General features: G+C 38.7%; 2 protein-coding genes across 3 annotated transcripts; both read left to right on the top strand.

The window, feature by feature from the left end:
* LOC109228999 (probable serine/threonine-protein kinase abkC) lies at positions 16,296-26,898 on the top strand. Of its 2 annotated transcripts, none has more exons than XM_019394289.1 (5): positions 16,296-16,612; positions 17,432-18,728; positions 24,862-25,131; positions 26,035-26,190; positions 26,399-26,898. In XM_019394289.1, exons 1-5 carry the CDS (start codon positions 16,605-16,607, stop codon positions 26,516-26,518), a joined length of 1,851 nt encoding a protein of 616 aa, XP_019249834.1. In that variant the 5' UTR covers positions 16,296-16,604; the 3' UTR covers positions 26,519-26,898. The 2 variants fall into 2 exon arrangements, with proteins under 2 accessions (XP_019249834.1, XP_019249835.1); XM_019394290.1 differs by lacking the exon at positions 16,296-16,612 and having other exon boundaries at positions 17,593-17,922; positions 18,020-18,728.
* LOC109229000 (kinesin-like protein KIN-7G) lies at positions 42,848-49,314 on the top strand. Its single transcript, XM_019394291.1, has 13 exons — positions 42,848-43,348; positions 43,938-44,027; positions 44,108-44,208; positions 44,313-44,426; positions 44,521-44,602; positions 44,683-44,750; positions 44,839-44,904; positions 45,002-45,126; positions 45,362-45,698; positions 46,408-46,512; positions 46,589-47,734; positions 48,182-48,504; positions 48,736-49,314. The coding sequence occupies exons 1-13, from the start codon at positions 43,141-43,143 to the stop codon at positions 49,052-49,054; spliced, it is 3,084 nt and encodes a 1,027-aa protein (XP_019249836.1). The 5' UTR covers positions 42,848-43,140; the 3' UTR covers positions 49,055-49,314.

Below are 72,089 nucleotides of genomic sequence, written 5' to 3' on the forward strand. Positions count from 1 at the left end.
AAATTTTTCCTAAATGCCCTGTAGCCTCCCGAAGATAGGTATGGACGTCATCATACCGATCAGCAGGACTCTACTAGATACTTGCTCATGACTCGTAGAACCTACGAACCTAGTGCTCTGATACCACCTTGTCACGACCCAAAAACCACAAGTCGTGATGGCACCTAACTCAACCCAATAGGTAAGCCAACTAACAGAAAATACCACCTAACTGAGAATATAAGAGGATAGAAAGATAACTGGACATTTATAAATTTACCAAGATCAAGTAGTACGAATCACGAGCTTCTAAGATTCTAAACTTCAAAACTGATACAAATAAATACACGTTCTGTTTGAAGATTACATAAACACATTAGCAATAATCTAAACTACCAAGGACAAGTGGCAGCTTTATCCAAACGCATGAACATCTTCTGAATCAGCACCCGACGTCACCAGCAACTCCGCTCCAAAATCTGCACGCGATGTGCAGAAGTGCAGTATCAGTACAAACGACCCCATGTACTAGTAAGTATTTTCTCTAACCTCGTCGAAGTAGTGACGAGGCTTTTAGTTAAAAAGATTCTTATTTAAATAACCTATACATTAGATTAACAGTAAAGCAGTTCAAAGTATAACGAATAAAAGTATCAAATACAACCCGGCGGGTCAGACAATGAATACTGTAAAGAACCACAATAGAATATTTACGATCTTTCCTGGTATGAGATATATGTCAAAAATGTCAAAATGTTAAATCACATGGCACGGTAACACCCTTCGTGCTTTTATCTCATCCTCACCATGTATAAATGAAATTATGTAACAATTCAATTAGCACGACAACACCCTTCGTGCGTTCAACTCATCTTTCCCAAGTGATCGTATAACAGAACCAACCATATCACAAGAACACAATAATACGAACTTCTAAGTATGAAATACGCAAGTAGCAACCGTGGACAAGGAAACACATGTGGGTCACAGTAAAAGACTAAGCGGAAAGCACGTGAGTAACAACAACAATTGGAAAACAGGAAATATCAACTTCAATTAACTAGCATGTTGGAGGCCTAAGTACAAATATAACAATTAAGAGGAAAACACATGTTCTTTACAAATTAACAAGTAAGGGCATGAATGACTAGCATAGTGGAAGGCTTATACTGAAGTGCAACAGAATAGATACAACATATAATATAAAAGCAGAAATAGACCTGGTAATTGTAAGTTAAACAAGTAAAAGACATGGACAGTGCAACAACAATCGAGATAAAGGTCAAGTACAGGACAATAACAACAAGTCACCACAAATATGTAAATACAACAATAACAGCTCAAGGTAAGAGCACAATCGTATACACGGGAAATAGATATCACATCAAAATGCATGTCCCTCGTCCTCACATGCACGGAAACACCCTTCGTGCCATAACCTAACCATAACATACAAACATAACAATACAAATAAAATGGCACGGCATCACCCTTCGTGCTTTTACTCTCAAGTGATATGGCACAGCATCACCCTTCGTGATTTTACTCTCAAATAATATGGCACGACATCACCCTTCGTGCTTTTAATCTCAATAATATGTCACGGCGTCACCCTTCATGCTTTTACTCTCAATAGTATGGCACGGCATCACCCTTCGTGCTTTACACTCTCCCTCACATGATAATATATAAATAATGGCACGACATCACCCTTCGTTCTTTACACTCTTTCTTACCAAGCATATAAGTATCAATGACAAATAAGGCGGGAAGCACAAATAACATCAAGGAGAGTGCTTAAACGGATATTTCAAACACATTCCAAATCACAACTTTCCAAGTCAACAATGGTTAAAATACCCTCAAGAACCGTATTATTCAAATACTTCCACGAATCTCATAAATGATCCACAACACAAGTATAGAGCCTAGCATCTCAAGAAATTCGGTTGTAGTAATGTTGTAATGATTTCGCATAGAGATGACCGGATTAGACACATCAATGTATTCTTACAATTTCCATCAAGTTTGATCAAGTTATAACAAACTAAGTCTTGATATCTATCATTTAATATTATGTCCTTAGTATTTAAGAGTCAATCAAGGCATTAAGCAGAATGTCACAAAATTCTACAAACACAAATATAACATAATCCACCCCCCGAGCATGATTAACCCTGGAACATACATATACGCTCGTCACCTCATATATGTATTGTTGATACCCAATTTTTTCCTATATTTTTTATATGCATAAATACTTTCAAAATAGCATGTATATGCATATACAAGCATGCACAAGGTTTTTATAATTTTCCTATAATTGTAAAGAGTTTAAATTGATTTATTTCCTTCCCTTTTACTCATAAAATCCCCAATAATTATCCCTCAAATTATTTTTGTGGTGATTTAGTCGTTTAAATTCTATGTTTATGCCAAAATATGGTTAAAATATTTTTTGTACATTTTTTATAATTGCATTTGTGTTTTTTAAACTCATTTGCATATAATTGCAATATTAGCCCTATTAATGTATAATTACATTTATATGCATAAAATTGACCTTCTATATTTTTAAAATGTTGAAAACATATTTTAATCATTTTAGTACATGAAATTATTTACTATTTATTATAAATTATATAGGGATAAATTGGCTATTTATAATATAGCCAGATCGCATTTCAATTTTAGCCTCGATTTTAACCCAACCCCAGCCCAATTCCTAATCGAATTACCCGACCTAAACCCTAAACCCACCGACCCGACCCAGAACTAATTAAATCATGGCCATTGATCTGAGATATCAACGGCCCGTATCAATTCTTACCTTTTTAATTCCAAACGACCCCCTAACCCTAATCATTTCTTCACATCCGCCGCCCTAAAATCCTCTCTTCTCTCAAACACTCTCAACCTAACCCTAGTCTTCAACCGCCGACTTCCCATCTCCGGCTATCTCCGGTGACTTCTCATCGACTCCAAAGCCTCCAATGGCTTCTCTCGTGCCATGCTTGCCTTCTCTAAGGTCTTCAAGGGCCCAGGGCCATGCCGACTTGCATCTAGGGTTCGTCACTTGTCTGTTCTTGGCTACTCCAGTATGATTTCGAGCAAAATCATGCTTTATCTGTTACGATCCTTGGGATTCCAGACAGTTTCTTTCATCTCTATATAGGTTTCTTCGGAAACCCTAATTTCTTCCTATATCTCTTAGATCTGTACAGATCTAGGATGATTTGAGTTTGTTTCTTTAATGTTTTACACTGTCCTTAGAACTCCTTACAAGAATCGTTGATTTCGAGTGTTTTTCACCTTCTTCTAAAAAATTAGGGTTTTGGAACTTCTTTTACAACTTTGTTTAACTGATTCTTTCTGTTTAAACTTCTATTTCTTATATTATTTTTACTGATTCTATGAGTTTATCACATATTTAACTCACCTATGTTGAAAGCCCTAATTTTCTAGGTTTCTTCGTTTGATTTCTGTGACTGGCCTGTTCTCCTTTGAGTTTCTGTGACTATCTCGCCTCGAATATGCTTCTACTGAGTTTCTTACGCCTAACTTATATCAGCTCTATGTGTTTGTGTTCATCTTGATTGTTCAAGACTTGCCTCTTTGCTTCCTATGTCTGACTATTCCTATCTTACTCTATTTGTATGCTAAAACATGACTCATGACTTTCTCTTTGATTGATTCTGGATCCCCTGTTTCATGGTTTGATTAGAAGACCTTCCTTTAAACCTTCGATTTTCCTACCCTTTCTATTCAATTTGATTGATTCGCCTACCTTGTCTGCACTGGTAATTTATTCTTACTGACTATCTCCTTAATTAGAGTTTTTCTGAACTTAGCCCTAATTGTTTACCCTATACTTACTATATTTGAAATCTTTCCTTATTGGTTGTACATTGATTTCTTTCCTTATTTGTTACTTGTTCTTACCAATTGAACTGATTCCCTTAAATTAAGTGAGTACTTGTACTGATTTTGCTCTAATTGATTCTGAGTTCCATAATTACTGTGCTATTGTGATTCTTGCCTTATTTTACCTAGTTTCGAACTACTATATATACATACTCTCTCATTAACACAAACACACGAACACTTTGGTTCAAAAACTCTCTCTCACACTCAAAGCTTTCTGCTCTCTTTCTTTGGTTACTTGCTATTATTCTGAGTTAGCCGGCTGCAAGTCAAGGATGACAATTGTGCTCTCCTGCCCCTTCACTTTTGTGTTTACTGTCTTCGTTACTGGTATGTCCTGATTTCAATTTAAGTCTCAAAAACAATATGTTTCTTTTCCTCCTTCAGTTCATCATGTTCCTAATTTGTTTCTACCTATGTTTCTATTGTTCAACATGTAATTAATCTCTTTGTGTTAGTCATATACTACCCCTTACGATCAGCATGTTTATCTTCTGTAGTCAATGTGACTCGATCCCCTTTATGTCTAATTGGTTTTAGTATGAATCCCTCTTTGGCAAAACAATTTGTACCCTAAAGTTATTTGGTTCTGTATTAATTCTAAAGTTCATGTTGTACCCCAATCCCATGAACCCCTTAAGAGCTTCTGATTCTTTATCTATGTGGACCTCTGCCTGTTGTGTGTTTACCATCATGTGCTCTATATGTCCCCAATCACTATCACCCATATGTGTAGGTTTGTTCCTTCTGTTTTGTGTTCCTTAAGTATTGCTGAGTTGGTTTGGCTCCATGTTTGATCTGCTGTTGTCTAATTATGTAACTCTCCCTTTTCAAAGTTGTTTTACTGCATGACTCTCTCTTTTACTCCACAAAAAATGTTTCAAGCAAGTCTCTCTTAACACTGTTTTCTTACTAAAACCCTTTCAAAACTATGTCAAGCACTCTCACTCTGTTCCTAAGTCCCTAAGTTCTGCCCCCTCCAGTGTGTGTACTGCCCTGGGATCCTTTTGAGAACCCTCTAAACTCTGGCACACTGAGGCTGGCCTTTCACACTGCACTTACTCAATTTGGTTACCAAGTCTAGGTGTGAGCACTGCCCGGGATTCTTGAGATCCTTAAGGAACTCTGACGCACCTAGACAATGATATTGTCTTTGAAATTGGCATTTGAGGCTATTGGAGGTTTGGGGAAATCACTTGGGCCTGCTTCAGGCTCCCCTATAGTGTAACTTCTTTTTTTTTTTATCTACAGTATGTAATTTGTTCATCTGGTTTGCAATAATTATTTGTAAACAGACATTGGGGTTGGCTAGTGAAAAGGGGAGGGTTGTTACATATGTTATCAATATCAATGGGTAGAAACCATGCCTTAGGTTTACGTTTCCTATATGCGCATTAGAATCCATGTCTAGGACCAATACATTCTAAGCATGTCATGCATTAGACATCATGTTCTTAGGTTTACTATTTCAGCATCTCATTTTGATATTCTTGCCATCCTTTAGAAATCATGTTTCTATGATAAAATGGCATTAAAACAAAACTGTTACTCATGTACGCTTGACCGCATGCTCTACAATAATGTAACCTTTATGCATTTAGAAATCCTGCTTTAGAAAATTCTGCAATCATGTTGTGCATTTAAAAATCCTGCTTTAGGAATTTTGCATATAAATCATTCTGCATTTTATGTGCATATTAGATACCCTGTTTTTAGGATCACGCTCACACTCGCTCAGTCACACCTAGTTGAACTACTGACGCATGAAAAAAGGACATAAAAACAGTCTCGCGTTTGATTATCCTGCTTAAGTAAAACCGGTCATAATCCTGTATATCTTTGCAACACGTAGAACATCATGCTTTAGGTAAAATAACTTCTAAACGGTTTTAATAACTCTGATAATTGTTGTGCATCACCCTACGCCTAGGCAAGCCTTAGGTAATCAAATCTCTTATAAAACTGGAAACTGCCTCTTTGTGTTTACTGCTTAATGTCGTTCTAACAGGCTTAAAAAAATCGGTAGGCAAATTGATAGGGCTCCTACTCCTGAGTTAATAAACTACATGTCTCGATATTCGCTTAGATATCATGTCCTAGGATACTGATTAACAATATGGCCTTTATTTGTGTTTGAGTCGTGCTGTTTTACATGCATTATATATGGAGGTGAACTTGAGCCCCTATCTGCTATTTCATGCTTTTATTTGCCAAAGTCCTATGTGTTTTTGCTTGTCGCCTTAGTATTTTCTCCTTTAAAACCTTAAGGGTCTGTCTAGAACCACCTATAGGTAGAGGTCCTAAATTTCCTCCAGGATATTAAGAAGGGACGGGTAACAACACGCAATAGAGATCGCTACCCAACACTCGCGTTAATAACCATTAAGGGGTGGGAAGGGTAGATATGGATATGATGACCGGTGCGCTAATGCCACGCGTAGCCCCTTTCTAACGAGTGATTACCAGGCATTGTACTGATATGATCCTATAGGCTAACCAACCTAGGACCCCTCTCTCCCAAATCCTCTTTACTTGAAAACTTTACTTTCCTTTTTACGCACACAACTTGTTTAAATTCTTGTCTTATTATTTGAGTTATACAATGCCCAACATGCTTTATTTGCAATTATTTGCTTCAACTATTTATTTGTTAATGGACTAATTCAGTCGGTTACTATTTATTTGTTAATGGACTAACCCGAGAAGTTCGGCCGAGACCCACAATTATGGACCGAGAGGGGTGCCTAACACCTTCCCCTCAAGGTTATTTCGAGCCCTTACCCTAATCTCTGGTAATGCAAACTGGTCTAAGAGTTAATCGCTCTAGGTGCCCTAACGCACCATAATCCGTTAGGTGGCGACTCTTCAAATACCCAATTCCCAAAAGGAAATGAGTTATTACCCCCATGAATGTCGAAACCCGAACTTCCCCGTCAAAAAGGGAAAAAAGGGGGCGCGACATGTATCACCCCCGCATGTAGCAAACAATGACAAATAGGAGGCTCAACAAAGCTAGGATAAAATACTTACCTCGATCCGGCTAACTCAACACTCAACTTAACCTTTTCCTCTACAAATTCGCCTCCGCTCGACTCAGTCTAGCCAATGACGACTTGAATACACCACATGATACAAGAGAAAACAATTTCAATTAATAAAGCGATGATTTTTATTCAATTTTTAAAAAGTCAACAAAAGTCAAACCCCGTGCCCGCCCGGTCAAAACCCGGGTCCAAAGGTAGGTCTTGACTACCCATAGCCCCACGATTCCAAATATGTGTTTTGTTTTCAAATCCGAGTCTTATTCGACTCCCAAATCTCAAATTTTTATTTTTCAAATCTTTGACAAAATCCCCAAAATTTTCCATAGTTTTCCCATGAATTTGATGTTAAATCTTGTATAAAATCATAAAATATAGTTGGAAATTGATTAAAGATAATTACCCAATGATTTGGCATGAAAATTCCCTCTCAAAATCGTCTCACCTCGAAGCTAGGGTTCAAAAATATGAAAAAATGAAGCAAAAACTCGGAATTCTCAGCACTTAACAGGCTGCAGATGTCGCATTTGCGAACAAAACTTTGCATTTCCCAATGAACAGTGTTTTCGCAATTGCCATAAATGGTTGGCAACTGCGGATGAACAGTGTTTTCGCAATTGCGAATGAACAGTGTCGCACCAGAAACCAACAAAACCCAAACTTCTCCGAAATGATCCGAAACCACCCCGAAACTCATCCGGAACCTCCCGGATACAAACCATATATGAATTTCAATCATAAAACATGCTACAGACTTGCTCGCGCACTCAAAACACTAAAAAGAGGTCGTCTTAACCCGATATTGACCATGGTCAAACTCCCACGTTTCTTAACTTTACTAGTCTCTCAACCAATGATCCAAAATACACCCAAGCCCCTCGGGACTCCAAACCAAAAGTGCACACCAGTCTAAAAACATCATACGAACTAGCTCGCGCGATCAAATCGCCAAAATAATACCTAGAACTACGAATTGGACACCAAATCAAATGAATTGTCAAGAAAGCTTTGAAATCTCTACTTTTACCACCGGACGTCCGAATCACGTCAAACCGACTCCGTTTCCCACCAAATTTCACAGATAAGTCAAAAATATTATATTGGACCTATACCGAGTTCCGGAACCAAAATACGGATCCGGTATCAACAATGCCAAATATTCAATCAATTCTTAAAGATATTAGATTTTTCAGACTTTTAATTAAATAAAAATTCATAACTCAAGCTAGGGATCTCGGAATTCGATTCCGGGAATACGCCTAGATCCCATATTTCAATACGGACCCACAGGGACCGTGAAAAAAATGGGTCCGGGTCCATTTACTCAAAACGTTGACTGAAATCAACTAAAATTAACATTTTAGGCAAAATTCTTATTTTTATCAGTTTTTTTTGCATATAAGCCTCCCGGGTCAATACCCGAACTGTGCACGCAAATAAAGGAAGGCTAGAATGAGGCTCTAAAAGCTTCGAAACACAGAGTTTGGCTCTAAATCACCGAGTGAAGTGCAGATACTCAAAACGACCAGTCGGGTCGTTACAAAAATCGCCTAAGTCCAAGTGGAAAATGAGCTAAGTCTCAGAATAAAAACCCTTGCTCTAGTCGCAGATGTCGCATTTGTGACAGGGGGTTCGCAAATGTGACCTCCGCAAATGCGGACAAAGCATCGCAAAAGCGACCCCTAACAGGCCAGGCCTTTATCGCAAATGCGATACAGAGTTCGCAAATGCGAACTCTTAAGGCTTCGCAAAAGCGACCATATGTTCGCAAATGCGATCCATTCCCTAGCAGCCCAGGTTCGCAAATGCGAGGACTACCTCGCAAATGCGGTAGTCGCATTTGCGACCAAAACATCGCAAATGCGATGAAACCAGAACCAACACTCAAAATTTTACAAAATACTCCGAAGCTAATCCGAAACTCACCCGAGCCCCGAGACACCAAACCAAACACCCACGCAAGTCTAAAAATATAACGCGAACTCGCTCGCGCAATCAAAACACCGAAATAACCTTTAGAACTACGAATCAGATGCCAAAACTCATGAAAATCACAATGAACTTCAAGAACTTCTAGAATCACAACCAAGCGTCCGAACCATATCAAATCAGCTCCAAATGACACCAAATTTTGCAAGCAAGTCCCAAATGACCCAACAGAGTTGTTCCACCTTTCGGAATCGCATTCCGACCCCGATATCACCAAAGTCAACTCTTGGTCAAACCTCTCAACCTTCCAACCTTCAACTTTTCAACTTTCGCCGAAATGCTTCAAATTATCCTACGGACCTCCGAATTCAAATCCGGTCGCACATCTAAGACCAGAATTACCATAAGGGGCTATTCCTAGGCTCGGAATCCCAAACGGACATTGATAACATTGAAGATGCACTTCAACCCAAATTTATGAAATCCTTCTAAAATGCCAACTTTCCACAATAGGCACTGAAACGCTCCCAGGGCATCCAAAACCCGATCCGGACATATGCCCAAGTCCAAAATTATCATACGAACCTGTTGGAACCTTCAAATCCCGATTTCGATGTCGTTTACTCAAAAATCAAACCTTGATCAATTCTTCCAACTTAAAGCTTCCGAAATTAGAATTTTCTTCCTAAATCAACTCCGAACTTCCTGAAATTCAGCTCTGACCACACGAACAAGTCATAATATTTGAAGTGAAGCTACTCATGGCCTCAAACCGCTGAACGACACGCTAGATCTCAAAACGACCGGTCGGGTCGTTACAACTCACCCTAAACAAGTTTCTGTTACAAATTATTTACAATCCATGATTAATGCCTTAAATTAGAGGATTCTCCTCTTTCCTTGTTTTTCTGCTGCCTTAATTACTTGTAAAACAATCCAATTTCTAGCTGATTCTCTGTATTTTTGTACCGAACACAAACTACACGTCATTTCTCTCTGCTAAAGATACGAAATGTGAAAGCAGAATTTCCGTACCATTCATCAAGTTTATACTCTTCTTGTTGTTATTAGTTACGAGTATTATATTATTATTATTATTGTAATTCAGCAATTGGTTCTGATCAAATTGATACAATTTAAAATATTTGTACGCTTTTATTATCTGAGGACACAAACAATTCTTTCTCTGGCTTTTAATTTTTTGAAATATTTTCTTTAATAGTTTACTGTAAATTTTTTATAAATATATGTACATTTTACTGAAGGAAGATGGAGGAATTGACGTCTTAATTTTTTTTATTTACACTAGAACATAATTGATCGGAAAGTTTCAGATGAAAAGAAAAGCTCATCGAACAAGAAAATTGATCGGAAAGTTCCTGATATTTATTTAGTAAAAATAGAATATTATTTTCATTTTATTCTACCACTTACTAATGAAATAAAAAAAATTCACACGATAAATAATATATTAAGTGACAACAAAAACATATAAATTTGTTTGGTACAATAACATACAGATTAAATAAATTTCGTACAAATTTGATACATTTATAATAATATATAAACTAGAAATAAATTCCTAACAACTAATTATATAGTATACAACTTATCAACAACTTTTATACATTATTTCTACATAGTTAAATCTACAATATCATACAACTTAAATATAATTTTCATACAAATTGTATACAGGGGCGGCCCTTTAATAAAGCAAGTAAAGCAACTGCTTTAGGACCCACATTTGTGGGGGAACCCATTTTTTGTTACGCCTAATAGGCTATATATAAGTTTTAAAAAAGTTCTGTGAAGTAAAAAAAATTGATTTCTTTCTTTAACAAGTGTAGAGAAGAAGGATTTGCAACTGCTATAATTTCTGCCAAGAAAATTGCACTTGAAATGAATATCGAACCCGAATTTCGTAAGAAACGTGTGATATATAGGAAGTAACAATATGATGAGAATGTTGATAATAAAATCTCAAAATCTTTCGAAGAGTCCTTTGGAGTTGATTACTTTATACATAGTAGACAAAGCTATTTTTTTCACTTTAAAATAGATTTGAACAATTCGAAGCATATGAAAATATTTTTGGTTTTCTATTTAGCGGTGAAAATTAAGATCACTACATAATGAAAATTTGAAAAAATATTTTCTTAATCTTGAATGTTCCTTAAAGCATAATAACCAATTCGATATTGATGGTTTACATTTATTTTCAGAATTAAAAGTATTAAGGAAAATAATGCAATTAGAAGATAACAGTTTAATTGATACACTTGATCAAATTAAAAGATTTGATTCTTTTTTCAATGCCTATATTGTTTATAGAATAATATTAATAACTCTTGTTACCGTCGCTTCAGCGGAAAGAAGTTTTCAAAATCAAAATTGATAAAATCTTACCTAAGATCAACAATGTCTCAAGAAAGCAGTGGCGAAGCCACATGGTCACAAGGGTGGTCAATTGACAACCTTTCGTCGAAAAATTGCATTGTGTATATAGGTAAAATATTACGTTTTAGAGGTATATAACATATATTGAAGACCCTTTATCGAGAATTTTTTTTCACTTCTTTCAAATTTGAATACCCTTGAAAAAATTTCTAGCTTCGCCACTGCAAGAAAGGTTAAATCGATTAGCTATATTGTCAATTAAGAAAGACTTATTAGGAATTATTGATTATAATAAAATTATTAATAACTTCGTATCTAAGAAACTCTAGAAAAATAGACTTCAAATAAATAAATAAATTTTTTTTAAAAAAAGTTAAGTCCCCTCATAAAATTTGGCTTTAGGCCACAAAACTCGTTGGGCCGCCCCTGAATTTGTATACTATATGCTTTTTGTATGTATGTTGTATATAATTTGTATATAATTTTTCAACTTTCATACAACATTCAAATAAAAAATATATTTAACTACATCTAAATACAATTTACATATAATTATAATACAACTTTACTACAATTTCGTAAGTATATTGTATGTCATATATTCTTCTTCTTCCTCTCAGAGTATCAATTCACTCAATCCTCCCAGTCACTCAGTCCTCCCGATCACTCAGTCCTCGCAATCACTCGGCACTCGGAACTCGCACTCAGTAGGTACCTGCGCTCACTCGGGGTGTGTATAGACTCCGGAGGGGCTCCTACAGCCCAAGCTCTATATCAAGCCAATCATGACATAAATCAAGAAAACATGTTGCAGCGTGCAGCCCGATCCCATAAATATCCTCACAATCAGGCCCTCGGCCTCACTCAGCATCAATCTCTCCAGTCTCTCGGGCGCTCAATGTCATGAAACTAGCCCGGCGACAATGATATAATGTATCAATAAATAACAACTGAGACCGAGATATGACATGAATGCATGAATATGACTGAGTACGAAATATCAATGAAATCAGTAAGGTGACAGCAAAAAACGACCACTATGGGTCCCAACAATATCGGCATAGAGCCTAAACATGATATCTAGCATGATTGGCAGCTCATTTACTTTCACGTGGTGAAAACACAGATATCAACAAAATAGGACAACTATACAGTGCCATGGAAACAACGAAGTCAAAATTCATATGGTGCACGCCCACACGCCCGTCACCTAGTATGTGCGTCACCTCAATACCAATCACACAACACGTAATTCGGGGTTTCATACCCTCATCACTAAGTTTATAAGAGTTACTTACCTCGAACAAGCCAATTCCAATACCGAGCAAGCCAAGCGATGCTCCAAAAATACCATCACGCACGTAGCGACCTCTGAACAGCTCAAAACTAGCCAAAAGCAAGTTAAATACATCAAATAAAGGCCCAGGGAAACAATTCCAAATGATAAAGATCAAATCCTTAATCAAAATCCAAAACCGGCCAAAAATCACACCCAAGCCCGCGCCTCAGAACCCTACAAAACTCACAACATTCAATTACGAGTCCAACCATACTAGTTTCACTCAATTCCGACTCCAAATCGATGTTCAAAACTCAAAATTCATATTATGAAACTTTAGGCCCCCAATTTCCTCTTTAAAATTCATCAACCACAAGCTAAAATCGAAGATAGATTCATGGAATATAACCAAAACCGAGTAGAGAATACTTACCCCAATTCACATGGTGAAAATTACTTCAAGAATCGCCTCAATCCGAGCTCCATAGCTCCCAAAATGTAAAAATGACCGAAACCCTCGAAATAGAGTACTTTATAATCTGCCCAGGCATCCACTTATGCGAACGCGGGAAAACCATCGCGTTCGCGATGAACAAAAATACACTACCTCCAAACGACTCTATGTGATCGTGAACGTACTCACTGAACGCGAAGCACACATGCGACCAAGCTCGCGAACGCGTCCAGTTGTACGCGAACACGTATAAGAATTTCCAAATTCCCAGCTGCCCAGCTCAACACTATGCCAACGCAGCCTCATTGTGCGAACGCGAAGAAGATCTTGCCCCAACTCTATGCGAACGCGGGACTTGCTTCGCGATCGCGATGAACACTTGTTGCTGCCATCAAAATACACTACGCGTTCACGACATTTGCCACGCGAACGCGATGAAGAAATGCGACACCAGATATCAGCAGAACAAAACAGTGAAAGAAGGAAAAATAGTGCGAAACCCGTCCGAAACTCACCCGAGCCCCTCGGGACCCCGTCCGAATATACCAACAAGTCTCATAACATAACACGGACCTACTCGAGGCCTCAAAACATATATAACAACATTGAAACGACGAATCAATTCGAAATCAATGAACTTTGAAACTTCAAATCCTAAGTCCAAAATCACCCAACGGAGCTAACAGAACTATCAACATTCCAATTCGAGATCAAATATTAAAAAGTCAAACTTGGTCAACTCTTCTCATTTAAAGCTTCCTAGTTGAAGCTCTTTCTTCCAAATCAATTCGGAATAACCTGAAAACCACAACCGACGATTCATACAAGTCATAATACATCATACAGAGCTACTCATGCCCGAGCGAAGTGCAGATGCTCAAAACGACCGGTCGGGTCGTTACAACCAAACACCCTCAAAATTGAGATATAAACTCCAAACAATATTCTCAATTGTTTGCAACAACACCCAATCCAAATAAATAATAATTTTTGAAAATCGAAATTTGATTTCAAAGCTTCAAAGCGTTTTAATGGCTGTCAATGGTGGAGAGTCAAACACCTTCAAAATTTATTGATTGACAATTTCAATTTGAACACCAATTGTGCAACATGAGGAAATTGCTAAGTTAAAACGATTGAAATCCATTAATGAATTCCATTAAAACTCTATACAACAAGAAAGCATAAAAAAACAGAGAACATCAAATGAAGAAAAATTGGAGAAAAAAAATAAAGAAGGAGAATAGAGAGACGAAGAGAGAGAGATAGAGACAGAGTGAGAGACGAAGAGAGAGAGATAGAGAGAGAGTGTGGGCAAGTATAAAGGGATAATGAAATAACTGATATTCCTTATCCAATTCCTAATATAAAGGGATACTCATTTAAAACTTATTTGTATATAATTGGTAAATTGTATATGACCATGTAATTAAATTGAAACTTGAGTAGGGAGGGTAATAAGGTTTCAAATAGTGTATAGGAAGATAAAAATACCAAATATAAAATAATGACATCAACATACGTTGATCACTTCTAAGATAATGGCCATTTATAGGATCACTCGGCCCAACCCATCGCTAATATTAACCTAAATAGTCGCCCATCCAATCATTTAAACTAAAAATAGCCGGTGGAGGTATAATATATGCATAATTTATATATTATATATGTATAATTACGTATAATCAATATATAATCTATATATATGACTAGAAAAAATAAATAATGAATATAGCCGGCTATTTGGGTAAAGATCCCTTTTGGGTGGGGTGGGGTGTGGGGGAATTTGGATTTAAGAATCAAGATGAAGGACGTTATAATGTATGCTGTCCTTTTTAAGCTATGTTATGACCTTAATTACAGTATTTAAGTTTTTGATATTTGTGAATTGTGTTCTTCAAAGCAATATTAGATGATGAGTGGCATATGCTTAAGATTTTGCATGTGTAATTTTCTCAATGCAAGTTAAAACAAAGTAATGGTTGCCTCAATAAAAGTTCAGCAAAATTCTTCAATAAATCTAATATTGTAGGCGATCGTTTCGTTGCTAAAATAGGAAGCATTTTTTTAATATTAGAACAAAGGAATTGTGTACTAATAGTAAGAATAGTTCATTTTAGCAATTTCAAATTATTTATTTGAAATTATTTTGTAATTTATCTGTTATATTCACAAACTATATGGATATGATATTTTTGTATTGTACAAAAGCTAATAACTGACAAATTGATTTATTTTCATAAAACTTTTTTCTTGAATACATTCTGTAAAAAAATAATAGTTGAAATTTTGTTGACACAATTAGATTTAATGTGCTAAAATAAGCACATTAACTTTTATGATCATTTAACTTTAATATTAACTGCTAATTGGCGTGGGTCCTACAACAAGTTTTTAGAAAAGGGAAAACTAATAAAAGGCGTGTCGCCGTTCTAACAGGCGGCAGAACTATACTGTTTGTCGCTGCAAATATGAAAAACCTTCAAATTTCAAAAGACACATATATGTATCACAATAATAAAAGGATCTCAATGCTCTCTATGGATCCAGGTGGAACACGTGGCCTAACTATTTAAGGATGTGTACAGTATGCTTACTTGTTCCCTTTTAGACCTTTGCTTCTTTTCTTCTTTATTTTTTTGTTTAAATGAAATATTTTCTTTAATCAACGTTGCACTCAAACTTAATAGTTAATCACCTATCCTTATCTTTCCCAGAGAATAAAAATGCATCAAATATATCTCTTACCTTGTAGACTTTTTCTCAAAACATTGTTAACAAAAATTGCATAACATATGCTCTTTTGTTTTTTGTTTTTGTTTTCCTTTTCCTCTTCCTAAGCCGAGGGTTGATTGGAAACAGCCTCTTTGTCCTTTCGTGTAGGGGTAAGGCCTGTGTACGTATTACCCTCCCCAGACCCTACCTTGTGGGACTATACTGGGTAGTTGTTGTTGTTTATTTTCGATATTGCAATTCCAATTACTCAATTGTCATATCAACTTACCACCAATCAGTTTAAGCTTTCGATACTTGAAATTCACTAATATAAATTTTGCACTAGGTAAACTTAGCCCCCTGTTTGTATTTTTTTTTTCAAAAATGTAATATTTTTCCAGGTGAAATGCATGTCCAAACATAATTTCAAATTCCAAATATCATTTTTCAACTTAACTCCAAATACTATTTTTTTTTTCAAAAATTATAATTTTTACGTCCAAACCCTACTTTGTATAAAAAAACTCTTACATTTCAAAGCTCGAATCTATCAACTCTTATTAAAGGGATTCCAACTATTTTTTTTTTTTGTTTTACACTCGGTGTCTATAAGCCCGACAAAATCCAGATTCTGCTAAAACTATTTCAGTTCAATTGGATCTTGTTTATTATTCTTCGAATTTTATAGTCACCTAGGTTTGATTGTCCAAAGATACAAGAAATGAGCAGCATTTAATATTACACGTATATCTTATGGTTTTCTCATCTTCCTCTTTGTCACCGACAACCTCCGAAAAATGCTAGTCGGAGATGCTCTTCACCTCCCCTCTACATTAGCCTCTGCAAAAATTAACAGCTACCCCTTTAAATTCCTCTATTCGCCATGTCAAGGTCCACTCTTTCCTCTGTTTTTCTATTTCATTCCACATATGCTATCCTATTCGTTGATTTCATGAGTCTTTAGACATTTCGCCTTTCCTATAATTGACATGAAAGACATAGTTTTTAATTCGTTTAGTTTTATGTTTTCATTGGGAACTTAAGTTGGTTGGAACTCTTTGCTCAGGTTGCAAGATTTCTGTAGCCATTTTATACTCCATTAGCATAGTTCAGTTCTAAATTTTCAAGTTTTTGAATCCCCTTTTTCAAATTAAATAAAATACAAGACGGTTATTATCTGGTGCAAGTAAAACAAAAACATCCGGCCGTTGGAAATGATGTTGTAATAGGTTTCATGTTCAATGAATCAATATTTTGACCGGTTATTCTAGTTCGAATTTCTTAATTATTTTATTTTTCACTTTTTTGACTGGTTATTCTAGTGAAAAGTGGAACCTGCTTTGGGATTTTCCCAATTACCATCTGCTCAAAGATGAAATACTACTATTCTTTCAGATATTGCTTGTTGACGGTTTCTATATTTAGGGGCCCATGGTATACCTTGAAGCCAGCAACATAAAGTTTCCTAATTTGGAGGCTGTCTTCTGTTTGAACTATTTTTTGCACTGATGTCTTGCTTTTGGGGTGTAGGGCATTTTTTGTTCTGCATAGAGAAACTAACTTTCATGTTTTACTGTAGTCATTCCAATTGTTTTGTTGTTGAATTGGTAATTGAGTTGCACATCTTAAAAAGAAGAAATTATTTTAGTGTGAAATGACCACATATTTAATATTTTGCATCTGCTAAGTTGTCTTGTGCCTGGTATGCAGATTCTTGGCAGTTGGTAAAACTAAAGGACTTGGACAATCCTTATGCAGAAATCAGACCACTATCCGTCCAGAACAAGCGAGAAAAGGAACACTTATTAGGAATGGGGTAAGTTCTCCTAGATGTAGATTTTACGGGCAATATGTGTCTATCACTAAGGGACATGCTTCATCCACGACATATAGAATGCATAGTACTTTTCGTGGGAGTTGTTTAATGTCTTCGCCAGGAACAGCTGTAAGTCATCATGCACAAATCGCTTGGAAGAGGATATCGCGTAAATCTTTCTACAAAGGACAAACTTTTATCCGCTTAAGTCGATTTGCACAAGCGCTTAGTTTGGCATTGAGCAGGTCTTATGTGGTTCTCCCTGGTTTTCTTGCCTTAACATATGGAAGAAATATAGCATTGGCACAAGCATCACCAGACTTCTACAGGCATGCTGAAGATGGACATGTTTTGATTACCTCATTATTGCATTCCATATTTGAAGGTTTTATTCTTCTGTTGAGAGCCTTTTATTTGGGAATACTCTTTTCTCCTTGCATTGTCATGGCCCCATTTGTAGATTATTTTGGACCTTCTTTCAGGAAAATGTGGCTTCAGGTAGTTCGTAGCACACTCGAAAGAGCAGGTCCTGCATTTATCAAATGGGGACAATGGGCAGCTACACGGCCTGATCTTTTCTCTAGAGATTTGTGTACTGAGCTATCAAAGCTTCACACAAAAGCTCCTGAACATAGCTTTGCTTACACGAAAAAGACAATCGAAAAAGCATTTGGTCGAAAACTTTCTGAAATATTCGATGAATTCGAGGAGAAACCTCTGGCATCTGGAAGTATTGCTCAAGTGCATAGGGCGTCCTTGTTGTATCGGTACCGTGGTCGACAGATTAAGCCTATGGTGGTGGCAGTGAAAGTTAGGCATCCTGGAGTAGGTGAATCAATTAGACGAGATTTTGAGATTATTAATCTAGTTGCTAAGATATCGAAGTGCATTCCTAAACTGAAGTGGTTAAGGTTGGATGAAAGCGTACAGCAATTTGCTGTTTTTATGATGTCTCAAGTTGATCTTGCCAGGGAAGCTGCTCATTTAAGCCGCTTCACCTATAATTTTCGGAGATGGAAGGATGTCTCTTTCCCGAAGCCTGTCTATCCCCTAGTGCATCCTGCAGTATTAGTTGAGACTTTTGAACAAGGGGAATGTGTTTCATATTATGTTGATGAGCTTGAGGGCCATGAAAGACTTAAAAGCGCACTTGCTCATATTGGGACCCATGCTCTTCTAAAGATGCTTTTGGTAATATTCTCTTTATGTAGTGTGTGTGTGTGTATATTCTAATTAAGAAAATGTTCTCTGTGTTAATTTGTCTAGATTTGCGTACAAAAGCACAACATTTAATGCAAACGTGCAGCCTAGGATATAATTTTAACGGAATTAAACTTCTAAAGATGTCTTTGGTATTATTATCTTTATATATGTCCCCGTGTGGATATATTTTCGATTACGAAAGTATTCTTTATATTAATTTGTCTAAATTCGAGTATAAAGCACAAAGTTAACGCAAATGTGCGACTCAAAAATAGACTCAAATGCAATACTAAGGTCTAATGGAATATGGAATTGAAAATATATCAGACGTTAGTTTCCCTCTCAGGCTATGAAAGCAGATGTTTTAGGTCAAGATTTGAATAGAAATATGAAGCATGTATTGCAAGCTAAGCTGTAGTTATGCCTAATGTGGTTAGGCCAATTTTTCAGACACATGGAAGTTCCTTCATTATATGAAATTTTCTTTTTTGTAATTGCCTATTAGTCCTTACTCCCTTTAAGAAACTATTACATGCTGTATTTTTTCTTCTCACAATGAAGAGACATCCATTAACAGACATATTAAGCTATTGGTTTGGATATACTATAGATGTTGCCTTTCTGAGTAATTGTTGATATACTGGTCTTGAATACTCGCAGTCAGTGCCTGTCCTTTACTTTAATTTCTTTATAAAAAAAATACTGGCCTTGAATACTGATTAGAAACTGTGCTCTTATTGAAGATAAAGCACTGATTAGTGATAAAAATAAATATGGAAGGCATTATTTTGGCATTATCAATGCTATTTCTTTCATGACTGTTATTTTGGTGCTGCTTCTGTTCTTTGTGTTATTAGTTATACTATAAAGAAGGAACAAAAAGAAGCCTTCTATGACATTTTCTTGGTTGCTTGCATGTTGTTAGAAGATGAAGCTCGGAGAAGAAAGTTCTGGCTTTCAGAATAGCACAATTGAGCTGATTAAGAACAACACGACCGACTATATACACCTCTTAACTAACAATTAGTTACTAACTAACTAAAATAACTCTAACACCCCTAACTTCTTACTATGTACATTTAGCTCCCCATATCTTATACACTTAACTACATATTCCAATACTCCCCCTCAAGCTGAATGGTGTAAAATGTTTAACACACCAAGCTTGCTAAGTAGAAACTGATGCTGAGGTGATGCCAATCCTTTAGTGAGAATGTCTGCTTGTTGTTGTGTAGATACATATTGTGTTTGCAGTATCCCTTGCTTGAGCTTCTCCTTGATGAAATGACAGTCTATTTCAATATGCTTTGTTCGTTCATGAAAGATGGGATTAGCAGCTATTTAAATTGCTGCCTTACCATCTGAGAACAAGAGAACTGGTTGGTGAATCGCTGTTCCTAGTTCTGCAAATAGTCCCCTCAGCCACACAATCTCAGCTACTGCAGATGCCATGCTCCTGTATTCAGCTTCAGCACTGCTGCGAGAGACCGTGTGTTGCTTCTTTGACCTCCAAGAGATTAAGGAATCTCCAAACTTAACAAAGTAACCACTGACTGACCTTCGACTCATTGGGCGTGCTGCCCAGTCCGAGTCACAGAATCCAACCAAAGTATCTGCTTGTTGTCTTCGCATGATCACTCCCATCCCCGGCTCCTGGTTGAGATACCTCACCACACGAGTAGCAGCATCCATGTGAGATCTTTTTGGAGCTTGCATAACTGACTTAAGACTTGTACTGCATAGCTAATGTCTGGTCTAGTGACTGTGAGATACAAGAGTTTTCCAATCAATTTCTGGTAACTTGTGGCATTTGTCAAAGGGTCAAGGCCTTGACTCCCAATCCCCTTATCATACTCAATAGAAGTCAGTTTCTGATTGAGTTCTAGAGGTGTAACAGCAGGTTTAGCACCACTTAAGCCCATTTCTGAAATGAGTTCTAGAGTATATTTTCTTTGATTGGGAAGAATCCCCTTCTGAGACCTCAAGACCTCAATCCCAAGAAAATATCTTAACTCACCTAGATCCTTCACCTTAAACTTCTGTTGCAATACTGATTTTGCTTCATTAATGAGCTCTATGCTACTCCTGTTAGTAATAGATCATCCACATAGATTAGGATGATCACTATATCACTTCCGGAGCTTTTAGTGAATAAGGAGTAGTCATAGGCACTCTGACTGAAGCCTGCACTAAGCAAGGCTTCTGTGAGCATAAGATTCCGCTGCCTTGATGCTTGTTTAAGTCCATAGAGAGACTTCAATAGCCTGCAAACCTTGTTCTCCCCCTGTCTTTGAAAACCTTGTGGTAGGTCCATGTAAACTTCCTCCTCTAGGTCTCCTTGCAGAAAAGCATTAAAGACATCCATTTGATAGAGAAACCAGTCTTTGGAGGCAGCTAATGCAATGACTGATCGAACTGTCACCATTTTTGCAACAGGTGAAAAAGTCTCATGATAATCTAGCCCTTCTTGTTGATTATATCCTTTGGCAACAAGTCGAGCCTTAAACCTCTCCACCTCTCCATTGGCTTTGTACTTGATTTTGTAGACCCATTTTGATCCTATAGAAGATTTCCCAGGTGGCAGGTCCACCACAACCCAGGTCTTGTTGTCCTCTAAAGCTTCAATCTCTTGTTTTATGGCGTGTATCCATCTGTCATCTTTCACTGCTTCCCTAAAACTGTGTGGTTCTGTGATTGTTGAGAAAGCCATGATGTAATCCCTGTCTTTCTGTGTGGTATTGTCATAAGATAGGAAGTTTGATATTGGATAAGGATATTGGGAATTCTTCTTTCCACCAACTAGATAATCCTGCATCCAAATAGGAGGGATCTTTGTTCTTGTTGACTGCCTAATAGGAGTAGGAGCTGTAGGTGCCATGGAAAGTTCAGCCGGGACCACTTTAGTTATATCTGTAATTCAGTATTTCCTGGTGAATCTGCATGATCAGCTATATCATGATTAGCTACATCTATGGTTTCTGCTTGTTCTTCTACATCACCACTATTTTCATCTGCATCATGAGCTGCATCTGCATCTGAACTTGTGTGATTGAATTCCATGCTTGTTGAATCTGAGGGTTCTGCATCCATGATGATCATCTCCTCCATTTGCATTGTTTCAAAGACATCATCTATGTGGCTTGTGAATTGATCAGTGGGCACAGATTGCTGGTGCTGTGAGATAAGAAAAGGAAATGTTGATTCCCTAAATATGACATCCCTGCTCACAACGAAAGAGTTAGTCTTTCTGTGAAACCGTCTATATCCCTTTTGAGTAGTGGAATACCCCATTAGAACAGCTTTCTTGGCTCTAGGGTCAAATTTGTCCTCCTTGACCACATTTCTAGCATAACATAAACCTCCAAAGGTTCTCAGATGTGTTAGTGAGGGTTGTCTGCAATGTAGTAACTCAAAAGGACTCTTACCACCTAATACTCTAGTAGGCAGTCTGTTTATAAGATAAACAGTTGTTTGCACACATTCTCCCCAAAACTTACTTGGTATTCCAGCCTGAAACTTCAGTGCTCTTGCTGTATCTAAGATGTGCCTGTGTTTTCTTTCGGTCACTTCATTTTGTTGTGGAGTGTGCACACAACTACTTTGGTGAATTACTCCATGATTTTGCAAGAAAGCATTCCACTGATGATTAAAGAATTCCTTACCATTGTCTGTCCTAACTGTCTTAACACAAACACCAAACTGATTTTGTACCATGCAAAAGAACTGTTTGAAAAATATGAATTTTTCACTTTTCAACTGCATGAGAAAAATCCAGGTTGCTCTAGTGAAATCATCAACAACTGTAAGAAAGTAGTACTTATTATCATGAGTAGCTACCTTATAAGGTCCCCATACATCCATGTGATCAAGCTGAAAAGGTTTAGTACTTAGGTGCTCACTAGTAGAAAAGTTTAACCTATGTTGCTTAGCCAATGGACAAACAGAATATTTATTGTGTATTGCACTGTCTACTTTATTATGCAAAAAGGAAATATGCTGCATTACTGGCAATGAAGGATGTCCTAATCTTCTGTGCCAAAGTTCTTCTGTATCTTTGTTCCTCATTACTGAACTGATATGAGCAGCTATTTGTTCCGTTCTTCTTCCTCTTATCAGATAAAGGCCACCAGTTTCCTTACCAATCCCCTTCACCCTGCCACTGTAAAGTTCCTGAAATACACATATTTTGGGCAGGAATAGAGCACCACATTGTAAGTCCCTGGTTAACTTTGAAATTGACATCAAGTTAAACTTAAAGTCAGGGGCATACAACACATTTTCCAGTTTAGTATCTGCTGAAATCTGTGTACTACCAATATGTGTAACATCAGTACTGTCTCCATTTGGTAGTCTCACCTTTTTCCTTTTATAACTATCTCCATTCTTGACATCTTGTAGTAATTCTAGTGAGGATGCTATGTGATGTGTGGCCCTTGAGTCCACTATCCAATTGTCATTAGAGACACTTGAGGCAAGAGATACAATATTACCTGCCATGTTTGCTTGCTTGTGTCTGATCATCAACATTTGCATCCTTGTTGAGTAAATGAAGTATCTGCTGGTACTGTGCTTCAGTAAAGAAGTAATCTCCTTTCTGCTGTGCTGCTCCTTGTGAGTTGGAAGCTGCTGGTCCTTCTACATTGTTGACTGCAGTGAAAGGTCCCTTAGTTCTATATTCTCTAGTCTAATAATTTTTCTTCCCTTTGAAATCTTCAAGGTAACCAATGATTTTGAAGCAGTTCTCCTTAGTGTGACCCTTCATATGGCAATGCTCACACTGTAGGAACTATTTCTTCCCTCGAAAACCTTGACCTCTTACAACTTGCATTACCATAGGATCCACCTTTTCTGCCATTGCACTACCTCCCATAGACTGTTGGCTTTCATCTTGTGTGATCATAGCATATGCTTGGTTGAGTGTAGGTTCAGTTGTCTTCATCAAAATTTGTCTTCGAGCTTGGTCATAAGTGTCATTCAGACCATCCAAAAACTGCATCAGCCTTTGTTGATGCAGATGCATAACATATTCCTTATATTTCACACATCCACAATTTGGAGAAGGTACAAGCACATCATACTCAGCCCATAACTCTTTCAATTTTGTGAAATACATAGCAACAGAGTCAGATCCTTGTGATAACCTCGAAATTCCTCTGTGCAATTGGAAACTCACTCGATTCACCTTATCAAATCGTTCCTTAAGATCTTCCCACACTGCATGTGCATCTGATGCATAAATGATTCCACTCAGTAGATCCTTCGAAATTGAGTTCATAATCCATGAATGCACTATTGCATTGCATGTCTCCCATTCCTCATGCAATTCATCTTCAAATGAAGCTTTAACACATTATCCAGTAATGAACCCTAACTTACGCTTTGCCTTTAAAGCAAGACACATAGATCTACTCCACAGGCCATAATTTTCAGATCCTGTGAGTTGAATTGGAATCAATACCAGTCCAGGAATGTCGGAAGGTTGCAGGAACAAGGGATGAGTATAATCTATCTTCGTCTTTTCCGCCATTAGCGTGTGACTTCAAACTCAATCAAATCGCACAATCAAATGAAAAAAAAAGTGACAAAATCGAGCTAATTTTGCAAAAATTTCGTCGATCTGCTGAAAAATTAAGGACAGAACTATGAGCTTCAATTTAGGAGATGTTAGGAAGAGATTTTACTGAATTGAGCCTTTGCATCCATGGTTCGTTCTCCACTGCTCTGATACCATGTTAGAAGATGAAGCTTGGAGAAGAAAGCTCTGGATTTCAGAATAGCTCAATTGAGCTGATTAAGAACAATACAACCGACTATATACACCTCTTAACTAACAATTAGTTACTAACTAGCTAAAATAACTCTAACACCCCTAACTTCTTACTATGTACATTTAGGTCCTCATATCTTATACACTTAACTACATATTCCAATACATGTATTCTATTTTAGTAATTTCTAGAATTTGCAATGTTGAAGAGGAAATGGCGTTGGAGGATAACCTTGTCCAAAAAGTATTTAGATGAAGAACCTATTATCTCTATGTTATGTGTTGGAATCACTAACTTTTACTTGCTCCTAAGTATTTTTCACTTTTCATATAATACCCCTTTCCCCTTTTCAGGTGGATAACTTTATTCATGCTGACATGCATCCTGGAAATATCCTTGTTCGGGTAACACAAAGCAAGCCATCCCAGAAACGCATCTTCAAATCAAAGCCTCATGTTGTTTTCCTTGATGTAGGCATGACTGCTGAACTTTCTAAGAATGATCGACCAATATTATTGGAGTTTTTTAAGGCAATTGCTCGTCGAGATGGCCAGACTGTAGCGGAGTGCACTCTGCAGATGTCAAAGAAACAGAATTGCCCTAATCCAGAAGCCTTCATTAAGGTTTAGTTTCATACATCTTAAATGGATTATTTGAGAACTTTCTTTAGCTGTTCTTACTTACTTCCCCAATGGTAGCTATCGCTTATTGCTCCCTTGAAAAGGAAACTATAATTTACTTGTGCAAAGAAGAATATTTGGCGATCTGATGTTGTAAAAGCCAGCCCATACGTTTCGTTAGTTATCCTCATTAAACTAGAGAACTAGTAACTTTCGCATCCATTAATGAACTATCCTTCTACCCCAAATTGGTTATCAAGGTTCACTTCTTGGGGATTCTGATAAAGGTTTCAAGTGTAATGTTTTTGAAATTGCGAATATGGATTGGAAGAACATGGAAAAAGAGTATGAAAATGTAGATGTAAATTTATGTATTGTTTTTGTATGTTAATATGACTTTTTGAAGAAGTAAATTTTCCATTTCAAGGAGGTAATTTTTTTCAGGACTTTCTATCATGAGAAGTAGATTAAACAAAAAGTCGGATGGAGGGACTAGCATATTCTTTCCGCAAACCCCTCTGCTCCTCCTATCCGCCACCAGTGGGCGAATAGTTTAAAAAGGAAGGGAAAAAAAGGTTGAAATGGAAGAGAAAAGGCAATGGTGATCAAAACTAGGTGCTTATGTTCCTTATATTGATCAAAATGCATCACAAGCTTTAGCTTTTTGGCTATGAATGAGATTACAATATTTAGGATCTACTTTCTTCAAGTTTTTCAGTATTTCTGCACAAACATTCTTGTTCATGAAATTCTGATTGGTCATCTATCTGTGGATACGGCTAATGTCTATAGCATGGAGTTACTTCTATTATTTTACATGATATCTTTATGCTAAAAGACTTCTTAATCTCTTTGATAAATGGAGGTGATGAATATTTGCCTTAGTTATCTACTGATGTCCTACAGGAAGTGAAGGAGTCATTTGATTTTTGGGGGACTCCAGAAGGCGATTTGGTCCACCCTGCCGAGTGCATTGAACAGCTTCTTGAGAAAGTTAGGCATTACAGAGTGAACATAGATGGCAATGTTTGCACTGTCATGGTGACAACTTTGGTCCTTGAGGTAATTCTAACTTTTTCGGCGAATGTGGTGTTCTTGAATAAAATGTGGAATTGACTAAGTCACATTTCTATATTCAAACATGTTGAAACTAACTCATCAATCTGCTGAGTATTATTCGATGATAATCTTTCGTAGGGACTACTTTTCTGGATTAAGATTTGTTCTTTTTTTGGTAATTACTGCCTTTTGTGTTTCTTTTTTCTGATAGGGCTGGCAACGGAAGCTTGATCCTGATTATGATGTAATGCACACCCTGCAGACACTGCTTCTCAAATCTGATTGGGCGGAATCACTGTCTTACACCATTGAAGGACTCATGGCCCCATGACAAGCTCTTCCAATCCTTCCTCTAACTGCCAGACAACTACTTGTAAGTGTAAAGTAAATAATGAAAAAATAATAGGAAAATTCCTGGATCACCCGTGGAGAAGAACCAAAACAGAATGGTTCCGCCTACTCAAAACTAAGAGGGGATGCCGCCTACTACTAAAATCCCGGTTTTTGCAACAGTTGCGTTCTTCTATGCAAGAAGAAGACTTAGAAAGAACAAAGAATGTATATTAGCCAACATAATGAAGTTTGCTTAAAGTTTTATAAAGCATTTCAGCTGGCATGAGAGTATAGCTAGTAAGCAACCTTGGGAAGGATTTTGTCCTGTACTTGTTGTTACAAGTAAAGAAGAATGAAGTCATTCTTTGATTTGTTTTATTTTACATAATTGAATTGTCGAAAGTAAAAATCATGTGAACTTTGAAAATTTACTTGAGCGCTAATTGAAAGAAAACTAGAAGAGAATTCAAAACAAAAGGTGGATGACGCTCTTGCAATGTATGGACGATCCATGCAACCATCAACAATGGAGGGAGACAGTACAATAATATGGGAAATTCCTCTGAACTTTATTTTACATGCTTTCAATAAAGACAGATCGGGGACAATCGCTATGCCATCTACCCATATAATAACTGAACTTCTTATGCTTTTAATTATAAAGTATTCCTTTCATTAGGGAAAAAAAAAAAAAAGGATGGATCTTTTTTTTTTAACCTTTTCTTTTTAAACAGGCATGTCAATTGCTCATATTGTGCATACCATCCGATCCATATGCTCAAGTTACTAGAGACAACTTATTTATTTTTGGTGTTTCATAGCAGTAGTGTTTTTACACCATGTTGCTAAGATTATGACTTTTAATGGAGGTAATTGTCTATGGTTATTCTAGTTTTGCAACCAAAAAAATATAGTAAGTGACCTGCTATTGAAAAATACACTGATAGTTTAAAAATTCTTTAAATAGCTAGCGTGTATAAGTTATATTAAATGGTTTTGGAGAAAAAAACAAATAAGAAGAGATAATCACATGTTTCTCGAAAAGAAGAAATCTTCAAGATCCAGCAAAGCTAAGTTGACAAATTGTCATCCATTTGAACATAATACAAACGGGACTGAATTTTGTTAAATTTCGTCCCAGCATAGTGAAAAGACAAAGGAGACTAAGGAGTGTAATGAAAAAGGCAACCCCAAATTACAGAAAATTGAAGTAAGAAAGTAGTATGACTTCTGTTTTCATAATAGACATTGTATTATAGTCCAAAGACTCAATGGTTTATGCACTAGAAGTCTAGAGCTGAACTTTCTGATGGGGTACCCGACACAACAATATGTCATACTTTTTAGATAACAATTAAAAGGCCCCTCAATATAACAAAAGTTTAGCTTTTTTGGCATGAAATAATACTGTTTAGACACAAAATAGACGAGACATGCGTCAGGTCTTGCCTTTGAAAAAGATTATAACGTGGGACTCAAAATCTAATATTGATGCCCCAAAACCTCCCAACACTAAGAAAACACCTTCACACCAAATGTTTGGCCATTAGATTTTGTGGTTTTGGTTCCATATAGTCTTTAATTTGTTTTCTGTCTTCCTTTTGACTTGTGCGTTTTTGGTCCAAACTCCTCTCGTCCTTTAGTCTCTGAAAATGTGCATGAACCTAAAAGACATTCAGCTTCAAATCTATACTTCATTGTCTATATATCATTGTATTTTTGTAACTTGTGGACCGGCGCCGAAGCTAGAGGGATCCAAACCCCCTTCACGGAAAAATCACATTGAATATACGTGTTTTTTTATTTTTATTATATATATATATATATATATATATACAAAATCATGAATGTTTTCGGCTCTTCGCCAATCGCCACTAATCATGTACAAAATCAAATTTAACTTTAAATGATTTTGCTAAAAGAAATTGTGAAAGATTGGAAGGGACGAATCTTAAGTGGAATTTATTTGTTTCATTTTTAAAGGATTGAGCTATTAGCATCAGAGGCGGAGCCAGAATTTGAAATTTGTGGGTTCGAGATTCTTGTTCGTTTATATTATTGGGTTCTAAATTAACGATTTATACATATTCAATGAATTTTTTACGACAAATACAGGTTTTGGACAAAAGTTACTGGTTTCGGCCAAACCCGCAAGTGCTATGCTAGCTCCGCCCCTGATTAGCATTATGCAATATAATGGTAATGCCAATTATTAAGAGAATATAAGCAAATTATGACAATATAAGTCGTTTCATCTGTATATCTACTCTCTTTCGATTCGTTCGAAAGGGTCCAAGAAATTTAAGTACCTTATGTTAAATGTTCAGTAGTGAATAGTTGGAAAGAAAAGGAATCGTTGGTTCACAGAATACTCAATTGGAAATTAAAGTGGGAGAAAGAGAAGACCAACTCCTTTTTTTATTTATAGAAAGAAAAAGTAGTGACAGGTAATAGATAAAGCTGCAAATAATGAGAAGTGGCCACATGCATGTGGACGGTCCTCTCTCCATTGTTAAATTGATCAGTTCCATAATGAATTGAGTAAGGAAGGAAATGATAAAGCTTCTCTTTTCCATGCACATGGCTTGTAATATTTTTTTCCCCCTTAGCCAAAGAGGTCCCCTCAACCCCCACATATTCTACCACTTTTACTTTTCTTTTTTCCCTAGACTAGATTCCCCAACTTAAGAAAATCAGAGAAAATAATTATGAAATCCTCCATTAGAACTGTTCATTATTGAAAGAAACAGAATAGGACAAAATATACAAATAGGAGAATCATGTTTATGTTGATGATAATAATGATTAAAGTCATAATTTCTAAGTTTAAAAGAATTTTTATATTATCAAATCATTCAAAGATAATTATATGCAACAGTGTCCATCCAAAGTGAAACTAGTTATCTGGAAAATAAAACAGATTATCTGCTACAATATGTTTGTTTATCTCAAATTCGGATAACAATTAAACTTATATTGTGGTTTTAAAGATATGTGATTTCGTCCAATACCAATTGATAAGCAAGAAAATAAATGAATAAATTAGAGAATAAAATAAATCAAACCAGTATGCTAGCTAGGTCTCGACCTCGACTCGGGATAGTCTCGAGGTGGAATAGTAAGAACAATAAATGACAAAGCAACTCTGATGAACAGTAAGTGAAATAACAGGAAAGTAACGAGTGTATATATTCTTCTTAGTGAACAGTGATGATTACAAATGAATGTGATCCCTCTTTATATAATAGAGGAGTCCTAAATAAGATACACTTCTAATTATAGTAGGAAACCACATTAACATCTGATTAACGCCGTGGATTGATCCGTTCCGAGATTCACGCCACGATCCACGACCAATCGCGGATATCTCGGCTTTTCCGTTATCAAGCTATACCGATGTCACTCGAAGTCTGTCTCTTTCTGGCCGCGATTGACGTCGACCTTGGTCCGAAAAGAGACTTCAATTCCGGACTCGACGTCCTAGCTCCTTGACACGACATTCCCATCTCGAGCGAATGATGAAATCGGGTAGCCCCGATTTTTACCGTTTACAAATAGTCCCCTCGTTTCTTAGAGTAAAGTGATAGGAAACGACTTGAGCCTCAATTTTCTGGAGACCCCAATAATGATGTCATCCCCGTGACGTAAGCGATTGAGGTGACTGCAACGTCCCGTCGCACAGTTCCCTAAACCATTAATGCTTGCCACTGGACGGTCAGCCACTAGCACCACCGAACGTCGCAGTAAATCTATAAATATAGGCTCTTTGGTTGAATCAAAATTTTATTTTCACCTCCACCAAGTTTTCTAAGTTTCTTACTCTCTCCATCTCTTCTATTTCACCACCCGTTGAGTAAACTTTGTTAGTATTAAGAATACCAAATTTCACCTCTTTCCGCTTCCTTCTACCTGAATTAATGGCGGAAACCTCCAAAACCATCCCACAAAAGGAAAAGGCTTCTTCATCGCGGCCAGCCGGTGATAAAACACCGGTGGAGCCACACATCGAGGAGTGCGTTCCGAGGTCGTGCGATCTTGCCCCCGATTTCAAGATCGAGAAACCCTCGTCTGTCCCTGGCCGATGCGAGCCGATGTCGAGATATATATGCTCGATAACTGAGGGCGATCTGAAGCAGGTAAAAAAAGATTGCCATTGGGAAGGCAAAGAGGTGGTGATCCCGACCCCTGAAGAGGACATCACCACTCATATGAAAGGGTTCTTGAGTGTTTACACTTACCTTTTTACGTTGGGTTCTGTTGACCCCGTTTCCTTGATTTCTGCCGCCAATACCAATTAACCTTGGGCCAGATTCATCCTTCCTTCTGGCGCATTATTATTTTGCTCCAATTCTTCATGAGCCAAGTCGAGGGGATGCCTTTTACCCTCGACCACCTTATTAGAATGCCTTTTACCAAGGTGCTATTCTCGAGTATAGATGAGGACAAGGACCGAGGATGGATGGGCCGATTTGTTCGAGTGAGGACTTCTGACATAATTCCGGCCGAGAAGATGCCGTTCCCTGAAGAGTGGAACATGAAACGTAAGCACGAATTTGCCTATTACTTCCGTCTACCGCTTTGTTTCTTTTGTCTTTTTGCACTAACATCCTTTCCTATGATATAATGATTTCTTGGATGCCCGGTGCAATCCCGGACCTTGAAGGCTGGGTTCGGAAGCTAGCCTCGACCTCTTCATACTCCGAGCATTGTTGGCGTGATTTGGCCAAGGGCCGATGGGAGGCCAAAAAACCATGGTAAGCTTCTCTATCGTGTTTGATGCCTTTCTGTGAAATATGTCTTTCTTATTTTCACTTGATTTCCTTTTATACAAGTCTCGGGGATGTTGCTGAAATGAGGCCGGCCCCACCTGGGGAGGAGGTGGCCCCTAAACCGCCTAAGGATAAGAAGAGGAAAAGGGTGTCGCCTTCAGATACTCCGAAGCCTAAGAAGAGCAAGACTTGTAAGTCGAAGAACGACTCCGCCTCTTTGTCTGCTGACGTAGCCCAAAAACTACGAGATGAAGAAGAGGAGGGGGAAGATGCTGACTGTGAGCTAGTGGCTCGAAAGAGGGGAAACGTCGAAGCTTCAAAAGCAGCCGAGCTAGTGATGGTCGAGCAGGCTCATCTTCGGACCGAGGAGGTCTCGGAAGATGGTTCGAGCAAAGTCCCCGAGTCATCGGGGGCCGAATATGTCTCCCACTGTGACGAACAACCGGCGAGTGTGCCTGAAGGGTTCGGTTCCGAGGCCCTTCTAAAAGGAAAGAATGCCCCAAATGACTTGCGTGGGGCAATCAATATTGACGATTCGCCGCCCGGCCCCATATTTTCTGAAGGGCAATTTTGGGAAGCACGGTCTATCCCCGATGTGGGAACGGCTGGAAGACATATTCCGTGGCTGCCTCGCAGGGATCGATGACGTTTTCGAACTAGATGCAACGATCATTTTTTATGAGGCTCATCGACTCCTGAACTAGGTAAATTTCATCCCCCTTTATTACGTTTGCTTTTATTTCCTTTTTTTTGATTTCTTTCCTTTCTCCATAGGCTGTGACGCTTCATCGGGAAGTGTTCACCAAATCCCGAGCTGAGCTGAACCGGTGTGAGGCTGATCTCAAGAGGCTTACGGAGGAGAGAGACGCCCTCAAACTCCTCTATGTGCAAAAAGAGGCGGATATCAGGGACCTCCGAGCTGAATTAGCAATAGCTCATAGAGCAGACCGATCTTATTGAGAAGGTAACGTAAATTTTTGGGGAGATTGACATAGCAATTTGATAGTGGCGACTAACACTTAGATCCTGCAGGTTCAGCAGAAGATCGAAAATATTGAGCAGCTTCGCGAGGAGGCTGAGGTGAAAGAGGCAGAGACTTTGGTGTGGAAGCAGAACATGGACCGTCTTTCCTCGGAGAAAGATACCGCTCGGTCCCAGCTATCTTCGGTTGAGCGTCAACTCCAAAGCATGAAGGAAGAGAGCTTGGCTCGAGCCAAGAAAATTGAAGAGCTCGAGGCTTGGCTGGTTGCTGAGCTTGCAAAGGCCGCATCAGTAGTAGAAAAAGTAAAGGCCGACGCGGAGGCGGTCGTGGCTGTCTACCGAGCCGACGCTGAAGCCGCTAATGCTCGAGCGAAGGAAATTTCCGATGCCGCTCAGGTTTGATTATCCCGCGTTGCCGAGCATGCTAAATGGCAGTCTCGGAGAGAGACTCTCGAGGAGGTTCATGCTCGTGGCTTTGACCTCACGACCGATATTGAGAATGCAAAAGTGCTAGAGGCCGAGGCCGAAGCTTTGCTCTCTGATGATGATGAATCCGGGCGTGTGAGCAGATCCGAGAGCGGAGAAGATGAAGATGAAGCTCCTGGGGAAGATTAGGCACTTAGAATTTTTTCCTTCTTTTTTGGATTTTTGTGTAATGCCCTAAGTGGTCTTTGTAAATACTCTTTCGTCTCTGATTTTTGTTTCGTGAAAACTTTGCTTTGCTTTTGCCTTATGATAATTCTGATATATTTTAGGTCTTGTGAGCAATTTGGCTCACTTCTTGCCTGGTGGAAATTTTCATTTTCATTTGTTTGTGAACTCGAAACTTAAGCGATTTGATCGTAGTTGGACTAATATAGTCTCTATCATCGAGTGAGTATTTGCTCGAACTCGGAGTAGAAGGAACCCTTACGTTTCGTTCGAGCGAGGACGGATTCTCGAACCCAAAACTATATAACGGCCCTTAGGCTCTTTGAATTGGGACGATATGGCCTTAAAAGAGTGGCTTCTTCCTTTTTTGGCTTAAAAAGAATAATCATATAAGAATTATTATGCCTTAGCACGAGGTAACTCTGTACCCATTAGGTTTCTCGAGGGTTAGAGTTATCGAAAACTTTGATATGCCTTAGCATAAATTTGTTCGAGAGTTCGAACAATTTAGTACCCCTTAAGGTTTTCGAGGGTTGATGTTGTCAAAACCCTTTTGAAATTTTGCCGAGGGTAGCCTTGTTTAACCGGTTTTGTGAAAATATTTGAAGGCCTGTTTTATTACGGAATTCGGACGTCTCCGAACCGTGTTAGTTCGGCCGTAGCCTTTAACTTGACATTTGCCCATTGGGCTTATTTCTCGATTATACTTCAAATTTGTTCGAAGTATCGGTCCCAAGTGGGTGGCCGTGGCCTATAAAATTGAGGATTGCCTTTTTAAGGTCTTAAGATTTTGAAGTTTAACATTTAGAGCATGTTTATTTTTGGACGACAGTCCCCGAGTACGGGGTTAATTGCTCGATCTTTAGTTGCGATTGGCTCTTGAGCCGGTTTTCGTAAAATATCATAAGTACGAAATTATGAAGTAGAAATTATACTGAGGCATGGAACATCTGATAAGGAAAAGGTACTTCTTTCAATAGATCGTTCATGCGTACATGTTTTGTCATTAGGGCTCGGGCAATCTACATGAGCACGGTTCGTTTGACCGTTTACAAAATTTTCCTATCCAGACCCTGTTGACACGAAGCATCTTCTTTGAAAACATAACATCCGAGGGTGATGCCCCCCAGTATTTGAGGTTGATTGTAAAAAAGCCTCGGATACTATTGAATTGTTCCCAGGTAGCACATATAATTTTTGCCTTGTTAAAAACCTCACCGGAAAAACCCATTTGGGATAAAAACCGATCTAAGGGAAAAAGAGTGCAACACGTGCTTTAAAACCTAGGGTCTTCGTGTTGAAGAGCTTCTCGACGTCTTCGATCGAACACCTGTAATAAGTTAGCACTAGATACAAATGAAAAGGCAGAAAGTCATACCTTAGCAATAATATCGTTTGAGAAGTGATATGTTCCAATTGTTCGGAAATTGTTCACCCTCCATTGTGCCAAGTTTTTAAGATCTCTTTCCGATGACACCGAGGACCTGGTATGGTCCTTCCCAATTTGGGCCGAGCTTCCCTTCGTTCGAGTCTCAGGACTAAGTCCCCTATTTTGAAGTGTCGAAGATTGGCCCTTCGATTATAATATCTTTCGGTTCGCTGTTTCTGGACGACCATTCGAACGAGGGCGGTTTCCTGTTTTTCGTCTAACAATTTGAGGTTTGTGCTCATAGCCTTGTGGTTTGATTCTTCCGTTGTATATCGAAACCTGATGCTTGGTTCCCCGACTTCGACCGAGATCAGAGCTTCGACGCCATATACTAAGGAGAACGACGTTGTCCCTGTACTGGATTTTGTCGTTGTTCGATATGCCCAAAAGGACTTCGGCCAAAATTTCTCTCCATTTCCCCTTAGCGTCGTTCAACCTTTTCTTTAGGTTTTGAATGATGGTCTTGTTCGTCGATTTGGCATGTCCGTTCCCACAAGGATAATATGGCGTAGATAGTATCCTTTTTATTTTGTGATCCTCGAGGAACTTTGTTACTTTGCTGCCGATAAATTATTTCCCATTGTCGCACATTATCTCGGCGGGTATCCCGAATCGACATACGATGTGATCCCAGATGAAGTCTATAACTTCTTTCTCTCTAACTTTCTCGAAAGACTGTTCCTCAACCCATTTAGAGAAATAGTCAATCATAAATAAAATGAACTTAACTTTACTTGGGGCCGATGGCAGAGGACTAACGATGTCCATCCCCTATTTCATGAATGGCCACAGGGATAGGACTGAATGAAGTTACTCTCGGGGTTGGTGGATCATCGGCGCATGCCTATGGCATTTGTCACATTTTCGAATGAACTCCTTAGTTTTTTTTCCCATATTGTCCCAATGATATCCTGCTCTGATGACTTTGTGAACCAGTGATTCGGCGCCGTAATGGTTCCCGCAAGTGCCTTCATGGACTTCTCGTAGAACATAATCGGTGTCCCCTGGTCCCAAACATCTGCTAATGGTCCGTCGAATATCCTTCTGTATAATGTTCCATCTTCAGCCAATGTGAATCGAGCAGCTTTTGTTCGTAGGGCCCTCGATTCTTTAGGGTCCGATGAGAGCCTTCCGTTTTTCAAGTACTCGATATATTTATTCCTCCAATCCCAAGTTAAGCTTGTGGAGTTTATCTCAGCGTGACCTTCTTCGATCACGGATCTCGAGAGTTGAACGATAGTCCCCGAGCTAATTTCGTCCTCCTCGACTGATGACCCCAAATTTGCAAGAGCATCGGCTTCACTCTTCTGCTCGCAAGGTACGTGCTGCAAGGAGCATTCTTTAAAACGGTGCAAAGTCACATGTAGCTTGTCCAAATACCTTTTTATTCTATCCTCTCGAACCTCGATGGTTTTTTTACTTGGTTTACTAGCGGCAAAGAGTCACATTTGGCTTCAATGACTTCCGCCCCCAAGCTTTTAGCTAGTTTGAGACCTGCAATCACGGCATCGTACTCGGCCTCATTGTTAGTCAACTTAGAAGTTTTGATTGATTATCTAATAGTTTTGCTTTTGGGTGGCTTCAAAATGATGCCTAGCCCGGACCCCTTCACATTCGAAGCGCCGTATGTGAAAAGGATCCACACCCCTGATGATGTGCCTGATTTTAACAAGAGTTCCTTCTTGACTTCGGGTACGAGGGTTGGCGTGAAATCGGCCACGAAGTCTGCTAAAATTTGAGACTTGATGGCCGTTCGGGTTTGATATTTGATATCGCACCCACTGAGTTCGATGGCCCATTTGGCCAATCGGCCCGATAGTTCGGGCTTATGCAAAATATTTCGAAGCGGGTAAGTTGTTAATACACATATGGGGTGAAATTGAAAATACGGTTTTAGCTTCCTAGAGGTGCTTATCAGTGCAAGTGCCAATTTCTCTAAGTGTGGATATCTAGTTTCTGCTTCTCCTATAGTTCGACTTACATAATAAACAGGGAATTGCGTACCTTGCTCTTCTCGAACCAGGACACCACTTACCGCGATCTCTGAGACTACCAAGTACAAGTAGAGTTTTTCATCTGCCTTTGGAGTATGAAGCAATGGTGGACTCGAGAGGTATCTCTTCAATTCTTTTAACACGTGTTGGAATTCCGGGGTCCAGGAGAAATCATTCTTCTTTTTGAGTAAAGAGAAGAATCTATGACTCCGATCCGACGATCTCGAGATGAATCGGCCTAAGGTAGCTATCCGCCCTGTTAGTCTTTGCACGGCTTTAATGTTGTGCACGACAATGATGTCTTCGATAGCCTTAATTTTATCGAGGTTGATCTCTATTCCCTGATTCGACACCATGAAGCCAAGGAACTTGCCTGAACCGACCACAAAAACGCATTTCTCAGGGTTGAGCTTCATGTTGTACTTTTTCAGTATCTCGAATGTTTCCTGCAAATGTGTCAAATGGCCCTCTGCGCGGAGGGATTTAACTAGCATGTCATCAATATATACTTCCATTGACTTACCTATTTGTTCTTCGAACATTTTATTTACTAGGCGTTGTTAGGTAGCTCCTACGCTTTTTTAGCTCGAAGGGCATTACATTATTACAATATGTTCCATACTTGGTGATAAACTAAGTCTTTTCTTGGTCTTCCGGGTTCATTTGAATTTGATTTTACCCGGAATAGGCATCGAGAAAACTAAGGATCTTGTGGCCGGCTGTGGCGTCGATCATGCGATCGATGTTAGGTAGTGGAAAAGAATCTTTGGGACATGCCTTGTTCTGTTTTTTAGGAACTAAGACTACATTGGCTAACCATTTGGGATATTTCACTTCCCGAATGGACCCTATTTTGAGAAGTTTAGTTACCTCGTCCTTTATGAATGCGTGCTTTACCTCGGACTGGGGCCTTCACTTTTGTTTCACCGGTAAGAACTTTGGGTCCAGTCTTAGTCGATGTGTTGTTATCTCCGGTGGGATCCCTGTCATGTCTAAGTGGGACCAAGCAAAATAATCCATGTTATCAATAAGAAATTGAATAAGCTTTTTCCTGAGTTCGGGGGTTAATCCCGTTCCCAGGTATACCTTTTGCTGGGACAGGTACTCGATCAATATAACTTGTTCCAGCTCTTCGACCGTTGATTTGGTGGCGTCGGAATCTTCGAGAATAACAAAAGTTCTAGGGGTCGAAAAATCTTCTTCTTCCTATTTCGTTTCCTGCTTCTCCGATTCGGTCAGGGCTGGTGGCGGTGATTGCTATTTGTCTTCCTGTTTACCTTTAATGCTCGATCCTTCCGATGTTGATAGCGGCGATATTGGTATTACCTCATCGACCCCGAATATTTCTTTTGCAGCATGCTGCTCCCCGTACACTGTTTTTACCCCGTCCGACGTCAGGAATTTCATCATTTGGTAGAGAGTCGAAGGGACTGCCCTCATGTTGTGGATCCAAGGCCTCCCGAGCAGGGCGTTGTACCTCATGTCGCCCTCGATTACGTGAAACTTTGTATCTTGAATAGTTCCAGCCACGTTCACCGGTAGGATAATCTCTCCTTTAGTTGTTTCACTGGCCATATTGAAACCATTCAAGACCCAAGTTGCGGGCACGATCTGATCTTGTAGGCCGAGCTGCTCCACGACCATTGATCGGATGATATTTGCCGAGCTACCTGAATCCACTAAAACACGCTTGAACTTTATTTAATAAGATAGAAATTACGAGAGCGTCGTTGTAAGGCTGAGAAATTCCTTCTACTTCCTCGTCGTTGAATGATACGGTGCCTTCTGGCACATAGTATGGGGTCCGTTTCTTCCTAGTAATTGATACCTTAGTGCGTTTGAACACGGGCCCTTGTGGAATATCGACTCCTCCGATGATCATATGAATTACATGCTGCGGCTCCTCCTGTTCGTTTTTCCTGTTGGCGTCCCTTTCCCTGAAATGATTCTTGGCTCGATCACTTAGGAATTCTCGAAGATGGCCCTCATTGAATAAACGGGCTACCTCCTTTTTCAATTTCCTGTAATCCTCGGTCCTGTGACCATGCGTGCCATGATATTTACACATCAGATTGGGTTCCTTTGGGAAGGATCGGTCTGTATGGGCCTGGGCCATCTGGTATCTTTGATTCTTCCAATTGTTGATACAATGCCTGGCGCATTGACACTAAAATTATACTCCGATAATTGAGGAGCCTCTATGGGGTCGGCGTACTTATCAAAACCACTTTTGCTCATGAGTCCCCGAGAATTATGTCCTCGATCGCTTCTCCAATCGTTCCGGGCGAAATTGCATCCCAGACCACTGTTCCTACATCTGAGGTGTACGGTTGATATCTGTCTTTGTTCGATATTGGCTCTCTGTCGATGTCCCTCTGAATTTTCGGCGGCTGACCTGTTTGGGTGCATTGATCCGGAAGGAGCTCCTAATTGGTCATCCTCGACCCTGATCTTCGACTGGTACCGATTGTGTACATCTGCCCAAGTTACAGCCGGATATTTGATTATATTTTACTTCAGTTGACGTGATGCTATCGAAATTCGTTCATTTAATCCCTGAGTGAAAGCTTTAACGACCCAATCATCTGTGATCGGTGGCAACTCTATGCGTTCCATTTGAAATCGGGATACAAACTCCCTCAACATTTCATTATCCTTCTGTCTCACTTTGAAAAGGTCTGATTTCCTTGTCGCAACCTTTATGGCTCCGTCATGTGCCTTTACGAATGAGTCTGCCAACATGGCAAACGAGTCGATGGAATTTGGTGGTAGATTATGGTACCAAATCATTGCTCCCTTTGATAGGGTTTCCCCGAACTTCTTCAATAAAACAGATTCGATCTCATCATCTTCCAAGTCGTTACCCTTGATGACGCATGTGCAAGAGGTGACATGCTCGTTGGGATCAGTGGTCCCATTGTATTTAGGTATGTCCGGCATACGGAACTTCTTTGGAATGGGTTTCGGATCCGCACTCGGAGGGAACGGCTTTTGTACAAATTTCTTTGAATCCATCCCTTTCAAGATTGGCGGTGCCCCCGGTATCTGATCAACTCGGGAGTTGTATGTTTCCACTTTTTTATCATTAGCTTCGATTTTCTTCTCTCCTGACTCAATTTTTTTGGTGAGCTCCTCGAGCATTTTCATTATTACAGGATCGGTCCCCGATTCATTACCATTCGACCTCTCTGACACTGGCTCGGTACGACGAGTGATTTCTCGCTCGACCCCACTCGGAGCTCTATGTTGATGTTGTAGCTGAGTAATAACGGCTTGCTGAGCCTGTAGCATCTCGAATATCACTTGGAGGCTGACTCCTCTGTCTCCTCTGCCCTGTGTACCTTAGCCACCAGATCGGCCTTCTCTGCGTACACCCCCTTCGGGGTCCGCGCCTAGGTCCATATTTAAAAGCAACATGCAAACTGACATCGACTAGATTGGCAACCGGTGCTCCCCCGAGATTAGCCTGTGGCACCTCGGCTCCTGGAGCAATTACATTGTCGTTTTCCCCGTGAAACCCGAGGCCATTGTCACCATGTGTGGGTGCATTTTGTGAGTTTGACATGTTTTAACCTGAGAGCAAAGATACTTGACAAGAACAAGTGTAAAACAATGTGTGTTATCAGAATCAGCACCGAACAATCACTATTATCATTAGCCCTACGGTGGGCGCCAAACTGTTTACCCTCAAATTCGGATAACAATTAAACTTATATTGTGGTTTTAAGGATATGTGATTTCGTCCGATACCAATTGATAAGCAAGAATATAAATGGATAAATTAGAGAATAAAAGAAATCAGACCAGTATGCTAGCCAGGTCTCGACCTCGACTCGGGATAGTCTCGAGGTGGAATAGTAAGAACAATAAATGATAAAGCAACTCTGATGAACATTAAGTGAAATAACAAGAAAGTAACGAGTGTATATATTCTTCTTAGTGAACAATGATGATTACAAATGAATGGGATCCCTCTTTATATAATAGAGGAGTCCTAAATAAGGTACACTTCTAATTATAGTAGGAAACCATATTAACATCTGATTAACCGCCGTGGATTGATCCGTTCTGAGATTCACGCCATGATCCTTGACCAATCGCGGATATCTCGACTTTTCCGTTATCAAGCTATGCCGATGTCACTCGGAGTCTGTCTCTTTCTGGCCGCGATTGACGTTGACCTTGGTCCGAAAAGAGACTTCGATTTCGGACTCGACGTCCTAGCTCCTTGACGCGACATTCCCATCTCGAGCGAAGGATGAAATCGGGTAGCCCCGATTTCTACCGTATACAATGTTAAAATATATTGATAGTGCAAAAAATAGTTAAGCTCTCAATGGATATAAGTTAAATTCTACTAATGATTAAGCATATGCCTGCTATGGAATAATGACAGAAGGAATTTTAGTGACTGAAATTTTGAATTTAGCCATAAATACCAACTTAGTACATGAAGATAACAGTGTAACAGATTGTCAGTCATTAGGCTCCACAGGGATAACACGAGTTGGACTTAAAAGGATCTTCACCTACTAGCATTCATTGTCTTCATATATTTATCTCTGGTTAGGTGAAACTATGCATTAGTGTCTTCGGGTAAATGGGACTTATTTTTGGGCCCAACATAAAAGTGAAAATGATGTTTTAGCTTTTGATTAATCACCTAAACTTCATGTCTTTTATGTGTTGACTTCTAATACTACAGTTGTTCCATTGCTGAATATAAATATCAATACAATATATGAACAAAGATAATCAATTGCAAAAGTCTAGAAGAAGAAAAGCATGGGATAACTCTTGATTCCGTGTAATCACATACTTATTGTAATTTAAAAAAGGTAGTCAAGTATTCCGCATTCACTAAGGTTCGGGGAAGGGCCGCACCCCAAGAGGTGTGATGTAGTCAGACTATTCTAGTATAAGCATTAATGGCTGATTCCACGACTCGAACTTGATAGACCATACGGAAACAACTTTAACGTTGCTCCAAGCTCACTTCTAAATAGCCCTTTCCTTTTATCGTGAAGTAATAAAATTCTGTCATAGTATTCTATGTACCTGAAAATATGTGGTTTACTTGTTCCTAAAATCCACAAATTTGTACTCCCTCCGGTCCAAAATAAGTGATTTTTTGAATGTTTTTACACAGATTAAGAAATTCACCTTTTAGCATTAATTACTAATGGAATTGACCATATTAACCTTTACTATATCACATAAACACTCCTAACACATATTCCAACACTATTTACTTCAAGGACAATGTAGGAAAAAAATAATTAATTCATCCTTGAAATATGGAAAAATCACTTATTTTGGACCACAAGAAAAAGGCCAAAAAATCACTTATTTTGGACCGGAGGGAGTAGTTTTTAATGATTAAAGATGACAAATATGTTTAAGAGTGAGCCTTACTTTTCTGTTGACATTTCTAATAATGTAATATCTTTATTTTTTTTTAAAATTCTTTCTTGAACTCCATATTTAATTTGTGGCTGGGCATTGCTTTTACAACTAACCAAAAGTTGACGTTTAAGCTGATAAAGACTGTTCATCTTTAATGTCAACCTATCTTTCTTTATTTCAAACGAAAAAAATGCTGCACTACTTTTTTTGTGTGTGTAAAATAAAGTCTAGGCATGAATATTAAGGATTCTTCTTAGTTTTGACCTTTATCTAATGAAATGGTCAGTCCACCGAATTGATTGAGTCAGGGCGAAAATAATTTAATTGAAATAGAAGAAATCCATTAACTTTAATTTGGTAACCAGTTACAATGAGATCTAACGTGAATAACAACAATTAACTAACGATTAGTTAATGTTTAATGTAATGATAAACACAAAATAAAAAGTGATTAATTAGCTAAGCTGTTGTTCGATCTGGTTGTTATGTTTGCAACGTAAATTAGAAAGAAATTCAAGACAACCAAAAATTAAAGAACAGAAGTAAAAACAAAGGAAAAATAAATAATATAGAAAATTAGGACTGTTATCTTTTCATCTTTGCTAGCATCAACCAACCGATGAAAAAGATAAAATACCCAACTTTGTTCTTTTTTAAAAAAAAAAATTCAAAAAGTATTTCTCTTCTAATTTCTACTTATATTTAAATAATTCTCTAATTCTGTTTACTTTCTGTCTCTTTCTTCTTTTCTCTGAGATCATCTTCCAAACAGTGGAGAAACAGAAAAAGAGATATTGTCAAATGGTGCTTAGTATTTTTCATCAAAAAACTATCAAATCAACTTTCCATGAAAACGACCCTGACTATAGAATAATTCCACAATTTGCCAGGTGTAAAAGACAACAATAAAATAAAATAGAAAGTTATTTTGGTCATAATATGTAAATAAAAAAGTGCATACTATTATTATATTAATGCATGACTATATTCTCAACCTAATCCTTCGTTTTGTTGTGAAAACCAAAGGTTAAGGAACATTCATAAGAATCAAGACACAGACTGACAGACTGTTAATGGGGACCATAGCTAACCCATAAATCCAACAATATTTTTAACTCTAAAAATAGCATAGAAAAAAAAAACATAAATGCATGAGACAAAAAACAATTAGACCCATAATATATACTCCCTTCTTATCATTCATGTTCCATTGACTACTCATCATCAGCTTCATTTCAATTCACAGAATGTGATCATTGAATAATGCACCAAAATATGCTTACCCTTTACTTCTTTTTCAAGAATGCAACCCTTAAAAATGTGATATATCATATTTATATACACTTAGTTTGAGATTTTAAGCATAATTTTGAGGTTGGGGTTGAGTAGAATGGGTACAATTGATGAAGTGGCGCGAGAGGCTGGAGGCTGTGACGAGAGAATTTTAGTGTCGGTGAGGCTAAGGCCTTTGAATAATAAGGAAATTTTCAGAAATGATGTTTCAGATTGGGAGTGTATTAATGACACTACCATTATTTACAAGAATGTTAATCTTTCTGTGTCTGAACGTTCTATGTATCCCTCTGCCTATAGTTTTGGTAAGTCTTTAGGAATTTGATGGTTTATTTCTTCATATTATTCCTGATTTTAAGTCTTAATTTTTTGTTCAATTCTGCTTTTCTGTGATCTCTGGTAGAGTCTAATTTACTTGGAGGTCTTGTAATTTGCTTTTTCTTATACTTTTTGCTTGTTCATTCATTATTTGGTGAATTTTTGTTCAGCAACTCATGTTGTTAAATTCGGCTTTCTCTATTTTATTTGCATTAGCTGTTTAATCAGAGAATTCTGTAATGAGGCTTTTTCAAGTTTATTTTTATTAATTGTGATTTAAGTTCTACTGTGTTTTCCAGCCGATGGTCTATCGGAAACAGTCTCTCTTCCCTTCCAGGGTAGGGGTAAGGCTGTGTACATTTTACCCTCCCCATACTCCACTTGTGGGAAATCACTGGGTTTGTTGTCGTAAGTTCTACTGTGCAAAGTCAGGAAAGAAAGCTTTTTACAGCCTCAAAAAATCTGCTTTACCATAATAGGATATTACCAATTGCTATTTTTATGGCTTGCATACTATAACTATGATTCTCTCAGTTGACATTGTTCTGTTTTTTTTGGTTATAATTTTGCTTCCAGACAGGGTATTTAGGCCTAATTGCTCCACAAGACAGGTATATGAAGAAGCAGCTAAAGATGTTGCTCTTTCGGTCGTTAGTGGATTCAATTGTGAGTAAGAAAAACATTTTCTTTTTCTTTAGTCCATCTCCTATATTATTTTTATCTGAAACAATTTATGTATTTGCTAGCAAGTGTATTTGCATATGGCCAAACAAGCAGTGGAAAGACATTTACTATGACTGGTATAACTGAATATGCAATAGCAGACATATATGACTATATTCAGAAGGTAAACTCATTACCTTGAGATCACTTGTTTATAGTATCTCCATTCCTTATCTCCAAGGCTTTTTCGCTTGCTTACTGATTATCTAGTTATACTACTATTTGTAGCACGCCGAGAGAGACTTTATCTTGAAGTTCTCTGCTATGGAGATTTACAATGAATCTGTCCGAGATCTCCTAAGTGCAGATAGCACTCCTCTTAGACTTCTAGATGACCCTGAGGTTAGTTATCTTTTCTGATCAACAAATGTTTAGTGTTCCTTTTTCTTTCTCGTCTTCTTTTTCCCTTTAAAATCTCATAAAGCAACTTTGACAGAGAGGGACAATTGTTGAGAAACTCACAGAGGAAACATTGAGGGACTGGAACCATGTGATTCAGCTCCTTTCTATTTGCGGAGGTAAGAGATGAAAGATTAGTGGAATGTATACAGAGGTGGGTTGGAAGAGTAGTTGATTGATATTGATTGAACTTTTGCAGCTCAAAGACAGATTGGGGAGACTGCACTAAATGAGACCAGCTCCAGATCTCACCAAATTATCAGACTGGTAAAATAACTTAATATTACTCTTGTGCAACTGCTAACAAGTTATTAACTTATAAAATATTACAGTTTTGACACATTACTTATTGCAGACAATTGAAAGTTCTGCTCGTGAGTATTTAGGCAGGGACAACTCCAGTACTCTTTCAGCTACTGTGGTATGAAAATGTGTCTCCAGAAGATAGTTGCTACTTAGTGTTGTCTTGTTGGTACATCATACTAATAACGGCTTTCTTTTTCACCGGGGAAACACAGAATTTTGTTGATTTAGCTGGAAGTGAGCGTGCATCTCAGTCCTTGTCAGCTGGGGCAAGGCTGAAAGAGGGCTGTCACATAAATCGCAGTTTGCTGACCTTGGGCACTGTTATACGTAAGCTAAGGTTGTTCTAACTTTCTTGCTGCCCTTCTAAGTGTGATATGATTGTTGTAAGAGTTCGTGTGTTCTGGTGCAAACTTACTATTGGTCGATGACTGCGCTTCAATCTTGTAATGCTGGCACTTTAAAAAAAACAAGCCAGGCATTGCATTCAGCTGTGTATCATATAAGTCAGTTGAATCAATTGTGCAGTCCTCTTACATTGCCACTAATGCAAGTTGTTATATAATTTAATACAGCAAGAGTAGGAATGGTCACATTCCTTTCCGAGATTCCAAGTTAACTCGGATATTGCAACCGTCATTGGGTGGCAACGGTAGAACTGCCATCATCTGTACGATGAGCCCTGCACGAAGTCATGTTGAGCAATCAAGGAACACTCTTCTGTTCGCAAGTTGTGCGAAGGAAGTAACTACTACTGCCCAAGTGAACGTAGTCATGTCAGATAAAGTGTTAGTGAAGCATTTGCAGAGGGAGTTGGCGAGATTGGAGAGTGAGTTAAAGAGTCCTATACCTTCTTTATTCCCTTCAGATTATGAAGCATTACTGCGAGAGAAGAACAAGCAAATAGAACAGGTACCGCATCTTGATAGATGATCACATGTATTTGCATGAAGGATATATTTAGAGTTCTTAATTCTCCTCTCTCACATGCCAAATTATGGTACCTCCTTTCCAAGTTTTAATATCCTATTGCTTTACTTGGAAACTTTCACTTGTTTCCTCACCCTAGAGAAGTGACAATTGTATTCTGTTGTTATGGGAACTTCTACTCTGTGCATGTGAGTGCGCCAGTGTGTGTGTGTGTGTGAGAGAGAGAGAGAGAGAGAGAGAGAGAGAGAGAGAGAGAGAGAGAGAGAGAGAGAGAGAGAGAGAGCAATTGTCTGGCCCCATAACATGGTGACAGGTGTCAGCAAAATTGGTATGATTGCATTAAACAAAGATAAAAAGGTACTGTCAGAACTAAACAGGAAATTGAAGCTACAAGAACTTTGCAGAAGCAAACTTTCAAATATTTGAAAAAATTCGCGCATGGAAGATGTAACCTTCATATAACTAGGAAGTTAATTTCTAGCCTTTTTCTTAAATTGAAAACAAGTACTAATATTTTGCATCTGACATGCTTTTGAGTATTCCGCATCTTTATTGAATTGGATCAAAATCTTGTTTTCTTCTATCTCAAAAAAAAATCTTGTTTTATTGGAAAAATTTACCTGACTATTTTACAGCTGCCTACTGTTTAGACAGCTTGGACCGTTGATCATTTTGGCATCTCATTTTGTAGATGGAGAAGGAAATAAAGGACTTGACTTTGCAGCGTGACATTGCTCAGACTCAAGTTAAAGAAATGCAACAAATGCTTGGAGATGATGCAAGTTTATTGATGCAGGTATATATGCTACCTAGACTGCTAATTTGTGTCTATGTATTTACGCTTTCAATGCTAAAGGCACTTCGCACTACAGGTTGGTTTTGGAAACTACCCAAATCTGCGTGTGCGGAGATCACCAGATTATAGAAGCCGGATGCAAGTGTCAATATTGTCAGACACCCCATCTATCGATGCTGATGTTAGAACATGTTCAGATGGACATAGCAGGAGTAGCTCTGAGGACCAAATTATACGCGTGCCAGAGTTTGAAGAGAACTTTCTCCATAAAAGTTCATCTCCAAGGTTGTTAGCCGGCAGTTCAAATTATAGTGAAAGTGATTCATGTGAAGGATGGGATGAGATTGAAAAACAAAGTAATGGAACTTCAGAAGACCTATTCAAGGAAGTTCATTGCATTGAAACCGAGGAATCAAGTGTGAAGGGAAAACAAGAATCCAATTTTCCATCTCCAGAAGAAAGCAGTAGATTTCCAGCTGAAATGACAGCAGAATATGGAGACAGAGCTGATAAGGAAACAATATCACCTCCGGCTGATGACCATAGAAGATCAGTACCCCCTTCACTCAAGGAAGATGGAGAATTGACATTGTTACCCTGTAAAGAAGAGCACGAATTTGTTGCATTACCATCTTTTGAGGAAAAAAGGAAATCTAATGAAGATGCATTGTCACTTCCCTCGAAGGATCTCCAAACCCTTGAATCCGCAAAGTTCAGTGACAGTAGAAAGTCAGTAACATTGCCACTGAAGGAAGAAAAAGCAGAGAAAGAAGAGAAAGAGCTGGTGTGCACATTTGACGCTCCTTCTCCAGCAAATTTATCCTCACCATGTGAGCTCATTGGCGAATCACCACGCTCAAGAAACTTGAAATTGTGTAGAAGTAGAAGCTGTAAAGCTAGCCTAATGGCTGATGTATCCTCATATTTTGAGGAACTTGCCACAGATGAAATTACTCCGCCATCTGTGCCAGAAAGAAATTTCAGTGCAAGACCAAAAGGTTGGGAAATCAAAATATGTCCCCTAAACTTTACCTCTGATGTTGGGGACTCTCCAGAGAAGGACTCCACCGTTTATGGCGAGGTTGCTGTCAATATTGGGCTTGAAGTGTCTAAAGGGGAAGATACAACTTATGAAAATGTCATGGATGTAGATGATACATGTGATTCAGGGAGCAGTGAGAAAGATGAACTTCAACCTGAAAAGGAGGTTAAAGAATGCCCTGTGAGTAATTATCATTTCTTCTCTCTACTTGTCATTTTAAGCATTCTGACATATTTCTCTAGTCTTATCTGTTCATACTTCCGGCCATTCATGGAATTTCTACTGTATGATGATGAATTTATATGCTTGTTTTTTGAATTTATTATTCTTCTATCCCTTACTGAAAATTTCCAGCTCCTTTAGAATACAAGCTTCACCTAAGTTTGATAATTATAATGTCCCGAGATTTTCACATAAACATTGTTCTTTCATGGTTGATATTCATGGAATGAAAAGGTTAAGTGTATCAGAGTTTTATATGTGAATGTTTTGACTGAAAAAGAAAAGAGGAAAACCCTTAAATTTGGGAAGTCGGATTACATTCCTTGGGCTTACACGCACTGTTTAAATGGTATCAGATAACATTTCCTTAATTTATGACTAATATGTGCTTGTTGTATATAACAGGTTCATGAGGCTGAACCAGAGGATCATAAACTGTCAAAGTGTGTCAGAGATGTCGGTCTGGATCCAATAGAAGATGAACTTAAAAGTCTTTCCAGCTGGACCTCAGAGTTCAAGATACTACAGAAAGAGATTATGGAACTTTGGCATGTTTGCAACATTTCCCTCGTACACAGAACATATTTCTTCCTTCTTTTCCAAGGTGATGATCCTAAGGACGCTGTATATATGGAGGTCGAGATCAGAAGACTGACCTTCCTCAACGACATATATACACGTGGAGAGAAAACTGTGGTCAATGGCAGGACTTTGTCCCTTGCACAAAGGTAAGAATCACATCCGACTCTGAAAACATTTAACAATTGTAAGGAAAAAAGAAAAGACAATCATTCCTTACAAATGCACTATCTTTGTACCTAAAAGCATGATAACAGGTCATGTGTTTGCATTTAATGGACCAGTCTTGTACTTGGTATGTTGAATGCAAAAGCAAAAGATGCTAGATAGTACGAACAAAAATTTGGACTAATTGAAAACTTGTTTGATCTGGAAAACAGCATGAAAGACCTTCGGCAAGAGAGATGGATGCTGCGCAAGCAAATGCTGAGGAAGCTAACAGAAGAAGAACGAGAAAGCCTGTACCTAAAGTGGGGCATTCGGATCAATAGCAAACTTAGGAGGTTACAATTGGCTCAGCGTTTGTGGAACAAGACAGATGATATGAACCACATTGCAGATAGTGCTTACCTGATAGCAAAATTAACCGGATTGATGAAGCCAGGGCAGGCTCCCAAGGAGATGTTTGGTCTTGATTTTTCACCTAGACCATCTAGAACTTATAGCTTCACACGTAGCTTGATATCTTCTCTCTTGTAAAAAGTCAGGTCAATAGTTGAGTTGGAAACACTTGGTGTTCTGATTTTTAACTGTTAGTGAGTTTGAGTTTTCTTTGTTTGTTTGTTTTTCGGTGGTGAACTGGTGATCACTGGTGAGATTCTGATTGTAATTGGTTTTGTAGAATTGTAGAGGAGTCCCAATTTGATCTACTGAATGTAAAAAGAGTGTAACATACCTACATCATATATATAGACTGGCTATTCCTCAACTATGTCATTAGAAAGAAGGATTAAAGTGAAGCTTTTCAAATCCCTGTCCAAACTGTCTGTGCCGCTTTCTACTCCAGTAGTACTCCTTTGGCAAGATCAAGCTCTCCATAGCTAATGGTACCATGTATAAGGACTTCCTTTCCGTGAGCAAGAATGTTTTGCATATTATTATTCTTAGGATTGTAAACAACAACTTTTTTCTTAAGATCGTCTATTATCAAAATTAGTTCTCCATCTCCAATCAGTGTCATGAAAAAGGACACTACAATTCTATAAGATTTATTTCTAAATTCCTTACGAAAAATAAGAATGTCCACGATTCTTTTACTCCATATACTCTCATGGCTAATATCTCAACACCCCCCTTATCATCTTCCAGGCAAGCCGTACTTAGACATTCATTTAAAACTCCTAAACCAACTATTCTCCTTGATCACACTTAGGCTTAGGGACGAGAAACATGTGGAACTTTTTAGAGATAGGATCAAAACAAATCACTGTATTAGGAGGACCAAAACTATCCCAAATACTCTCGTCTTCACTATCATCGTCTTCACTAAAGTGGGGCTTTTTAACCCTTACCCTATAGTGAAGTCATCAATGAAATGTTGTAATCCCATCATACACACAGTAGATATCATAAGGGAATTTGACTTGCCTCCATCTTTTGTCTTCAAGACCGGCAACTATAACAAACTCACCACCATAATTCAGGGTTTGTGTAACGATCCCACCGGTCGTTTTGAGCTCTAGCGCATCGTTCGGTAGTTTGAGGCCATGAGTAGCTTCACTTCAGGTATTATAACTTGTAGGAGTCGTCGGAATTGAATTTCGGGAAGTTCGGAGTTGATTTGGAAAGAAAATTCCAATTTCGGAAGCTTTAAGTTAGAGGAATTGACAAAGGTTTGACTTTTGAGTAAACGACCTCGGAATCGCGATTTGAAGGTTCCAACAGATTCGTATGATAATTTTGCACTTGGGAGTATGTCCGGATCGGGTTTTGGATAACCCGAGAGCGTTTCGGCACCTATTGTGGAAAGTTGGCATTTTGGAAGGATTTCATAAATTTGGGTTGAAGTGCATTTCAATGTTATCGATGTCCGTTTGGTGATTTCGGTAGTGGGAGCGCGTCCAGATATGGACTTGGAGGTCCGTATGTCGTTACGGGGTCATTTGGCGAAAGTTGGAAATTTGAAGCTTTTTGGAAAGTTTGACCGGGAGTGGACTTTTTGATGTCGGGGTGGGATTCTGATTCCGTAAGTTGGAGTAGGTCCATAATATCAAATGTGACTTGTGTGCAAAATTCGAGGTCAATCGGACGTGATTTGATAGGTTTTGGCATCAAATGTAGAAGTTTGAAGTTCTAAAGTTTATTAAGCATGAATTGGGGTGCGATTCATGATTTCGATGTTGTTTGATGTGATTTGAGGCCTCGAGCAGGTCCGTGTTATATTTTGGAACCGGTTGCTGTGATGGACAGGGTCCCGGGGCCCCGAGTGTGTTTCGGGATAGTTTCGAACCAAGTTTGGCTGAGTTGCTGTTGCTGATATCTGGTTCTGGTTTTGTTTTTCGCGAACGCGAAGGACTCCACGTGTTCGCGAAGAAGAATTTGTTGGTTGCTGAATTTGTGTTTCGCATTCGCGGTTGGGTAATTGCGTTCGCGAAGGGTGCAACGCGTTCGCGAAGGGTCGCCTGGTTAAGCTACGCGTTCACAAGCTGGGACTCGCGTTCGCGAAGGGTAATTTTGGAACTAGAGCTGGTATTGCTTCGGGAACGCGAGGGTCTTGCCACGTTTGAGAAGAAGGTCAGACTGGGGACTGTTCTTTTAAAAATCGGGACTTTAGCCATTTTTATCTCATTTCCTCCAAGGGAGCCGACCTAGAAGCAATTTTGGAGCACCATTTTCATCATCAATCATGAGGTAAGTGATTTCTACTAGTTGTGAGTTAAATACAAGGTTTATATATAGATTTAGACATGAAAATTTGTAGAAATTTGGGATTTTGAAGAAAGAACAAGAAATTCATATTTTTGGAATTTGATCATGAAATTGGACATGGAATTTGGAATAAATTATATATTTGAGTTCGTGGTGTTATGGGTAAAGTTCTTCTTCAAAAATTTCGGATTCCGGGCACGTGGGCTCGAGGGTGATTTTTATCGACTTATCGACTTATCGAGCGGAGTTGGAAATTTATTGACTAGTTTTGGAGCGTTGGGCGTCGGTTGAGTTGTTGGAAAGGCTTGGAGCCAACTATGGAACTTCGGGGCGAGGTAAGTCTCTTTTCTAACCTTGTAAGAGGAAATTCACCCCATAGGTGAACTGAATTCATGTGTGCTCTTATTTGCGGGGGCAACATACGCACAAGGTGACAAGAGTCCATACGTAACTACTAATTATGCCTATGTCCGGGTAATTTTAGGCTTACACCATGCCTTGTTGATACTATTATTTGATTATGTTTATATTTTCCTTGGAAAGAGTTTAGATTGAGTATGCTTATTAATTGTCGTGAAAAGAGTTGAAAATTGAGGATTTCAAGATTTGAAATTTCATTTGAATTTCGTATTTTTGAAAAGACTCGAGAAATATTATAATAACTTGAGAAATCTATGTTCAACAACGTCGCAAATATATTCCGCGAGCAGGGTAAATTTTCACTACTCTCATGGGAGCGGGCCGTTTGCCTCGGCAGGTTAATAGAGGCATCTATGGTTCGTGCAGTTCGACCCTCGGTAGTGCACAATTTATATTTATATGTTAGATCGGGCTGTACAACCTCGACATGAATTGCGCATTATAACTCTTTGAAACTAATAATAATTGATATTGCTTCATTTGCTCGAGATATAAATTAATAAATGATGAAAAAGAATTTGGGAATTTCTATTAGTAAAAGGAGTGTTGATTATTTTCGGTTATTGAATTTTCAGCTATATTATGTATTCCATGCTTAAATATAATATCGGCATTTTATTGTTAGCCCATAGTAAGTGTCGGAGTCGAGCCCTCGTCACTACTTCTACGAGGTTAGACTGATACTTATAGGGTACGCGTTGATTTGCGTACTCATACTATACTTGTTGCATATTTTTGTGCAGGTACATATATGTCTAGTGGCCTTGTGGGCGTAGATGCGTGGTTATTACGGGGACTTAGGTGAGCTGCATCCTATGTTACGAGTCCGCATCACGTAGAGTCTCTTTCAGAGTTATTTATGTTTTTCCTGTCTAATTTGTATTCCAGACAGATACTGTATTTTATTTTATCTTCCTAGTTGATGCTCATGCACTTGTGACATCGGGTTTTGGGGGTACTTGAGTTGTTCAGTAGTATAGTTGGGAAAATATTAACACTTACTCTGTAAATTTTATTTCTTATATATAATTGAAGGAACATTATGATTTCAAAATACTAATGAGTAATCTAGTTAATCAATTATTGTTGGCTTGCCTGACAACGGTATTAGGCACCATCACGACCTTTAATGGATATTGGGTCGTGACAACATGGTATTAGAGCACTAGGTTCACTTAGGTCTCACGAGTTATGAGCAAGTCTAGTAGAGTCTAGCGGATCGGTACGGAGACGTTTGTACTTATCTTCGAGAGGCTACAGGGCTGTTCGGAGCACTTCCCTTATTGATTCCTCATCGTGCGATTTGATTCCTTTGAGGCTTATGCCTTTATTTCTTTCCTATTCAATCTTATGCTACAGAAAGCGCTAGTTATCAATTGGGAATCGAGGAATTTTAATGGTACTACAGATGTGGTGCAGGATGTTTCTCCCTGCGTAATTGCTTGGCCGTTACCTTGCGGAAGGCTGTTCTGTCATTTCAGCTCAGTATCTGTAATTCCTATGGTTTTGAAGTTGGGCATTGCTTGTTATGATGATTCATGAGTTGTTATTGCACAGTATGGGTGCAATGGTAGGGTGCTTAATTATGCGTCGAGGCAGTGAATGACTTGAAAGGAGGTTTTACTCAGTGTATGATTCAGAGATTTAGTATTTTATTTCCGGCGGAGGAAAGGCAACCGGTCTATGAGTGCTCAGGTTTGGGTCGATGGGGATAATGAGACGTGGTATTTTCGAGCGTGGTGGAATTTTCATCTGTGATGTGGTATCGTCGTCCTTGTTGAATGCGTTAAGTTTGCCGGTGTTATGGTCTTCTTCAATTTGCCTTAGGGGCAGAGTATTTTGAAGAAGTACAGGGGAAGCGGCTGCCAGAGATCGCAGTGTGAGGTGGTTCAGGATTGAATCGGTGTTCCTGGTGTGGAGGGCTCAAGGAGGATGATCTTCGGGGAGGTATAGAGCTGGTGGCTATTTGTTGGTTCAGGCGCTATAGAGATGGATTTTGATTTAAGGCAACAACTGGCAGCGAAGGAGGGAAGAACATGTGGGAGGTGTCTTGCGGCGGTTAAATTTTTAGAAGGTCAAGTGTGAGAAGTAGAAGTTGAGTAGTTGCTTAAAGGAGAGGATTTGACTAATATGTGACAGAGGCTGAGAAACATATGGGTTCTGTGGTAGGATAGCTACACGCCTTGGGGAAAGTTCAGAGTGATTTGGGATTCATGGTGGACACTGACTAGGTCTACTGACTAATTTGGAATATTGACTACTATACTGAGGAAGATTGGATGTGTCAGGAAGGAGTTTTATTGATATGAAGAGAAATGCAACATGTCTTCGGGTTGGAATGTATTGTCGCACCTTTAGTGAGGTCAATGAGGAGTGAACAGACTTGTAAAGTTGGTGAATGAGCATGGGCTCAAGATGGTTTATTGATTTCGTAGTAATTGTACCCAGTGCAGCGTCATTGGATGATATCGGCATGGAATTCCCACAGGTGGGTTATCTCCTGTGAGTAGGTTAGCGGTTGCATTGTGTTGACAAAGCATCTACGAAGCATTTTACCGGCTATCCGGTAAGAGATCGAATATGTGAATGTGGCTAGCAATTCAGAGTGGTCATGAAAGGTTTAACAGAAAGATTTCGAGGATGGTATTATGCACTTGGCGTATATGCAGATCATATATCGCACCTTAGTCGTGCTCGAGTTTTGTAGCGTATGGCACTATCCGTCTCCCTAGGGATGGTATTATGCACTTGGCGTGCTTGTGGCTAAATTTTCGGGTATTTCGTTGTTATGAGCATTTTAGCTCGTTAAGTATTTCCTTATAGATTATTATATGTGGATCAGGTGTCACGCCACCACGGGTATGTTGTTGGGATCGGGTGACACATAGCCACGGGTAACATGGTTGGATCGGGTTGCACGTCGCAACGGTATCATGTGTGGATCGGGTTGCACGCTGCAATAGTGTGATTTTAAGTACAGTTCCCCAAATCTATCCTTGTGTGTTTGTTTCTCATTTTCTGAGGAAGGTTCATAACATCCTTTCGGTTGTTTGATTAGTTATGTGGGTTAAGTGGTTCTTTCCAGAGTTCGTTTTCCCTTATTTATCACATTCGAGTTTGTAGCTTGTTGGGACATTGTGCCATCATATGAGACTTTTGGCAGTGTCTGAGGTGGCTTATTGCCTGAGCACCTTATACTAGGTGAGACGAGATTATCAGAATTATGATCAGTGCGATTGGGTTTATATAAGGCATATTAAAGGAAAAATATCATTATTCAACTTAGAAGGAGGTAATGGTTCTTGTCAAGAGGAGAGACTCAATGATTTGTTGACTCGGCAGTTGGTTATGAATTTCTACACATCTCTTCCGCCGTGGCAGCATTGCAAGATTTGGATCAGGACTTATATATGGCATGAGGTGTGTTGTGGGCATCGGATTGGAGTTTTGGCTATTGTTATCGGAGGATGATATTATGGTCATGTAAATTGTGCGGTGCATGGTGTGAATTCAGCAAAAATATTCAATCATGTATTGGTGCATTGTGTAGTGTTGGATATGGTGTTCGTATGTTGGAAACAGGCCTGGTAGAGAATTTTGGATGTTGGAATTTGGCTCTAAGGTTTTTGGCTAAATAAACGGGGAATCTTCAGATTGGCCCGAGCTAATGTGCTCAACTGAGTTGTGGTAGCAGGGGTAGGTGCACGAGGTGCTAAACAGTGATTTCAAACAACTCCAGAGCAGTTTTTATCACGTTCGAGAATGAACGTATCTTTAAGTGGGAGAGAATGTAACGACCCAACTGGTCATTTTGAGCTCTAGCGCGTCGTTCGGCAGTTTGTGGCCATGAGTAGCTTCCCTTCAGGTATTATGACTTGTACATGTCGTCGGAATTGAATTTCGGGAAGTTCGGAGTTGATTTGGAAAGAAAATTTCAATATCAGAAGCTTTAAGTTAGAGAATTGACTGAGGTTTGACTTTTGAGTAAACGACCTTGGAACCGGAACTTGAAGGTTAAAACATGTTTGTATAATGATTTTGGACTTGGGCGTATGTCTGGATTAGGTTTTGGATGACTCGGGAGCGTTTCAGCGACTATTGTGGAAAGTTGGCAAGCTGGGAGGATTTCATAAATTTGGGTTGAAGTGCATTTCAATGTTATCGATGTCCGTTTGGGATTATGAGTTTAGGAATAGCTCCGTATGATGATTTTGGTATTGGGAGCGCGTCCGTATATTAGTTTGGAGGTCCGTAGGTTGTTTCGGGGTCATTTGGCGAAAGTTGGAAATTTAAAGGTTTTTGGAAAGTTTGACTAGGAGTGGACTTTTTGATATCGAGGCCAGATTCTGATTCCGTAAGCTGGAGTAGGTCCGTAATGTCAAATGTGACTTGTGTGCAAAATTCGAGGTCAACCGGACGTGATTTGATAGGTTTCGGCATCGAATGTAGAAGTTTGAAGTTCTAAAGTTCATTAAGCATGAATTGAGGTGCGATTCGTGATTTCGACGTTTTTTGATGTGATTTGAGGCCTCGAGCAGGTCCGTGTTATGTTTTGGAACCGGTTTGTGTGATTGGACGGGGTCACGGGGGCCCCGAGTGTGTTTTGGGATCGTTTCGGACCATGTTTGGTTGGGTTGTTGCTGCTGATATCTGGTTCTGGTTTTGTTCTTCGCGAACGCGAAGGAGTTCACGCGTTCGCGAAGAAGAATTTCTTGGCTGCTGATTTTGTGCTTCGCATTCGCGGTTGGGTCATCGCGTTCGCGAAGGGGAAACTGAGCCTATGGGATTTTTATCCTTCGCGTTCGCGAAGGGTGCAACACGTTCGCGAAGGGTCGCCTGGTTAAGCTACGCGTTCGCGAGCTGGGAATCGCGTTCGCGAAGGGTAATTTTGGAACTGGAGCTGGTATTGCTTCGCAAAGTCGAGGGGCTTGCCGCATTTGCAAATAAGGTCGGACTGGGCAGTGTTCTTTTAAAAATCAGGAGTTTGGCCATTTTGATCTCATTTTCTCCATGGGAGCCGACCTAGGAGCAATTTTAGAACACCATTTTCATCATCAGTCATGAGGTAAGTGATTCTACTAGTTATTAGTTAAATACAAGGTTTGTATATGGATTTAGACATGAAAATTTGTAGAAATTTGGGATTTTGAAGAAAGACCTAGAAATTAATATTTTTGGATTTTGACCACAAAATTGGATATGGAATTTGGAATAAATTATATATTTGAGTTCGTGGTGTTAAGGGTAAAGTTCATCTTCAAAAATTTTTGAAATCCGGGCACGTGGGCCCGATGGTGATTTTTATCGACTTTTCGAGCGGAGTTGGGAATTTGTTTAAATTGGATTATAATGAGTATTAGAGTATATATTTATGGATTTGCCCATTTATTGACTAGTTTTGGAGCGTTGGGCGTCGGTTGAGTTGTTGGAAAGGCTTGGGAGCCGGCTATGGAACTTCGGAGCGAGGTATGTCTCTTTTCTAACCTTGTAAGAGGGAATTAACCCCATAGGTGAATTGAATTCATGTGCGCTCTTATTTGGGGAGACTACGTCCGCACGAGGTGATGAGAGTCCGTACGTAACTACTAATTATGCCTATATCCGAGTAGTTTTAGGTTTACACCATGCCTTGTTGATACCGTTATTTGATTATGTTTATTTTTTTTGCCTCTGAAAGAGTTAAGATTGAGTATGCTTATTAATTGCCGTGAAAAGAGTTGAAAATTAGGATTTCGAGATCTGAAAGTTTTCATTTGAATTTCGTATTTTTGAAAAGACTTGAGAAATATTATAATGACTTGAGAAATCTATGTTTAACCGCGTCGCAAATATATTCCGCGAGCGGGGTAAATTTCCACTACTCTCATGGGAGCGGGCAGTTTGCCTCGGCAGGTTATTAGATGCATGTATGGTTCGTGCCGTTCGACCCTCGGCAATGAACATTTTATATTTATATGTTGGATCGGGTCGTACGACCTCAGCATGTATTGCGCATGATAGCTCTTTGGAACTAATAATAATTGACATTGCTTCATTGGCTCGATATATAAATTGTTAAATGATAAAAAAATAATTTGGGAATTTCTATTAGTAAAAGGATTGTTGATTATTTCCGGTTAATGAATTTTTAGCTATATTATGTATTCCATGCTTAAATATAATATCCGCATTTTATTATGAGCCCATAGTAAGTGTCATAGTCGACCTCTCATCACTACTTCTTCGAGGTTAGACTGGATACTTACTGGGTACGCATTTATTTAAGTACTCATGCTACACTTTCTGCACATTTTTCTGCAGGTACATATATGTCTAGTGGGCTTGTGGGCGCAGAGGCATGGTTATTGCGGGGACTTAGGTGAGCTGCATCCTATGTTACGAGTGTGGAACACACAGAGTCTCCTTCACAGTTATTTATATTTTTCTTGTCTAATTTGTATTACGGACAAATGCTGTATTTTGTTTTATCTTCCTACTTCATGCTCATGCATTTGTGATACCGGGTTTGAGGGTAATTGAGTTGTTCAGTAGTATAGTTGGAAAAATATTACCACTTACTCTGTAAATTTTATTTCTTACTATTTAATTGAAGGAAAATTATGATTTCAATATACTAATGAGTAATCAAGTTAATCAATTATTGTTGGCTTGCCTGACAGCGGTGTTAGGCACCATCGTAAACTTTAATGGATTTTGGGTCGTTACAACATGCTATTAGAGCACTAGGTTCACTTAGGTCTCTCGAGTCATGAGAAAGTCTAGTAGAGTCTTGCTGATCGGTATGGAGACGTCTGTACTTATCTTCAAGAGGCTACAGGGTTGTTAGGAGCACATCCCTTCTTGATTCCTCATCGTGCGATTTGATTTCTTTGAGGCTTATGTCTTTATTTCTTTCCTATTCAATCTTATGTGACCAGAAGCGCTAATTATCAATTGGGAATCGAGGAATTTTAATGTACCACAGATGTGGTAAAGGATGTTTCTCCCTGCGTAATTGCTTGGGCTATTATCGTCGCCTTGCGAAAGGCTATTCTGTCATTTCAGCTTAGTATCAATAATTCCTATGGTTTTGAAGTTGGGCATTGGTTGTTATGATGATTCATGAGTCATTGTCGCACGGTATGGGTGCAACGGTAGGGTGCTTATTTATGTGTCGAGGCAGTGAATGACTTGAAAGGAGGTTTTACTCAGTGCATGATTCAGAGATTTAGTATTTTATTTCCGGCGAAGGAAAGGCAATCGGACTACGAATGCTCAAGTTTGGGTTGATGGGGTAACGAGACTTGGTATTTTCGAGCGTGGTGGTATTTTATCCTTGATGTGGGTCGTCGTCTTGTTGAATGCGTTAAGTTCGCCGGTGTTATGGTCTTCTTCAATTTGCCTTTGAGGCAGAGTATTTTGAAGTAGTGCCGGGGAAGCGGCTATCAGAGATCGCAGTGTGCGATGGTTCAGTATTGAATCGGTGTTCCTGGTGTGGAGGGCTCAAGGAAGATGATCTTCGGGGAGGTTTATAGCTGGTGGCGATCTGTTGGTTCAGGTGCTACAGAGATGGATTTTGATTTAAGGCAACAACTAGGCAGCGAAGGATGAGGAAGGACATGTGGGATGTGTCTTGCGGCGGTTAACTTTCCAGAAGGCCAAGTGGGAGAAGCAAAAGTCGAGTAGTTTCTTAAAGGAGATGGTTTAACCAAAGTGTGAGAGTGGCAGAGCAGCATATGGGTTCTGTGGTAGGATAGCTACACACCATGGGGAAAGTTCAGAGTGATTTGGGATTCATGGTGGACAGTAACTAGGTCTACGGACTAATTTAGAATATTGACTACTGTATTGAGGAAGATTGGATGTGTCACGAAGGAGTTTGCTTGATATGATGAGAAATGCAACATGGGTTCGGATTGGAATGTATTTTCACACTTTCAGTGAGGTCAATGGGGAGTGAACGAACTTGTACAACCGGTGAATGAGCACGAGCTCAGGATGGTTTACTGATTTCATCGTAATTGTACCTAGTGCAACGTCGTTGGATGATATCGGCATGGAATTCCCACAGGTGGGATATCTCCTGTGAGCAGGTTAGGCGTTGCATTGTGTTGACAAAGCTTCTACAAAGAATTTTACCCGCTATCTGGTAAGGGATCGAATATGTGAATGTGGCTAGCAATTCAGAGTGTCCATGAAATGTTTAACAGAAAGATTTCGAGGAATTTAGTGGGTTGATTGTGCAAGATCATGTCAATGATGAAGAAGGAATCTTGGTGGGTTCCAGGGTTATGAAATGGTAGCTTCAAGCTAAGTGGGAGAGCCCCACCATCTATGAATTGATTGGGTGGTTGTCTACTTATGAGATTTCTGGTTATCGGCATATTGGTGGGTTATTACGACTAAGGAAAGAAAATGTCGGCGGTAATTTGGGCAAAGGACTTGAGGAATTTGTGCTATATTTGTCCTTATCAATCCATGTTGAGGCTATGGAAAGACTCAGAGGTTATGCTTCGTGTAGATGTGGTGTACAAGGAAAGGAATTCAGTCGAGTGCTTCCTTGAGAGAGTGTTCATGTGCTAGCAAAGCCTTGGAGTTGATTATATTCGGGATCAAGTCGGGGTGGGTGACTCTCAACAACGGTACTAGTGGATTCAAAAGTTAAAGTACGGTGCCTAAGGATTTCGAGTCCGTAGTATGGTTAAGTATCGAGCTTTTGCAGCGGGTTATGAAAGGGGCTTGGAGTGTTCTATGTTATCTTCGGCCTACGGTATTAGAGGAGTGGGAGAAATAACTTTGGAATCATAAGGAAATTATCAGAATGGGTGTACCAGTTACAGATGCAAATATGCGCATAAGGAGGGTATGAGATGGTTCGTGGGTTTTGAGAAAGCGTGGTCTCGTGAAATGAGGTCCACTCAGGATGAGTGCGTATTTGGGTTCATTATATTTTGAATGGAGCTATTATTATTCCTCAGGCAAGTCCAAAGTAAATTAGACGAAGTCGGATCGGTTTGCAATGGTTGAATTGACATAATGGTGGCAATGATCAGTTCCTTCGGCATGTTAAGTTATGCATGTGATTGGTGGCGGTACGTGTAAGGCTTGACGACCGCCGTAATTTGATTTATTTGGAGGTATTCGATTATAATCGCTTGTTATGTATAGATGGATCCCGTAAGAGTTATGGTGGTTTAGACCACAACTTGAGGTTCGTATTTTCTACGGTTACGGGAGTTCAATCATGTGTTGCAATGGTTCTTTGAAATGAGTTAATTGAAAGGTTTCTATATGATGAAGTATCTATTCTATTAGTGGTTCAGGAGTTGTGATTAAATTCTTGTACTCCTACGTATTGGCATGATAGGTGTAGTGAGCGGCATGGGAATTGGAAGTTGAGGATCAATGTTGCAGTTTGGTGTTGGCAAGAATATCACGAGCTCGGATGAGCAAGAAAGGATTCAGATGGTTAGAGTAAACTGGTATTGTCTTTAGCATCACCTGAGATCGGTGTCCTGTGTAAGAGACTTTGTGTACTGATTGCGAATTCTTTATTTGCCTTACAACATTAGTGTGGCCGGTGGTAAGGATGTGCAGACTTGTTACCTGGTGCGGAAGGTCGTGGGAGCGTGTCCCACGAGAAGATTGTATAAGTGTGACATGTACTCGCTTGATTGATTAAAGATTTAAAACCAAGTGTGGAGATTTTGGTACCATCGCTAATGTGAGAGTTTAGGCCTGAAAGGCGCTCTATTCATTTGGTTTTCGAATTGTGGAAGTTTGTTCGGGATTCGACGGTTGTTGTTATGTGTCATGAATAGGTCGTTGTGGGTCCTTGAGAGGTTATTTGCCCAAGCATGGTATGATCAGAATCGGTTGGGGTCCACTGATGGGTCCAAATGTGGATGTGTACTCTACACCAGCCTGGGTGTGTTTATTCAGCACGACATTCCTTATGGAGGAGTATTCGGACGTTGGATGTTATTTCGTCGTCGGCTATTTCATGTAATACTCTATTGTGCCGTGTGGGTTGTGAGATGACTTGATTAATTGCATATGTGTTGAGGTTTCGTATAGCGATGGTGTTCTGTAAGCAGGATGGCTCTCGAGATGTAGATCATATATCGCACCTTAGTCGTGCTCGAGTTTTGTAGCGTATGGCGCTATCTGTCTCCCCAAAGATAGTATTATGCACTTGGAGTGCTTGTGGCTGAATTTTCGGGTATTTCATAGTTATGAGCATTTTAGCTTGGTAAGTATTTCCTTATAGATTATTATGTGTGGATCGAGTGGCATGCCGCCACGGGTATGTTGTTGGGATCGGGTGGCACGCCGCCATGGGTAACATGGTTGGATCGGGTTGCACGACACAACGATATCATGTGTGGATCAGGTTGCACGCCGCAACAGTGTGATGTTGAGTACAGTTCCCCATATCAATCCTTGTGTGTTTTGTTTCTCATTTTCTAAGGTTCATAACATCCTTTCGGTTGTTTAATTAGTTACATGGGTTGAGTGGTTCTTTTCGGAGTTCGTTTTACCTTATGTATCACATTAGAGTTTGTAGCTTGTTGGCATATTGTGCATCAATATGAGACTTTTGGCAGTGCCTGAGGTGGCTCATTTCCTGAGCAACTTATACTGGGTAAGACGAGATTATCAGATTTATGATCAGTGCGATCGGGTTTATATAAGGCATATTAAAGGACAACTATTGTTATTCAGCTCAAAATGAGGTAATGGTTCTTGTCAAGAGGACAATGATTTGCTGACTCGGTAGTTGGTTATCAATTTCTACACATCTCTTCTGTCGTGGCAGCATTGCAAGAGTTGAATCAGGACTTATATGTGCCATGAGGTGTGTTGTGTGCATTGGATTGGAGTTTCGGCTATTGTTATCGGAGGATATTATTATGGTCATGTGAATTATGCGGTGCATGGTGTGAATTCAGCAAAAGTATGCAATCATGTATTGGTGCATCGTGTAATGTTTGATATGGTGTTCGTATGTATGAAGCATGCCTGGTAGATTCGGATGTTGGAATTTGGATCTAAGACTATTTGGCTAAATAAATGGGGAATCTTTAGATTGGCCTGAGCTAATGTGATCAAGTGAGTTATGGTAGCACGGGTAGGTGCACGAGTTGTTAAAGCCTCCATTGTAGTTTGTTTAAATTCCTTAAGATTGTTAGAAAATAAATGAATGAAATAATCTTACTTCGATAGTGTAATCACTGTCCTTAAAGAATTTAATCTTCCTACTTTGTTGTTGCATGGATAATAGCACAGTTCCTCCAGGATTTTACAAAGTCTCTGAAATTCGAGTTTCAGCAAGTAACTTGAATTTCTTACAAAAATAGAATATTTGTGAGTTGTAGAAAATAAGCAGAAGAGAAATAGATGAAAGTTTTTTATGTCCTTCGTTTTGGAGATGCTATGGGCATTTATAATACCTCTAGGAGTCTGTTAATTCCAACAGACCCATCTCTTCATACAGACACCTTCTAAAACCAACTGTCACTTCTTTTTTGAATTTAAAAATAAAGCTGTTAAAAAACATTTTCCAAATTTTAATTAAAAACGTTTTTAATAAACTAATAGGTGACTAAAACTATAAATGTTGGGCTACTTAATTGGCCTAAAGACTGCCCAAATACCCAATCTTGACTATTAATAATATAGTCAAATTCCAATCTCCCTCCAAAACACTCTTAAAAATATTCAAACTATATAAGAGAAAGAAGTGCTTTTAAACATCTTTTCTCTTTTCTCCCTCTTTCTCTCTCGGCGCATTTTAGTGCGACTTGCTAACATGCGCTCACCGGAATGGGGAGAGCACGAGGACGGCCATCGAAGGCTACTAAGCTACTGATTGAGGAAGACAACAACTCAATGGAAGGAAGGACTCTAGAAACGGTGAGATTGGTTACACCAAAACCTCTAGTAATTGGAGGTGATGGTACAACATTGAACAAAACAGGGGTCAAAGAGGCGAACATCACAATTGAAAGGAAACTGAGTGAGGAAACATCAGTACACAAAGGAAAAGAGCATACAACACCCAATTTGGAGATATGGCCAACCCTACCAGCTCCAAGTGGAGAAAGCAAAGCATCAGCAGGTACATGGACAACGCCGACTAACATGCAGAAGGTATTAAACTCGGAAGGACCAGCACAACAACAGATGCAAGCTGTAGATCTGAAATTGAAGTCTGTTCCAAGTGGAAACACCAATGGAATAGTAGCTCAAACTGGAGGTGCACAGAGGAAATTACAGTTGGAATCTGAACCAAAGCTAGCTAAGACATGGTCGATGCTATTTGAGGAGATTAAATTGGAAAAAAGAGGTATGGATCTGAAGTTTATACTGCCTACTATTGTTGAGGGTGAGGCGATTGTAGAACTGGTACAACAGGATATTGATAGTGAGTACACAAGTGGAAATATGCGGCAATAGTATATGTCATAGGTGGATCACCTTCTATTGGGCTATGGAGAGATTTGTAGCAGGACAAGGGATTTCTCAAGGAAACCAAAAGTATATTATCATAATGCTGGTTATTGTGTGATTAATTTTTCATGTTTGGAGGAGAGGGATATGGTGATGTATTCAGGGCCACATATGCTTAACAATAGACTAGTTATTATGAAGGCATGGACTGTTGAATTTGACTTTGATGCTGAGGATTTGAAGACAATTCCCATTTGGATCAAACTGCCTAACATACCTCTATATTGTTGGAGTGCAAGTGCATTAAGCAAAATTGGTAGTGGTTTAGGCCAGCCAATATATGCAGATGCTTTTACCTCAAATGCTGAGAGAATTTCATATGCAAGGATATTGGTAGAAGTTGATGTTACTAAGGAGTTACCAAATGTTGTTAAAATAAAAGATCCAAAGGGCAGAATCATGGCACAAGAGATATGGTATGACTGGAAACCTACATATTGTTCAAGATGTATACAAATAGGCCACAACTGTCAATAAAAGCAAATTAACATAGTACGGGTAGAGAAGAAAATAGGACAGCAACAACAGAAGACAGTGGCAAAGCAGAGAACAGAATGGAAGCCTATCAATAATGAAGCTGGATTACAAAGCCAGCATCAGCAGGAGGTACAAAGGAAAACTGATGAGCAACAAGTGAATAATGATAAAAGAGAAGGAAGTGGAGATGTATGGCAACAAGTTAAAAGTAAATCTGCAGCAAAAGGGTAAAGAACACAGGAAGCTGGGCAATGCATTCAAAATCTGAATGGTTTCAACAGCCTAGTGGAGACAGGACAAGAAAAAATAACAAGAGGAATAGCTGAATGTAGTACAAGTAGAGGGGTGGAGGTGGAGAGGTTTGAACAAAACACATTAGCAGCATCAACATGATAGTCATATGAAATGTAAGGGGATTCAATAAAGTGTTTAAGCACAAGGAGTTAAAGGTATTTATGAGGGATAATAAAGTAGATATGATATCAATATGTGAGCATAGAGTAAAAGATACAAAAGCAGATAAAATTATTGGGAAACTACTACTAGGATGGGAATGGAGTCATAATGTGTCAAATACATGTAAAGGCAGAATCTGGGTAATATGGAATTCAAATGTGTTGCAGTATACAGTGTTAGAGAGACATTCCCAGGTTATACATGGCAGTGTGAAGATTCTGAAGACTAATAAGGATTTCTATTTTTCAGCAATCTATGGATTACATAGTGTGCAAGGCAGAAAATCATTATGGGAGGTAATTAGGAACTTAACAAGGCAGTGCATGGGACCTTGGTTGCTGATGGGAGATTTTAACTCTATATTAGGGGTTGATGACAGAATGCATGGAAGTGAAGCTCAGGATAATGAAACAAAAGATTTTAAAGAAGTTATAGAAGATTGTAGTTTGGCAGAATTACCTACAGTGGGCAAGACATATACATGGACCAATGGTCATGTGTATAGCAGAATTGATAGAGCAATAGTTAATGACAGCTGGATGATTAATATGCATCCTAGACAAGTTCAAATATTGAATCCTCTTTTCTCATATCATTCTCCACCGGGGATTGATGTAGAGGTAAGATGTGATAACAAGAAAAGGCCATTTAAATTCTATAATTGTATGGCTGATCACCCTGACTTTGGGGAGATTGTGGAAAGCAACTGGACAATGAAGAATGGGGGTATGGAAGCTGTATGGAAGAACCTGAAACCTATAAGAGCTGCTTTGAAACAATTAAACAATATGGAGTTTAAGAATGTCAAAATGAAGTTAACTACCATCAGGAAGGAACTAGATGATATATAAGGAAGAATGAAGATTGCTAATCCAACAAGTGATCTGTTTGAAGAGGAGAAGAAACTACTACTACAACTAGAAAAGTGAGATAAAATTGAGGAGTCCATCTACAAGCAAAAATCAAGAGTGCAATTGTTAAAGCTGGGAGATACTAACAGTGCCTACTTCTTTGCCAGCATGAAAAGAAGGAAAGCACAAAATCAAATTACAAAGCTCACTAATAGTAATGGGGATATGTTGACAGATGGTAAGAGTATTGAAGCTGAAGTGGTTGGGTTTTATAAGAGTCTGTTAGGAACTGCAAGTGGCAGCATACCAGCTATTCATCCTGTCTGGATAAGGAATGGATCAGTGCTAACTAGAAGACAGCAGTTGCAGCTCATAACTCCTTTCACAAAGGAAGATGTAATGGATGCACTAACAGGTATAGATGACATGAAGGCACCGGGGGGTGATGGGTTTAATGCATGTTTCTTTAAGAAAGCAGGGCATATTACTGGAAATGATATTGTTGCTGCAGTACTGGAGTTTTTTACTACTGGGAGAATGTTCAAGCCAATCAATAACACAGTAGTCACTCTTATCCCTAAAGTAAAAAACCCAAATTCAATCAGAGAGTATAGACCTATCTCATGTTGCACTACATTATATAAGATCATATCCAAAATGTTGACAAGTAGGTTGAGGCAAGTGATGAATACACTGGTGGATGAGAGTCAAACAGCCTTTGTTCCAGGAAAAGGCTTGATAGATAATGTACTGTTCAGTCATGAAATAATAAAAGGTGGCAGGAAAAGGGTCTCACCTAGATGCATGATTAAGACTGACATGCAAAAGGCATATGACTCACTTGAATGGGTGTTTTTGGAGCAGGTATTAACTGGACCGTGTTTTCCCAAAGTATTCATAGGATGGATTATGGAGTGTCTCAGAACTGTATCTTACTCCATCTCTATTAATGGTAGTCCTACTATGCCATTTGAAGCAAAAAGGGGGGTGAGGCAGGGTGATCCATTGTCACCATTATTGTTTGTATTAGCAATAGAGTATCTGACTAGAATCCTAAAACAATTGAAGGAGGAACCTAATTTCAATTATCATCCAAGGTGTGAGAAACTGATCATTGTCCTGCTCAGTTTTGCTGATGATTTGCTACTATTCTGTAGAGGTGATGTGATGTCTATACAGCTATTATGTGAATGTTTCAACAGTTTTTCAAAAGCTTCTGGACTTATTGCAAACCAAAGTAAAAGTTGCATGTATTTTGGTGGAGTTTCAACAACAGTGCAGCAGGAAATTATTCAAGCTACTGGTTTTACCATTTGTGAACTTCCTTTTAGATACTTAGGAGTTCCTTTGAGCTCAAAAAGACTGTCAGTGAGCCAGTGCCAACCTCTACTTGATAAAATGCTGCGGAAAGTCAAACAATGGACAGTAAAGTTCTTAAGCTATGCAGGAAGACTACAGTTGATAAATAGTGTGTTAATTGCCATTCAAGCTTTTTGGTCACAGGTCTTTCCACTGCCAAAGAAAATTATACAGATGGTTGAAGGTATTTGCAGGAGATTTCTCTGGACTGGTGACACCAATTCAAGTAAAAAAGCTTTGGTGGCTTGGGAGAAGATGTGTAGGCCTAAATCCAAAGGAGAAATAAATATCACTGATCTCAGTACATGGAATAGAGCAGCACTATTAAAGCACCTATGGAATATTTGTATGAAGAAGGACAAACTGTGGATAAGGTGGGTGCATGTTTACTATATAAAAGGGAAGATTCCATGGCTAGTAGATGTGAAGCAAGCTTCATGGGTAATCAGGAAGATACTACAGACTAGAAAATATATAAATGAAGCAAGGTTGGATATTGGGAAGGTGTTAGCGACAAAAGCATTCTCTATCAGGAGAATGTACAATCAATTGAGAGGAGATTTTCCAGGTGAAAATTGGAGCAGACTATTATGAAATAACAAAGGTTGTCCAAGGTGGAAGTTCATACTATACCTTGCTGTGCAGGGGAAGCTATATACCAAAGACAGATTGAGCAGCTGGGGATTACAAGTTAATCCAAATTGTCCACTATGTGATCAAGAGCTGGAGAGTCATCAGCACCTGTTCTTTATGTGTATATTCTCAGCAGAAGTATAGGGGAAACTGTTAGCATGGATAGGACTGGTATGAAGGGTAACTGGCTGGAATGAGGAGCTCCAATGGACAACAGAACATATGAAAGGCAAAGGGTCGAAAACCATGCTTTACAGGATGTGTATTACAAATGATGTTTATCAGATATGGATGAAAAGAAATAGAAGAATTTTTCAGCAGGAAAAGAGAAGCAGTGAAGCTATTACAAGACAGATAATACAGGAGATACATAGGACATGGACCGATTAGCTTAAGGAAAGAACTTCAAAAGTTAAATTTCTATCATTAGGAGTTGTTAGAGAAGAAGGATTATACTGAGTTTGGGACTGCATGTCCAAACTTAGTTATACTGTTATACTTGTACATATTTACTTGGTAATAAAGATTGTCTAATTACCAAAAAGAATATCTCTTCCTTTCTTTTGGTTTTCAATGAGAGACAAAACAACCTCTTCTCAAATACTCCTATCAAAACTAACTAATCTAACAATCAACAGTAAAAGCTAACTTGTCTTGCCCTGCTCAAGTCTTTGCTTTTTCTATTAGTTGGCTGAAATATTTTCATGGAATATTTATGTATACTGATACTTTTTGTCTCCCTAGCTATTTGATCTTATGAATTTTTAGGTGGACTTTATGGGTTATCTTTGTGTTTCTTTACGGAGGATGGACGATCATGAGATAAATATATATAACTTACGTGAAGCTGATGCCTATTTGATCTGTCTCTATAATTGTTTCAAAAGTTGACTACTAGCTTTATCCAGGCCATCCTACTCTACATGTTTTCGTGTATAAATTAGGTGAATTCTCCTCTCTTTTTCTCATTGGTTTTTCCCTTTGATCAAAATTTAAATATTAAATCCGGGTGGACTTTTCATCAGTTTTTGTGTAAGGATTTGAAGTTAAAATCTTAGAGCAAGATGAGATACTCTCAAATTTATGACCGAAACAATTTTACTCCTTCTATGGTCCGACAAATACTAGTGGGTGGACCTGTTTAGAAATAGAAAAATCACCAACAACAATAATATCACGCTACCTAGGGGAAGTGCACGGTTGACCACTAATAATACATGTATTTACTTTTAAGCCACCGTTTAAAATATTTTTAGTCTTTAGTCACTGCTTTAATAAACTATAACTGTCCGGACGAAAATACCCTTCTACTCATGTCCTTAACTTTTGTACTTAACTTCAGGACTTCAGGACTACATGTCCTTAACTTTTGAACTTGGAACTGTAAGTTCAGGACTTCAGGACTACATGTCCTTAACTTTTGAACTTGTAACTCTAAGTTCAGGACTTCAAGGCTACATGTCCTTAACTTTTGAACTTGGAACTCAAACTTCAGGACCAAGCGTCCTTAACTTTTGAACTTGTAAGTCAAAGTTAAGGACCTATTGTCCTTAACTTTTGAACTAGACTGTAAGTTAAGGACTGTTTGTCCTTAACTTTTAAACGTGTAACTGTAAGTTAAGGACTGTCTGTCCTTAACTTTTGAACTTGGAAATCAAAGTTAAGGACCTATTGTCCTTAACTTTTGAACTTGTAACTGTAAGTTAAGGACTGCATGTCCTTAACTTTTGAACTTGTAACTATAAGTTAAGGACTGCCTGTCCTTAACTTTAGACCTTGTAAACTGTAAGTTAAGGACTGCATGTCCTTAACTTTTGAACTTGTGTCCTTAACTATTAAACTTAACTTTAGGAATTCAGGACTACATTTCCTTAACTTTTGAACTTGAAACTCTAAGTTCAGGACCTATTGTCCTTAACTTTTGGGCTTCTTAGCCTAAGTTCAAGACCTATTGTCCTTAACTTTTGAGCTTGTTAGTCTAAGTTCAGGACCAAGTGTCCTTAACTTTTGAACTTGTGGGATTATACTGAGTTTATTGTTTACGTTGTTGTTATTGCAATTAATAAATTGGTCATTTGACAGGTTTTTCAAAGAATGCCCTCATCCAGATGATAAACAAAGGAAAGAGTTGGGGAAAAGATTAGGCTTAGAGCCTTCGCAAATTAAGTTTTGGTTCGAAAACAAGCATGCTCAAATGAAGGTAATTAGCTAGTCTTTTCTATTTTAGCATCAGTTTTCTAAACGCAAAATTAAAAATAGCATTAAATGCCAGCATTCAATGTAATAACTGTTACACCGACATTGTTTTCATTATTTTGCCCAGGCTCATCACGAACGCCATGAGAACACACAACTGAGGAACGAGAATGAGAAACTTCGTGCCGAGAATATACATGAAAGAGATAGAAGAAAGGGTAACACAGTCTTTTCATATTAATTTTAATAGACTAGTGGCTACTATTGCTAAGCATTAAAAATGCTGGATAAAAAGTAAATACCACCTTAAAAAGTGGCTAACCCACACAATTTTTACGTAATCTGACGAGTGTTAAAGATGAAGAACTTATTTTTAGGGGAAGAGAAAATCTCAAAATGATAGGAAAAACTCAAATAATAAAGTAATATTCAATAATATATAACAACAAGAAAAATCAAGAATAATAATGGAATAATATTCAATAATATAATAAGAAGAACAATCGTTAATAATAAATTCTACTCTTGAAAAGACTCCTAATTTAGGCAAGACGGCTCCTAATATAGTCTTTCTCATTTGACGATAAAACAATCAACACCAATTGATGCACTGTCCCTCGCCACCATCTCTACATCCAACTCACCCTTTGAGACCTTATTTTGACAAATCTGAAGCGTTGTGCAAGTCTTATTCTCTTTAATAAGAAAATTTTCTTGTTTTGGTTCCCCTGATGATCTCTTTTTCTGGTTAAAAAAAGGATCTCCAATTTGTATGTTGCAAATCCTAGTTAAGAGTCGGGAAAGCAATTACGTGCCTAGAACACCTCGAAACGAAAACAAACTGATTTTCTTTCTCTAACAACAAATACAAACTTTTCTTATCCATGTAACGTTGTAGGAAGAACAGACTTTGTTAGATTGGGACGTGATTGCTGTTTAGTACTGTAACTGGTCTTGGCCAAAGCTTTATTACAATTTACGTGGTGTTCCAACATATATATGTCACGCCCACAAACTGGCACCCCACCTAGCCATCTGAAAAATGCTACTGAGATTAATAAGCATAGTAGAGTCTGATAATCCTTAAATCATAGATATCTGAAAATTGTTTAACAATATTTGACGAATAAGCATTAGGAAATTTAAATCTACTATGACAAGTCATTAGCCTCTATCTAAAAAACCCCAGAATAATATAAATGTCTAATAACAGCTAAAGCTCTGGAAAGAACATCCAACGCCGGAAAGAATCAAGGCTCGCCAACTGAGTCTATTGAATCTGTCCCTAGCCAAGTGCTTCATCACCTATGTGGCACTTTTCGTCGTTACGTAACAACGGATTTAACGATACGATACAATAAAATTTAAGTAACAATCAAAACAAACATTGTATTTAAAGTAATAACAATACAATACAATAAGTAACAATCATCCAAACAAGTTGTAAAGCATACGTAGAAATTCTCGTTGATAAGTATCCCCTAAGCGGAGGACAAGACTAGCATAAGCTATATAAATATAATGAAATGCAGCAACTGGAGAAGGCAATTCACATAGGAGTAATAAATACTGAATAATCTGAAAGTTGAAATTGATTTTGAAAACTTAAATTAAAACTAATACCCCCTTTGTCCCAATTTATGTGACACTTTTTTACGTTTGGAGATTCAAACCTTTTAATGTTAACCATGCATTTGGACAAAGAATTTTTTGATTTTTCGAAGTAAAATTTGTGAGCGCTATTGTGTTAAAACACAAAATCAGAAAAAACTGTTAAAAAAATAAAAGAAACTGGAAAAATAGAAGAGTTTAAGAAATATTCCGAGTCCACAATTTTCTTGTGTGTCCTTAAGGAATTTTAACCCCCTCACACGTTGCCAAGGTAATGGATTAAATCCTCCCAGGATAAAACGGAATAAATCTTCCTGCAACTGTGGCAATACAAACTGCAGGATACCAACGAACTCAAAGAACGGAGCAAA

Source organism: Nicotiana attenuata, chromosome 7 (genome assembly GCF_001879085.1).
Source record: "Nicotiana attenuata strain UT chromosome 7, NIATTr2, whole genome shotgun sequence".
Classification (NCBI taxonomy): domain Eukaryota; kingdom Viridiplantae; phylum Streptophyta; class Magnoliopsida; order Solanales; family Solanaceae; genus Nicotiana; species Nicotiana attenuata.

Excerpts from the sequence above, each read along its gene's own strand:
- LOC109229000 (XM_019394291.1), top strand. The coding sequence starts at position 43,141 with ATGGGTACAATTGATGAAGTGGCGCGAGAGGCTGGAGGCTGTGACGAG. Across the intron at positions 45,127-45,361 it reads ACTGTTATACGTAAGCTAAG|CAAGAGTAGGAATGGTCACA; the intron begins GTTGTTCTAACT and ends AATTTAATACAG. Across the intron at positions 46,513-46,588 it reads ATGCAAGTTTATTGATGCAG|GTTGGTTTTGGAAACTACCC; the intron begins GTATATATGCTA and ends TTCGCACTACAG.
- LOC109228999 (XM_019394289.1), top strand. Across the intron at positions 18,729-24,861 it reads CTCTTCTAAAGATGCTTTTG|GTGGATAACTTTATTCATGC; the intron begins GTAATATTCTCT and ends TCCCCTTTTCAG. Across the intron at positions 25,132-26,034 it reads ATCCAGAAGCCTTCATTAAG|GAAGTGAAGGAGTCATTTGA; the intron begins GTTTAGTTTCAT and ends GATGTCCTACAG.